At 39.6% G+C, this 72,089-nt stretch overlaps 3 protein-coding genes across 3 annotated transcripts; all 3 read right to left on the bottom strand.

Annotated features, from left to right (window-relative positions):
- Positions 1 to 44,393: 44,393 nt before the first annotated feature.
- LOC124722615 lies at positions 44,394 to 45,475 on the bottom strand. The gene is made up of 4 exons (XM_047247751.1): positions 45,375 to 45,475; positions 45,065 to 45,148; positions 44,861 to 44,932; positions 44,394 to 44,641 (listed from the first exon to the last, which is right to left on the bottom strand). The coding sequence occupies exons 1-4, from the start codon at positions 45,436 to 45,438 to the stop codon at positions 44,394 to 44,396; spliced, it is 468 nt and encodes a 155-aa protein (XP_047103707.1). The 5' UTR covers positions 45,439 to 45,475.
- Positions 45,472 to 46,716, bottom strand: LOC124722614. The gene is made up of 2 exons (XM_047247750.1): positions 45,591 to 46,716; positions 45,472 to 45,491 (listed from the first exon to the last, which is right to left on the bottom strand). The coding sequence occupies exons 1-2, from the start codon at positions 46,714 to 46,716 to the stop codon at positions 45,472 to 45,474; spliced, it is 1,146 nt and encodes a 381-aa protein (XP_047103706.1).
- Positions 46,717 to 46,816: 100 nt separating this feature from the next.
- Positions 46,817 to 47,803, bottom strand: LOC124722613. The gene has a single exon (XM_047247749.1). The coding sequence runs from the start codon at positions 47,801 to 47,803 to the stop codon at positions 46,817 to 46,819; it is 987 nt and encodes a 328-aa protein (XP_047103705.1).
- Positions 47,804 to 72,089: the final 24,286 nt, after the last annotated feature.

Here is a 72,089-nt window from a genome sequence, read left to right as displayed (position 1 = left end):
TCTGCATCTATTACATATTTCTCGTTTTCATTTTTAACAACAAAACCACCTCAGAATCTGGCAGAAAAACCAAAGAGATTCCTGTCATACATGAAGCACGCCCATTGTAAGATGCAGTTGATACCTTCAGTGCACAATAATAACAGTGAAGTCACTGATGACAGTGCCACTAAAGCAGAGTTATTAAACATACTTTTCTGAAACTATTTCACCGAAGAAGATGAAGTAAATATTCCTGAATTCCAATCAAGAACAACTGCGAACATGAGAAACATAGAAGTAGATATCCCCGGTGTAGCAAAGCAGCTTAAATCGCTTAATAAAGACAAAGCCTCAAGTCGGGATTGTATAGCAGTTAGGTTCCTTTCAGATTATGTTGAGGAGATAGCTCCATATTTAGCAATTATATACAACCACTCGCTCACAGAAAGTTCTGTACCTAAAGACTGGAAAATTGCTCAAGTCACTCCAATACTGAAAAAGGGATATAGGAGTAATCCACTGAATTATGGGCCTATATCACTAACATTGATTTGTAGTAGGGTTTTGGGACATATACTGTATTCGAACAATATGCATTACCTCAAAGAAACCAATTTATTAACATAAAATTAGCGCAACTTCAGGAAACATCATTCTTGTGAAACACAATTAAGCTCGTTATACTCATGAAGTAATGAGAGCTATCAACAGTGGATGTCAAATTGATTCAATATTTGCCAAACTTCATTATCAAGATTCTGTGAGCATACATTCCACATATGGCAGGTAAAACATTACTTCATCCGAAAGATTACTTCAGTATCATTTGCAATTCTATCTGCAATAAATGATGACAGTTGTAGAAGCAGAAGTTCTCTCTAGTACACTTCATAGGGCTGGCATGTGGAATGTAGACGTATGTTTTCAATGTTCTTTAACAGTACTAACCTTAAGAAAGGAGCTGAGACTGTCTCAGTGTCAACTATCTATTCCCTGTACACGTGTAACTGCCCAATTTACAAGAGAATTCTTTCCAGCAATAACTGCATAATGGAGTACAGATATCCACTACTGGTCATTAAAATTGCTACAACAAGAAGAAATGCAAATGATAAATGGGTATTCATTGGACAAATATATTATACTAGAGCTGACATGTAATTACATTTTCACGCAATTTGGGTGCATAGAGCCTGAGAAATCAGTGCCCAGAACAACCACCTCTGGCCGTAATAATGACCTTGATATGCCTGGGCATTGAGTCGAACAGAGCTTGGATGGCGTGTACAGGTATAGCTGCCCATGCAGCTTCAACGTGATACCACAGTTCATCAAGAATAGTGACTGGCATATTGTGATGAGCCAGTTGCTCGGCCACCATTGACCAGACTTTTTCAATTGGTGAGAAATCTGGGGAATCTGCTGGCCAGGGCAGCAGCTGTATCCAGAAAGGCCCGTACAGGACCTGCAACATGCGGTCGTGCATTATCCTGCTGAAATGTAGGGTTTCGCAGGGATCGAATGAGGGGTAGAACGGCGGGTCGTAACACATCTGAAATGTAATATCCACTGTTCAAAGTGCCGTCAATGCAAACAAGAGGTGACAGAGATGTGTAACTAATTGCACCCCATACCACCACGCCGGGTGATACGCCGGAATAGCAATGACAAATACACGCTTTCAATGTGCGTTCACCGTGATGTTACCAACCATGGATGTGACCACTTAACCTGGATTCATCTGAAAAGAATGACGTTTTGCCATTTGTGCACCCAGGTTTGTCGTTGAGTACACCATGCAGGCGCTCCTGTCTGTGCTGCAGTTCTAGGGTAACCGCAGCCATGGTCTCCGAGCTGATAGTCCGTGCTGCTGCAAACATCATTGAACTGTTCGTTCAGATGGTTTTTGTCTTGGAACATCCCCATCTGTTGATTCAGGGATCGAGACGTGGCTGCACGATCCATTACAGCATATACTATACTATAAGAGTATACTGTCCAACTATAGTTGTAATAATTATTGCAGTCTCCAATATGTGACTCAATGAAATTATCATGCCCTAAATATCTGAGGAAATAATAGTATTGACTGAAGTACCCTGCCTTTCACATTGTGAGGTTGTTTCCAATGTACTCCAGCAGCTCATTTATATATATCAACATTATTATCCACATAGAAGTTAAATTTGACAATCTCAGAGTTCATTATTAATTAAATGAAAATTAACATCTGGCAATAATCTGCAGACATCCACTTCAAGACTTAACAATCTAAAAATTACTTCATCCTACACACTGCTCTTAGAAGACATACAGACAAGAGCACCTGACAGATCAGATCCCACAAGGAGTACTGTTAACAATTGTCCTCCTTTGTACCGCTTGTGATATAATCCGGAATAAATGGATATGGATGTTGGACTCAGACTTCTCCCCACTGCACAGCATTAAGTGAAGTATAGACATATGTTTTTCAATTTCCTTAACAGAAGTAACTGTGACAATTAGATCACACACTCTCAAAGTCAAGTATTTGATTACATACATGACTGTCAAAATCATTAGAACATTTTCTCCAAGAATACTTGGCAAATTATTACATCCTCCAGTATATTAGCCTATTAAATGACCATGGTGTAAGAATCAGAGCACATAAAGAGTTTAATTGACAGTGTTCCTTCATGTACACCCTATGCAAATGCAAAAGGATGGGAGGAAAATTGTGGTTACAGAAGCACTCTCCATGACAGAAGCAACAAGTAAATATGGTGACTACTCATTATCCATTTACCAAAAACCATATCCTGTCAAAATTCAGAGAATATAAAATCCAAGATTGGTCAGAAAAACTATTTCGTCTTCATAGCATTTGCTCCTAAAAGTAATAAAGATTAAAGGACCTGAAAAATTAGAGCTCATAATGAGCATCATCAACAAGTTGGCACTATTTACCATTCATGATGGACTTGAAATGAAACAGACTGGGAAATGAATCAGAAATACTCTCTTGTCTCACAGCATTAAGCTGGTTTGTGGAGTGTACATATATGAGTTCAATGTCCTTTGATGTAAGAAACCGATACGACTCTCTGTGCAATGCTAAGAAAATATTTTCCAAGTTTTGGCTGGCTAATTATTATTCCATCCTGTAAATTCCTCTTAGAACTTACAGCAGGAAGAACACATGGCAACTTAGGGCCCATATGAATGACTGACCGGTACGTTTCCTGTGTATTATTTGTGATTTTATCTGGAATAAATGTAAATTACGGTAGAAGTAGAAGACCTCTCCACTATACAACATAAAACCGGTATATGGAATATAAACATATGTTCTGAAAGTTCCTTAACAGAATTACCTATAAACTAAGAACTCTGACATGCCCAAATCCAAGTACCTATTTACATTGTATAATTCACTGTCTGGATTATGAGAACACTTTCTCTTCATTAATGCACACATTAAAGTCATCCAATGGTGACTCAGGAACCAAGAACTTATTGCTGTGGTCCTTGCCCTAATTCAAGTCAATTTGGAAAATGGACACCAGGCCCATAAACATGCCAGTATTCCCCATGCACTTATTCATGTCTTTCCCTCAGACTAACATAAAAATGAATCAGCAGACCCCATGAAGAATGAGATGATGACCACAGAAGAGTGAGAAGGCATTACTATAGTGCATTATAGATTTTGAACTATGATTTCCTTACAGAAGCATGGCAGTACTGTTACTGTAAAGGGAAAAGGTGTTGTAATTATTCCCTTCTGTTATTAGCCACTCCTCTGAATCTTCTAAGTAATTCTTGACTGTGTAATACGCATTGGTTATGAAACACATTTTAGCTGTGTTTTTAATCAGATTTATTTCAGCAAACTTTTTAATCACCTTGGACAATCTACAACACAATTTAATTCCACGAAATGAAATGCTGTTTCGAGTTTTTTGTTTGTTTTTTCCTTGGTAAATGTAAGCCCAAACTGGCCTTGTTTCAAGCTCACGAATGTAACTATTTGTGAAAAACTTAGTAATACTCTGGGCAGCGAACATGGGGCAGTGCCTCTGGGTGATGCAGCAACAGGTAGACTATGCCAGAGGTCAGCAACAATCCAATATCTTTCAGTTACATACTCTTCATACATACACTCAATTCTCAGCCATGAAATTCTTTTCTGGGTAACAAATCTAACATAGTTTTCAAACTATAAAAAAGGGCCAAATGAATTGTAACCAAAAATAGTAGTTATTGTACTAATCTGTTCAAAATACTATGGATTTTGACTACACCATGTGAATACATTTACCAATGAAACAAGAGCTAAATTGAACTTAGATTTACCAAGAAAGAATAAACATAAAATTCGAAACAGCATTTTCTGGCAAGGAACAAAACTGTACAATAAACTGTTCTGATTCAGATTTTCTGTGGTTCCCCTAACATACTTCAGGCAAATTCTGTGATGATTCCTACTATAATGCCATCACTGACTGCCTGTCCCATTCTTCTCAAGCTAGACCTGTAATTATGTGAACAACTGTATGTATGAATTACATTGTCTTTGTGATTTCCTAAATTTTAATTCTAGGACATCTCCAATATCCTTGCAGAAGTGATCTACAGATGAACGAAGCTCCTACAACTACTACTAGTACTACAACAATGGCCTTTCATTTAATTTTTTTACTATTGAGAAGATTATCATAATTAATATTGGTAGTTGTACATTAAGAAAATAATTTGAAAACAAATAGTCTTTCTTATAATAAGAAAAAAATAAGAAAGACAACAAACTCATTTCTTTGCAATAAAGTCTACATATAAATGATAATTGCATTACTTTGGAAGGGTTAATTATCAAGGCAGAATCTTCATATGATTAGGGTGTCCACACATTCTGATATTATTCATGCATAACAGTTCATCCATACATAACAATTCATTCATACATAACATTTTAATGGCAAGGTATCATAATGTAACTAAAACAAAGATTCGCTCATAGCACAGCATGGATAATTGCCGTCTCAGTGGAAGGAGAACATAACACTACTGCTTTCTTTTGGGAACTCGTTCAAAAATTTTTATTGCAAAGACCACAGTCAAAGCTGTAAAAGTATTATTGTAGTGTAACTTTAGCCATACATACATGACTCAAGCAGCCCACCTTTCACAACTGAGGTAGTTATGCACAGCTAGAGCAGCTGATGGGAGACTCCTTCAGGCCTCTGCTGAATTTACTGGCAAATTCACTTCATCAGTTCAGCCGATAGGGAACACTAAAACAGGACACCATATACATGCTCACTGGTAGGTTCTGAGAAATTGAACACAGTCGCTTAACTTTCTTTGGATGCGGACTTGAGACAGAGCAAACCCTCTTGGTAACCAGTTGTCATGCAAAGTGGACAACCTAGCGACATCCATCTCTGTCTCTGCTCGTTGGGATTTGTCATCCTAATAAAATGCTAAGCTGTATTTCATTTATATTAGTAAAGTTCACATTTTAACAGTTTTCTCAACTAATTTATTGAACAGAAATGTAAACATTATTCAATTGTCTACAATAATTCCCTAAAATTTTCTAAAACAGTGTGGCAGTGCTCAGGCAGTTCACCTTTGCCACACATGTAGAAACCTGCACTTTCTGAGTTAAAGATGTCGTCAGACCAGGCTTGAAGTGCATTATCGTCCTGTTATGAATCTTCTTGAAGGTTTTTCGATAACGAGAAGAAAAGGTAAACATGTGACAGTATAAGGTCAAAATAATATGGGTATGACGGATGACTTACCGAACAACCTACTGGATAGATTTGGATTTGAAATCAGAAGAATTTCCTATTATATAGTAGCAACAAACAATGCAGTTTTGGGTGTCGTTTTTCTTACACTGCGACCAGAACGCATCTCAGTCGTTTGCAACAAATAGCAGCTGTAATACACGTCCTTGGGGTAGACTTCCTGGTGCAAAGCATCCTTTTTCAGCTAACACATACAAAAAAAATTCATAAAGACCTTTACTCGAGCATATGCCTATTCCTATTGCTCAGCCATTCATTTCCACTCAAGAAACTTCCATTGATGCCAGATTTATCGAAGATGATAGATCCAAGATGGCGCCCACAGATGTGGCATCATTTGCACTGACGTTATGGCAGTAAAATCAAATTTTGGTGGGAAATAGAGCAACTGGGGTACCTTCATTAACCTAACTCCACCAACCTGTCCACCCAATCCTATGACGTCATCCCCCACCACCACCACAAAAACACCTCATTTTCAAGTGACTGGAAACGGTCGGTGTGTGCTGAGCTAAAGGAGAGGAAGGTTATGTTAGTGAACTTCATTTATTTTTGGTGAGAAACTGAAGTAAATATCGCTCCTAATTACACAACTATGTACATAATGCTACACAGCAAGAGCCTAAAATCATAATACAGCTCAAAATTGACGATGTCACACAACTAGTGTTGTCCTGCTGGAAAAAATTCACTACACCACTACAAAATAGTAGGAGGTGGATTCAAAATAAGTAATCACTTCACATAGGACGCTCCCTTCACCAGTAAGTGGAAATAATTTCTCTGCTCCATTTGTGAATTACGGGAAAACACTCAGTCTAATTTTGGTTGAAAGCTGAAGTAAAGATCGTTCGTAATTACACATCTGTATGCCTAGTGCTACACATTGAGTGCCTAAAATTGTAATACATCTCGAAATTGTGGCTGTCAGACAACTAATGTTATCCTACTGAAAAAAACTCACAATACTACTCGAAAATAGTAGCAGTCGGACTAAAAAAAAGGTAGCTTGACATAGGACGCTCTCTTCACCCAGAAGTCGATGCTCCATATGTGAAATGGGCAGGAAAAAGACTCAGACTGAAAAGATAACTGAAATAACCACCTAAACTGGAATGTGCCTAGACATTGCTGGCTGTTGAAAAGAAAAACGAGAACTTCAGTAATGTTAAAAAATTGGGCTACACGTACCTACTACTGATAACAACATCATGCTAAAAACGATTATGAAAAGCGTGACACCTCTTCATCTCTAAATTATGGCAATATGCTATGGGATATAAAACAACATGAAAAAGCTTTGTAAATTACCAGATGACAGCGCAGCACATGTTAAAAGCTACTACACACGATGTTTGTAATCACATTTTTAATGCATAGCATGGCGTACCAAGAGATCCCAGGCAGCCAGAGGAATTGTAGCTGTGTCTCACTCGGCGCTCTGCCACTGCTGTGGATTGTAGTGGCACCAATGCATGCAATGCTGACCGTCATGATGCCAGACAGCCACCAGCTGAACTACAGAAAGGCACGCAGCACTGCAGTCCAAGCAGCAGCCGCGTGAGACAGTATGCTGAGTCATGTTATGATTTCACAAGGGTGACATGGTCTGTTCTGCAGGATCCAAACAAATATGCACTCAGTCCGCAGGTCTAGAACAGTACCATACTTATGCATAATCTCTCTCAGTGTGTGTGTGTGTGTGTGTGTGAGTGTGTGTGTGTGTGTGTGTGTGTGGTCAACAGCCAGCAGTCCTACACATTCATAAATAACAGACTCTATTGATCATTTTCAACGACAAAGTACATCTTGGGATACAGCTTTCTAATCTAAACTTTCAACAGCCGCCTCCAATAAACTGCTATTTCCAGAGCATTCTGCCATTAATACTCAAATCTTTCTCAGTAGAAAGAGAGAGAGAGAGAGAGAGAGAGAGAGAGAGAGAGAGAGGTAATGTGATTGTCGAAACCAAACAGTTCTTCATATATAAAATTCCCATCTTCAATATCTCATGAACCGTTAAACTTTCTCGCTTCAGATATATACCCAAACTCTGAGGCAAATGCATTCTGCAATGCAATACATACCAGCCTTTGTGAACAATAATAAAATACCCATCTGCTGGCCACCCCTTCCTAAACGAGTATCCCACTCTGTATTGATAGTGAATAAGTAAAGACACTGTACTCTCAAACACTGGCAGGGTAACAATCCTCGGGGCACACCCGATTTACTCCCCTGCCAATGTTAATTGGCTGGCTCCACCCGTAGTGTGAGCCATCAGTCCCAGTTACGGGTTTGTATAATGCACCAGCCAGGTGTCGTGAGTCTAGCACCAGTGCGCATCGCACTATAAGTCCATGTCTTTCAAACGACAATGGAACTCGTGGCACAGAGCTACAGACGAGGAAACTGCCTTGTAATTGACCAAGGGTCGAATACAAAGACCTGCTGGATGGTGTGTGTGTGTGTGTGTGTGTGTGTGTGTGTGTGTGTGTGTGTGTGTACCTTCGAACGAGGGATTTTATACACCAAAAACGATGATATTTGTTTCGTCAATCGCGAATGAATTTACTGTGACACTTTTTATTCTGAAATCATAGAGTAGCGTATGAAAATTCCGAAAATTTCATGTATTTTCACATGGTTTGTCGGGATATCATACCATTTACCCAACTGTTCTTGATACAACCACAAAGCATTATGCTACTAATCGCCTGCACAGAGTAGCTCAGATAATAATGAGTGGAAAATATACCTCTAGAGAGCCGAAATTTTAGTGTGGGATGTGCTGCAAACTATTGCGTAATTAGTAACTTACCTCATCTGCAAAGATTTTTACTTGAAAACACGAAAATAGAGGAAACTAACGGTTACACTCGTATTTTTAATGAATGCCGGTGTCAATGATTGAACAGGTTCCATATCATCCTTATGCTTCATAAAGTTACCTAATGTTGTAATACTCATAATCGTATGTGCCTCATATCTAGAGAACCAAAAAATGTTTTTTTAACCGGTGTTTCACCTATCTTGATGCAAACGTTGCATCACAACAACCAAATAAAGACGGGAAATGTGTTGAACACCAGTATACCTCAGAGTCGAAAAAGAGGCTTCTGGAACTCTCAGACCTGCCGGACCAACGACACAAAGAGAGTGGGAGAGACTTGTAATGGCTTTCTGAAACAAGTACAAAACTATGAAGTCAAAAACAAGACAACCCTTCTTCTATACATGTTTGAACAAGCTGTAACAATTCTTTCTCTCTCTCTCATGGTGTAGTCCGTCAGGCTGGTCAGAGAGTTCCAGAAGCCTCTTGTTCCACTGCAGCGTATACTGGCGTCCTATACATTTCCCGTCTTTATTTGGTTAAGAGAACATCGACTGTGACCTGTTGTTTGCATCAAAATGGTGAAACATGGAGGAAAAGACATTTTCTGCTTCTCCAGATATGAGAAACACATATGATTGTGAGTATTAAAACCTTACATGACTTTGTAGTGTATATGGATAATCTGGAAGCTGTTATATCATTTACATCGGTATTTGTTTAAAAATACGAGTGGAACTTGCAGACGTGCTGGACCGACGAAACAAAGAGAGAGAGACTTGTAACAGTATGTCTCAAACGTGTATGAAACTAGGTAGTTGAAAGCAAGGGAAGCCTCGTTCCATACCTATAAGACATTCAGCAGTGAGCAAAGTCTCGGAAATATCTCTTCGTAACGACTGTACCTCTGGAAATATCAAACATCAATATCTGGCTACCAGGTTTGGTGATTTACTACACCATCCTCAGGCACCCTGAGTGACGTGTTGGAAGTCGGAAGATGATGGATGAAGTGATTTTTGTATCAACTAGAAATCTATGGGTGCCAGTATTTGAATTCTGGCACCTATTTTGACGAGAACCAAGGTTATAATCTTTCTAAACGTCAGTCAGGGGGTCTCAAAATGGTGTAGGAAATTGTCAAACCTTGTAGCCAAATAAAATGACAGTTTGTAAATTAGACAGCTGAAAGGTCTTTGATTTGAAGATTAAAATGTTGCTGACTGTGGCTTGTCACTACAGTGTGTGCGTGTGTGTGTGTGTGTGTGTGTGTGTGTGTGTGTGTGTGTGTAACCAGGTAACACAAAACCCTGTTTTCTTGTTAACCTGTTTTCTTGTTTGTGTTACACTATAAGCTTCAACACAGCAGTTGAGTTATTTTTCATGATTAACCTTTGTATGACACTGGGGCACCACCTAACTGTGGCCTGCCCCTTCTATGTATTGGAGTAGCTACACTAATACTAATACAATTTAGTGAAAAGCAAATAGTGATTTGCCTTCGAGTGACTTCTTTCCAGCATGAGTACTCTAATCAGAAGGAGTAATTCCTGACACAAAGACACTGAGATAACTGTTGAGCAGAGCAATTTGTATGTCATTCACCAAGCTTGCAGCTTTTGAACACCAAAGAAATGTCCAAAAATTTGTCAACAGCATTACATGTATGATTAAATAAGCTGCTGATCACCTACACCAAAATCCTCTGTTCTGCTTGAGGGACAGCCAGAGACATGGTGGGCATCAGTTGCTATCTTATGAATGATTCTTTCCATGATTTTTACATTTGGGAGCGGTAAATTATAATTCATGTACTATGTAAGTTAATTCTTCCAGCACCAATAAGAAACAACTTTTACCAAATCAGAATAATCACTAAAGTAATTTAATTAGTTGCACAGTTCATTCCACAGACCATTAGTGATATCATCATGGATTTGGAAATGTTACAAAACAATACATATCTGAAAAAGAAGTGCTATGCTAATGATCCTAAGGGGATACTTTCTCAAGAACATGGAAAAAGTAAATATATGGCAATTTTTTTATTGACCAATTAGTCAAACAACTAGCCAAAACAAGTTATATGTGTATGTACTACTGTGTATGGTACTTCATATGCTATTGCAGCTAACAACTGTCACAATAAATGCAGTATACAAAATTTACTTGCATGGGTCATAATGCTCTACTGAGGCTGTGCAGAGGTCAAATATTACAAGGCATTTATTTTATATGAGGCAGTTAATTATAAATATGTCAAACTGACTGTACACTTACATACACCAATGTTATATAAAGACTTGGTCAGAAATAAACATTTAAGGCTCTTCTTAATCCATACTTTATTAGAAGCTTAACTGTTTTTGGTTACTATTACAGTATTCAAACTGTAAGGACCACAGTAAGTGACTTTACAACTTGATGAAGGCTGCTCTTGTTTCTAGTGGTCATTCCATTCATTAAGCTGTTGCTTTGAAAGAGAAGTATATTCATATTGACAAATTTCAGTAAGAGATAAATATGTTGTGAATATGTAAACTTTTACAGGCATTAATTGATGATATTCATCTTAGGTCTCTATGAGTATCAAGCAATTTTCTGAACACAATATTTCTGCAGTACACCAGGCTACTATCTATAGGGGAGAATGCTGTAGGCTAATCTCACCAGAACTGATTGATACCATGGACTACACCACTTTTATACGCTGTGGAAGACCAACAGTGCGTGCTCCGCAAATCGTCACTGCTGCCCTTTAGCGCAAATGAAGACAGATAGAAATAGTAAATCGCTATGGTGTACCACCATCAATAAATTCTACTGGTTAAGTATATGACCACTGTTTTTTAATGTCAGATAAAACCAGATTCAAAATGTTACTTAAAGGGTAAACCTTGTCTGTATTTATAATGTTTCTGCCAGTCTAATTTCAATAGTTTTCTTGAAAATACAGCACCAGGAGTGAGATTCAGAGGCCACAATTTATGTATTTACCATAAAATATTGTGGGTCTTTTGGTACGACAGTGCTCTGCAACACCAGATTTCTCAGGCTGTATCAAACATGTATGTCGAAAGTGCTCAGTACATTTGTCTTACATAATCCAAATTGTCTGACAAATATATGATTTCCGATAGCAGCAACGGGATTTTACAAACACCAGGCTACCTCTATCCTAGGTCATCTTTAACCTAGGCAAGGTGTGCTCTAATCTTGGCTGATGGACAAAATAAACTTTTCATATTATATCTTTTTAAAATTCTTCCTATTTTTCAAAACGAACACCCAGCATATGGTCAAAAGGTTACCAGTCTACACACATCGTCCTGCAGTTTTGACATGGGCCCAAAATTGAAGGAATGATGGATCTGTTTTGTTTGTGTTGCCGTAATGCTTTAACATAAGCTAAAAGTGGTGCAACTCATGTGTCAATGTCTCAGCAGCTGAGCTGGCATACACACTCTTTGCCAATGTCTGCAGGCCCCAGTGCATTGGTACAAAGGATGGCAACTTGTTGCATGCAGATACATTAGTGCCTACATGGCTACACTGCAATTCACACTTAAGTTCCTGGCAGAGGTTTCATCGAACCACTTTCACACTATGTCTCTACCATTTCACTTTCCAACAGTGCACAAGAAAGACAAACACCTAAATCTTTCCATCTCAGCTTTGATATCTCTTATTTTATTCCAGTGATCATTTCTCCCTGTGTAGGCAGATGTCAACAAAATACTTTTGCAATCTGAGGAGAATGTTGGAAATGGTAATTTCATGAAAATATCTCATCACAGTGAAAAACACCTTTGTTTTAATGACTACCACCTCAACTTACATATCACATTCATTACATTGTTTTCCCGATTCATGAGAATACAAAACGAGCTGCTCTTCTTTGAACATTTTCACTGTCCTCCATCAATCCTATCAGGTAAAGATCCCATACTGCACAGCAGTAACTCTAGAAGAAGATGACCAATCATTGTGTAGGCAGTCTCTTTAGTAGACCTGTCACATGTTTTCAGTGTTTTGGCAGTAAAATTTAGTCTTTGGTTTGCCTTCCCCACAATGTTATCTATGTGATCATTCCAATTAATTTCTTTCATAATTGTAATTACTTGGTATTTCATTCAATGGGCAGACTTTAGATTTGTGTGATTTATTGTGTAACAAAAAATTAATGGCTTGCTTTCAGTACTCATGTGGTTGACCTTATCCTTTTCATTATTTAGGGTCAATTGCCACATTTTTTTTACCAAACTGATGTCTTGTCTACATCATTTTGCTATTACTTTTGATCTTCTGATGACTTTACTAGATAGAAAAGGGCAGCCTCATCTGCTCAGATTGTCTCCTAAATAATTTACATAGATTAGAAACAGCAGAGGGCCTATAGTCCTTCCTTGGGAAAAGCCTGATATCACTTCTGACTTCCTCAGTGTCTTTCCATCAGTTATTATGAATTGTGACCTTTCTACAGGAAATCATTCATTCAGTCACATGACTGAGATGATATGCCAAAGGCACACAATCTTATTGTAAGTTGCTTGTGAGGAATGGTATCAAAAGCCTTTCAGAAATGTAGAAACATGGAATCAGTCTGAGATCCCCTGTTGATACGGCCCATTACTTCACGTGAATAAAGAACTACTTACATTTCACAAGAACGATATTTTCTGATCATCTCCTCTGAGGTAATTCAAAATGTTTGAACACATTGTATGACATTAGTCATGGGGTTCTTGCTCCTACTCCTTGCATTATGTATCACTTCCTATATAAACAATTGCAACACAGTAATAAGTTCTGCCAGAGTCTGGGCAATGTACCTCCATTAACTCTGAATATGACTCACTATCATCAATAGCTGGTGGCTGTACAACATCATTTTGTAGCCCAACAACTCAATATAATAAGTTTATACCAAATTTGATACTGGTAGTTAGACACGTCAGTGAATAATTTAATAAAAGATAAGCTGAATTTGCATCTGTTGTTTGAGATCCTGAAGGATAATAATATTGCTCAAAACAGATTGATTTCAACTTTGATATAAATCCCTTTTATTTTTCAGAAGTGCTGAATGTATGCAAATAGTAGTTGCATACCAGTAGCTCACATAATAATTTCAATACCTATCAGCAATGCAAAATTTTAGACTTTGTACAGACATAGCATTTACACCCAGAATCATTAGCTAAATAAGGTGCATCAGTGCAATAAACTATCAAAAACCTTATCTACTTCTTGATGAATTACAGTCACTCATGTGAGAGACATTAAAATTAGGGTCCCAATGTTTACAAATTATCACACATGCCCAAGATTATTCAAAGCATTGCTACACAAAATTAACATTAACAGCATACACAGCACCCATAACTTTACTGACTGCAGATGAAACCAAGATGAAATTCCTCACAAAAAACTCCCAATACAAGAAGGCAGACCAGAAGATCTTGACCTCTGCCACAACATTTACTTAAAGGTTCAGTGACATGACCACTCCTAAATTCAGAGCAGATACTTTCATCCTGATCTTCATTCGTGATCTTCACATTAATTCATGTAAATGTTAGTGATAAAACAAGCAGAATAAATGTGCAGTTAGTCTGTGACTTCATAATAAAATTACTTACGCATTATTTCAACAATTTTAAACAAATCCCAAACATATAAATCACCACATCTGGCACTTGAGTGAAAACAGGGACCTTTATTTACTTCGTAAATTAAAACTATAATTAAATATACATTGAAAGAAGGAAACCCATGCTGATAAGATCATATATGTCTCTGGTGAGGAGTCCCAGTTATGGCACTATTTACCTAAATGAACTCAGTTGTTTATAACATCTTTGTGCATTTGTTTAGTTAGAAAAATAATTTTGTTGGTGATACTTATGGCATTGCCCTCTTTCATCTTGTGTTTTATGTGTGACTTTTGTGATGGGTTCAGTTGTTACAGTTTACTATGAACAATAATGTTAATAACTTTTTAACTATTACAGCTTCATGCATGGAATTATGTTCAATGGGCTCACATTATTGCAGTGGTTCTGAAACTGTCATTGGTTTCTCTATAACATGCTTGTAAGATATTTTATGTATTTTCACTTAAACTATATTAATGATGATCTTCCAAGTGACAGGCCCCTCCGTCTTACTTCATCCCACAACCATTCTACTAGAACACACCTCTTTCCACCTAGCAAAACTCCAATGGGACTTGTGACTTGCTAGCTGCATTTGCCTGCACTCAGATCACTTGTCACAGCTCGTCTGTCAACTGGCTGCCCAACAGACATTTGCACCAGCTCAGAGCCAACTTGTCAGAGTCTGTCTGTCCTGTGGCAGTCGAACCAGTTGGCTGTAACATTAATAGTCCAATTTCATATATTACTTATCTGCTTGGTGCTATATCAATTATTTTCTCAATAAAAACCCTCTGTAATTCAGTCTCTTCCTAGAGATCTCCCTCAATTTCTTTTCTGCTCTCTTTATCCTGTACATAAACCCTTTTATATATATCCCCATACTAAATATAATGCATCTTCCTTAAACAAATCATTAACCTTTTCCCGTATATCCTGTTCACCACTTAATTATTTAATTGTCCTTGCCACTTTAAATTTTAAATTTTTCCATTGCTCAGGAACTAATAGTTTATGGTTCCTAGCATAAGATAACTAGTCATTAATATCATACTCAGCTTCCTTTTTGTCCGCCCAATCACTGCTAATATTCTTATCCAGACACATCTGACTACCTTCCATAAAAAGATGTGCCTCAACTTCAGGTCAGTACACAAAAAACATTTTCATTACTGCAGTTAACCTCAATGTCAACCAGTGATTCATGATTACATCACACAACATTATAAGGTGCACCGACTGGTACAGGCACAGCATTTACATGTACATCATTACCTACTGCTTCATCACCAAATACCGATACTGGCACATTATCAATATTATCAATAACAGAACATGCTCCACTGTGAGCAGGCTCACATACATCAATATTTGAAGAACTCCTATTGTTATTCATCTCCGTACCTACACCCGTAAACTGATTATCAATAATTTCAACATTATTTGCTTTGCCCCTCATATATATATCAACACCTATTTCTATTTCTGCCATAACCACTATCTTTGCTTCAAATACCTCAGTGATCTTCACTGAAGTGAAACCCAGAGAATTTTATTCATTGTCTTCCAGTTCAACAATTTCATCTCATCTCTTGCAAACAATTCTTCAATGGAATAAATACAATCACAATTGCTATATTTATTTAAAGAGCATGTATTATTAAAATTATTCCTACTGTTTGAGATACTATAATTTTCAAAACCTTTCCACATGTTTTTATTACCTATAACTGCATCCATGATGCATATTGCCACTGTTTCTCACTATAACTCTCCTGCCTGTTGTAACCCTGTGTGGCCCTATATTTTGCATATTTATTTGCTCCCCTGTACACCTTGAGTGAGGCTCCAATTAGTTTTTCCGACAGTCTGCCATGAGTGCTTGCACCTCATGCTCTCTCTTCTGTTGGCCCTTGCCTTACTTCCTCGCTGCTCTATTCAGATATCTTATTTCTTCAGTTATAATTGCCTTTCTCACCCTGCTGTGTCTCACTTCAATTCCTTCGTGATTTTTACGTGCAGTCCTATCATTTCTCCCCCCCATTCCTGTGATTTCCATTGAAATTATATTGTAATTCTGTCTTTCATGGTTTCCATTGCTATACCTCTGCTCAACAATCTTTGGTCTGTAATGCAGAGCCCTATCCACATTTTCCGTGGAATTCAGAAATTCCTCTACAGAATCATTAGGGCTATGGATGATGTCCCTCTCCAGTGATTCTGGAAGTCTCCTCTTTTAATACAGAGATTTCTGTAAGAACTAACGGCATATACAAATGTATTAATTTATTTAATTCTCTTGCACAAAATTCTCTCATGCTCTCTTTACCACTCTTATATCCTGACATATTAACAGATTCATTTTGAATTCTTATTTGTTGAGCTTGGCAACGGCCTTGCTGAAGTGGATGCACTGGTTTTCGTGAGATCACCGAAGTTAAGTGCTGTGGGGCGTGGTAAGCACTTGGATGCGTGACCATCCAGGCCGCCATGTGCTATTGCCATTTTTGGGGGTGCACTCAGCCTCGTGATGCCAACTGAGAAGCTACTCGACTGAATAGTAGCAGCTTCGGTCAAGAATACCATCTTACGACCGGGAGAGTGGAGTGCTGACCCCCCGCCTCTCTTATCCGCATCCTCCACCAAGGATGACACGGCAGTCTGATCGTCTCGGTAGGCCCCTCGTGGCTTGAAGACGGAGTGCTTTCATATTTGTTTAGCTTGCCTACAGTATTTATTTAAAAACATCATTTCAAAAGTCCTAAAGGCAACAGATGGCTTTGTAGGTCTGAGCTACCCCTTCAAATTGCGTCTTTACAAATTTAATGTTAGACATGTTACTCATTCCAGAAAAAAATTATTTTCATGTGAAGCCAAGAAGTCCACTGCATGCTACCTACCCTCATTGATTTAAATGCTACTTTTGTTTGTAATTAAGAATTTATACACTTCTGATCTTGTACCTCAAGATGACTTTCCATGGTTTCCACCCTGTCTAAATCCCTTTTCGACCTCATAAACTCTGTTATCAACTCCCATGGCAATTTCAACGTTATTTTCAAATTTATTTGTAAGCACTGTAAATTTAATATTTAGTTGATCAAACTTTCCGCTTGCTGCATTTACCATCAATTCCATTTCCCCTAATTATGAATCTTTGTTCCCAGCTATCTCACTTTTTACACTTCCTATTGTATTCTCCCTGTTTCAAGCAATGGCTCTAACTATCTGAGATCTTATATTTCCCATTTGTGAATCAATCTTTCTTAATTTCTTACTGAATGTTAAAAAATGCATTATATCCCTTCCTGACACTCACCCTATTTCTTCCCTTGTCTTTGACATGCTAATGTTACTATCACTCCCTGCACCACGTAACCCACAATTACTTTTTAAATTATTATATTCATTGGCCATGGCTGATGATCAAACTACAAATTTACGATGCGGCTGCTGACTGCAGGCTGACTTATGCCAACTCTGTTGCTCTACATTTGGTCTCATGCCAATACAATACCACCTGCAATGTGGACTTTCTATCTACCTCATATGATGCTGTGTGAAACCATGATTTCAGCTGTTTCATAGCAATGTGATGCCAGCTGTGTGTGATGTCGTGTTAAGATGCCACCTCTGCAGCTCACAAGGCGAAGGCCACATACATGGCCAACCGATTCGGCTCAGATTTGGCAGGTCGCTTGTGTACAACCTAAAACGAAGGACTCTAAGATATTTTGGGTCAACACCCCCGCAATTTTGAGAAAATCACCCCTAAAGTTTATGATGAGCAATCGACTCAAAATCTGAGGAACCGATAGATAATTTTAAATAGAAGATTTTTCATCATCAGGTCCGCAAACGCAAAGTTTTCCAGAAATCGAGGAAAGAAACTTTTACAGCTGCTGCTTCAGTACCCACGTGGTAAACGCTTTTCGCCGAAGGTGCCAATAGCCTAATGACCAAGGTAATTGGCTGGCAATCGGAAAACCCGTGATCCAATATCGAAAAAACATAGCGGTGGTTATTCTTTTCGTTTGTATTTTTTCACATCTCAATTGATAGGGATAGGAAGGGTTAATAAGGTAAGTAAATCAGTAAAGAATGATAATAATAAGATAGGCAAACTAATTGCCCAAACACCGTGAGTTAGTAAAGTATTAAACTTTTAGGCATTGTCACATGAAAACAACTCCGAGTGAGAGTGCTGCGAATTCCTCACGAGGGATCATAGATAACCAACCGCGCGACGCTTGTTTACAGTGAGGCACGGGACAGAATGCACGTGATGAGAGTTAAGATGTCCCGGTTGCCTCTTCGTCATATCATAGTTGTGAACCTGGAAGAGCGAAGGTGTCCAGCACGAATCCTATGGAAGTCGATGGGATGGAGTTGTTTTCCGTCATGAGGCTGCCGCGAACCTCGCAGATACATTTAGTGATCATTCCATCGTTAATGCGCTGAATGAAATACGTTTTGTGAATGAATACAGTGTTCTTCTGTAAATAACATATGGCGAATACTGTATGTAATTTGTAGTAATTAGGTCGTCTGTTTATGCCGTAGTAACTATTTACTGTCCGCAGCTCGTGGTCGTGCGGTAGCGTTCTCGCTTCCGACGCCCGGGTTCCCGGGTTCGATTCCCGGCGGGGTCAGGGATTTTCTCTGCTTCGTGATGACTGGGTGTTGTGTGATGTCCTTAAGTTAGTTAGGTTTAAGTAGTTCTAACTTCTAGGGGACTGATGACCATAGATGTTAAGTCCCATAGTGCTCAGAGCCATTTGAACTATTTTTTTGAACTATTTACTGTTTGTTGTGTCATATCATTCAGGTGCATAATCTGAATAATGGAGGATGTACACCCTTCAACTAGCGCTTTAATATATAGTTGAGAGTCTGCCACAGACGATGGCAAGCGGGAAGTTACCGACGCCGTGTTTTGGTTTGTAAAAGTGTTGTAAGAGAGATGCATTATCAATGCACTACCGGAAGTAGGCAGTTCTGTTTCTCGGCGTTCCAGATTGATAGAAGAGGCTATCGTCGAGGGATTTTTGGAGCTGACGAACGAAGTAACAACGAGAATACCTTCGGAGTGGGCTGCAGGTGCAGCGCTTCAATATATGGCCAACAAGGATGTTACGTTTGCTGCGTAATTATCTTGGGCAAGAAATTTCAAATCAGAGTATAAAATTCGTGAACGGCACGTCTCTAAATACGTCTCTCATAAGGAGGTACAAAATATAGAAGATATACAGAAAGTGGCGGCTCTTTTCAGCACGCAAATGGCGTCACTTACGACCGGTTTTAATTGTGATTACGTGATCAACACTGATCAAACAGGATGCGAGTATCGGGTGAATATTAGACGCACGTTATTGCATAAGGGAGAAAAACGAACCCTTGTCGCAGTTGGTAGTAAAAACAAACTAACACATTCGTACACGATGCAGTATGCCATCACAGCCTCTGGAAAAGTGTTGCCTAAGGTTTTCCTGTGTGTACAAGAAACGAATGTTACATTTGGTCCTCAGGTTATAGAAGAGGTCAATCGTCTAACCGACTCGTTGATAAATGTTTCCATTACCTGCTCCAAATTCGGGAAACAGACGAATGAGATTTACAGAACATTTCTTGAGAATATTTTAAACCATACGTTTCTGATAACAAGTTTTGTCTAATATTGGATTCCTGGAGTGGACAAATTAATACTACAGTATATGATACAATGTTTATGGATGGCGATGGTTCAAATGGCTCTGAGCACTATGGGACTCAACTTCTGAGGTCATCAGTCCTCTAGAACTTAGAACTACTTAAACCCAACTAACCTAAGGACATCACACAGATCCATGCCCGAGGCAGGATTCGAACCTGCGACCATAGCGATGCGACCATAGCGGTCTCGCGGGTCCAGACTGTAGCGCTAGAACCGCACGGCCACTCCGACCGGGATGGATGGTAAGGATCAGCCGACATGCACTAGAAGTAATATTGCATAACTGCACACCTGTGTGCCAGCTGCATGATGTTTATTTCTATCGCCAGGTTAAAAACTTTATTTCCAGGTTTCAGAATGGCAGTGTGCTTCTGGAAACCCAGCGGGAATTGCCACAACCGCAACTATTCACAGATTAATTCATAACCAACGTTCAGTACTGATGTTACAGGCAATGATATCGTATGCGTGGTACGCATAAAAAATAATTCCCGAAAAATACACATTTTTAAATGTAATCTAAATTTGTTTTCCGCCGGCTCTTCAGAAGGAACAGTGTAGCTGTCGAAAGATTGCATTCATTAGATGTTCTTGGTGCCATGAGTATATTTGTTTCTTCGGCCGGAGTGGCCGAGCGGTTCTAGGCGCTACAGTGTGGAACCGTACGACCGCTACGGTCGCAGGTTCGAATCGTACCTCGGGCATGGATGTGTGTGTTGTCCTTAGGTTAGTTAGGTTTAAGTAGTTCTAAGTTCTAGGGGACTGATGACCTCAGCAGTTAAGTCCCATAGTGCTCAGAGCCATTTGAACCAATTTAGTATATTTGTTTCGAATGTTTATATGACAATTACCATCCATCTAGTTGTTCAAAGAAAAGTGAGGACACGTAACAGTGACTGGCAGAGCCATTGTAAAGTGACCTGGAGTAACATTTTAGTTGTTTACTAGCCCAAGAGGTTTGAGAAATTTATTTGCCTACCTTCTTATTATCAATCCTGATTGATTTACTTACCTCACTAACCCCTCCTATTCCTGTAAGTTGAGATATGGAAAAATACAAACGAAAAGAATAACATCCGCTAGGTTTCTTCGAGATTCGAACCCGGGTTTTCCGATTCCCAACTAGTTGCCTTGGCAGTTGCGCTATTTATTTGGTACAATAATCTTTATTGAACAAACTAACAGTACACATATATATACACAGTTCAACAGTTCTTCAAGGTAACATTTAAACACATACAAATGATTGTTAGTTAAACAAAAATATTAGAATAACATGAATACAACAAAATATAACGTATTCTGTCTTCTTCCTTCCTTTTTTTCAGTAATCTTTATTGAAAAAACTAACAGTACATATATATATACACAATGCAACAGCTCTTCATGGTACCATTTAAACATATATAAATGATTGATAGTTAAACAAAAAGTATTAGAAAACATTAAATGCAACAAAATATAACATATTCTGACTTCTTCCTTTTTTTGCTCGATGCATGAGAATGTGGATAAGGGTGTTAAATCATGTGATGGGTGGACATGGCACACCTCAACTTTGAGGGGGGTCAAGGAAGACGCTGCAGAGATAACTGGCAAAACTTTGTTCGTAAGATGATTTTCGGGTGAGGGTGCTATGCATGGTCACAACTTTGTACCAGAAGTCAAGGACTGTATGCGAACCACTCTGATAGAGGTATTCTAAAGCCTGTCCTCGAAACCAGATGAGTGTATGGTGCTTAGCGAGAGGGTAGTGAAATGTCTGGGGCAACAACAAGTAATCTACGGTTACTGTTTATGGCGGGGCACGTAGGTAAAAGCCCACGATTCATTGGATGAGGAGCCATATGTTTCGTTTCAGGGGGCACATAATACAGTGCTCGTCGGTGTTTTCGAGCTGACAGTCAGGGCAGAGTGGGGAGGTGGCCAGTCCTATGTGATAAAGTCGAGTATTAGTCGGAAATTTGCCATAGACTAAAACATACCAGAGTGCAGACACAGATGACAGTAAGAAGGGTGCATGCACACACCCCCAAACCGTTCGCCAGTTAATGTCAGTGCGCTGTAGCACCATGGGGTCGCAAGGGTTGGACAGCATAAACAAACGATAATAATCTTTTGTATGGGGAGAACGGGTGACTGGAAGATCGGCCCGAATGTAGCTGAGGTCTATGAAACAATTGGCGCCGTGGTACAATAATGGAGAAATAGATGCCACATTGACAGGTGGATCGAGAGAAGCTGGTCAGAGCATATCTAAGAGACTGTGTGTTAAGGACGGGACCAGCCCCTGCCAGTGCCGCAACATAGTATGGACAAAGAGTGCAGAAGATCATGCCCACACTTTGGCAAGTCTGAGGCCACCTTTTGCAGGAGGTAGTGTTAGTGCTGTAGCGGACTTTGAAAGGTGCCCCTGCTGACACGAAATATCCAAAGGCTGAATGGGTGCGGCAGCCAAGGAGTAACGGCATTGAGAGGATCTGGGCGACATGTACCAGATAAGGGGCGACATGCATGTTGACATAGGACACACCTAGGAGTTGGTTTGAGTTGTGGTGCACTTGACAGACATGGTTCTGAATTGATCGCAAAAGCTGCCGGTAAGTGAGGGCCACTGTGCGGTATGGGGAGCTCACAAATTCGATTCCCAAATAACGAAGTCGGTACCAACTGGGAGTGGGGTCGCCACCATAGCCAGGAGGCTGCACCCAATGTGCATCATAGTCGATTTATGGAAATTAAGAAAGCTACCAGAAAGACGTCCATACTGGGGGATCCATTGAAAGGCATCATTGAGTTATATGGAGGAGCAGGTGAGAAAGAGGAGGTCATCTGCATAAGCCCTGCAGTGAAAGGTGTAGTCACATAAAATGAGACCCTGCAGTCTAGAGGGTAAGACCAGTGATGAGTGGTTCAAGTGCAATGGCATATACTAAAGTACACATAGGGCATCCTTGACACACAGATTTGGCGTATAGGAATTGGTCCTACAAGCCTCCCATTGACTTGTACCATCGAGACCGCAGGAAGTAGTAACCGGCGAATGGCATCGACAAAAAGTAATGGGAACGTCCCTTCAGCTTAGGCACAGGTAGAAGAATGCCAGTGACGAATTTAGGTGGAATTGGGAAGGACAGAGTAAAGAGTTCCTGAATCATTTCCGTCCAGCGAGGAAGCATTAATGTGGTGAACGCCCGGTAAAACTCCACGGGAAGACCATCTGGTCATGGCGATTAGCTCTTGGCCTCCTTGTTGAGCGCGTCTACCACCTCTTGTGCGCTGATTGCAGACATCATGGACGTTGACTCTGTTACGATGAGGGTCCGATCAGGCTAAGGACGGAGATCATCAGGAATTGGCGTTGCCATCGGTTCATTATCATAAAATTGGCGATAATGTTCAGCAAAGGCAGACACCACTGCCGCCTGTGTTGTGTAGTGAACACCATCGGAGGTCATGATGTTGTGGACGAAAAGTCTACGTCGACGACGATGGTCGGAGGCGGCATGGATTGTGGATGATGTTTCGTTGTGGAGAAGTTCCTGTCGTAGGGAACGCACCACCACACCATGCAGTCATGCACGTTGGAGAGAGAGGAGCCGAGATTTAGCCCATTGTCATTCCCTATGGGTTACAGGTGATGGAGGGAGCGCATCGAGCTCACGGAGGACGGCATAGTGAAAATCTATGTTGTCTCAATGCCATGCTGCTGCTTTCCTGCCACATTGTATGAAGACCTTTCTGATCGCAGGTTTGGCACATTTGACCCACCAATGGAACGTGGACGTAGTACTGCGGAAGGCGTCTTTCCCAAGACGCCCATGTAGTGGCAGTACATTGTCAGCAGTGTGGATCATTAAGGAGGGAGGTATTAAGCTTCCAGTAGCCTCTGCTGCGCCATACTGACTGAGGTGGGAAAGCCAGGGAGCAAATGACGGCGCAATGGTCCGAAAATGCAAGGGGCCATCGTTCAGCTTGGGCGACTTCGTTGCCAACGTGGGCAGAGACATAAAACCAGTCCAGTCTGCTCACAGAATGTGCTGTATAATGGGTAAAACCGGGGGTATTGCCATGAATTATCTTCCAAACGTCCAGGAGATGAAAATCTTCGATTAAAGTGAGCAGTGCTGGGCGTGGTGAATAACCAGGCATTTGGTCCTGCGGATGGAGAACGCGGTTGAAATCGCCTCCCATGATAAGGCGATCATAGAGGCAGAAAACAGGGGCCTCACGTCATGTTCGAAAAAAGTGGACCGCTGCCGACGGTTCGTGGAGCCAGACGGAGCGTAGATATTCAGATATTCATGACACGCTTGTCGAAGATGGTAATATCCATGCCCCTTCTAGAGGGAAGGATTGTCGTGTCCTTGAGTGGGAATCCTTCGCGTATGTAGAAAGCCACTCCACGCCCTGATTGATCACATGTAAAAGTATACGAGTCGTAGCCATAGACCGGTGGTAGTGTGGCAATGCGTACTTCCTGAAGAAGGGCGATGTCGACGTCAGAGGCACGAAGCATGTCACATAGGAGCTGTAGCTTGCGTGCAGTGCCGATCATGTTGATGTTCAGTGTGGCCTACCGGTACGTTTGTTTCCGTGGTGGTGGACGCGAATCTACCATCACCAAGGGAAGTACGAGGAGGGCACTGACAGGAAGTCCTGTCCCATCTGCTGCGGTGCCTTGCTTTTGATGTTAACAGGCAGCCTCGTCCAGTGGAAGCAACTCATCAAGAGGAGGGGGCGTACCTTCCTAAATGTCGTCGGCCCATGCTCCTGTGCCGTGGGTCTGTCCAGTGACCATGCGAACTGCGTCGTGGTGAGAGAGATCTGGAGCTGTCGGCGGGGATACGGGCGTCTCAACCTGCGCACCGATCATTACATTGCGCGTGGCGAACTTCATGGTGGTCCTGTCCTGCGAAACGTCTTGTTCACCATGAAAGCCGTCCGCCGACCTCTGCGTGGAAATGTCGGCTGGTTGGGTGTCGTCTCCGTCGTCGTGGGTGGCGACGCTTTGAGAACCCGTAGGTGAACGGCGGTGGCGTTTGCGTCTACGTGGCGTCGGTGGGTACAATGAAATGGTCAAACAGGTGTTGTGAAGAAGTAGTGGTCCATTCAGCGTCTGCTGCTGGAGCCTGTTCGGCGGCGAGGTTGTCAGGTGGGACGTCTGCACCGTCCGTAGGTGACTGGGAAGGTGGAACGTGCCGATCGGAAGGACTGGGCGACGGACTGGACGAAACTGTAGATGCGGCAAGAGCCGCTGCGTAAGTGACCGGTTGGGCGGTCATAATGGGTGTGGCGGACGCTTCTGACAACGGGAGCTGCGCGCCGCATCGTTGAATGCGTTCAGATCGTAGATGACCTTCTTTCCCGCAACCACAACAGGTCCGAGGTTGGCCGTCGTACATTACAATGGCACGGCAGCCTCCGATACGTAGATAGGAAGGCACGTGTTTCTGCAGCTCGATGCGGACCTGTCTAACTCCGTTTAAAATGGGATAGGTTTGCAACTGTATCCATCGTTCGGCAACATATTCCAGAACGTTGCCATAGGGATGGAGAACCTCTATGACGACATCCGCAAGTAGTTCGAAGGCAGTTCGAAGATCCTTATTGTTCGTGTGCCGAGACCTGCGTGATCGACTGTAACGTGTCCGACGTTGCCGTCGGAATGACAGAAGCGCACTCCACGTTTTGCCTCTTGAAGCACCTTGTCGTACGCAGCATCGTTGATCATTTTGACGTAGACGGTACTGCTAAGTATGGACAAGTGGATACCAATTAAATCGGTTGGTGGTATATTAACTTCATCGCGAATAAATCGTTCTACCTCCAGGGCCTTGGGTCGGGCTAAGTCGAAACAAAAGTTGAAACGTAATGTCTTCTTCCAATAGTTGTGCGCCATGGTGGTCTAGAAGGAAAACGGCACTTACAGCGGCCGAAGTAAACGCAAAACACACTGTGCGCACCTTGCCCACAGCGCACTGGCGCTTAACCTCCTCTCAGCACTCCGGCGGCAGACAGTGCTATCGGCGCTGTCGGCGAAAAACGTTTATCATGTGGGTACGGAAGCCGCAGTTTTAAAGTTTCTCACCTCGATTTCTGGAAAAGTATGCGTTTTCGGACCTCATACCTGATGATGAAAAATGCTCTATTTACAATTATCTATCGATCCCGCCAATTCGGAGTCGGTTGCTCATCATAACCTTTACGGGTGATTTCCTCAAAAACACGTGGGTGTTGACCCAAAATATGTTAGACTCCTTCGTTTTAGGTTGTACACTAGCGACCTGGCAAATTTGAGCCGAATCGGTTGGCCGTGTCTGAGGCCTTCCCCTTGTAAGACATGTATCGGTCACAGTGTAAGAAAAACGTCGTACAAAACTCCTTCACGAGTTGGTACTACACGATAACACACTCTGCTGGCTTTACTAACAAAACTATGCAAGAGTTTCACAAGTTATCATTCACGCACTTATTCTTCTGACCTTACGCCCTCAAATGTTTACCTTTCTAGGGCCATATCGATAAACAGTTCTCTCTGGTTTGACAACATCTTTAACTCAGATCCATTAGGTTTCTACAGGCAGGGAATCGATAAACTGCCTTAGCGTTTAAGACCGTTTTAAACAAAACGAGAGAAGATACTGTTGATGATTAATTTCCCTTTGATATTTACTACTGTGTTCAGTTAAGTAACGGAAAACGCTTTTAAAATATGCGCTGTGCTAATTCACATGAAATTCAGATTACCATGATATCTGTAGGATGAAAGTCTATTTCTATAAACATAAGGTATCTGTAATACGAGCGTGCCTAATCAGCACAAATTAGAAAGATATTACTCATTCTGGATTTCGAAACAGTCTATATTTACCTGCTGTCTTGTGTCACAGTGAAGTAGTATGGAAATGTGGCATTTCATAAATAAAAAAAACGAAATGTCCTTACTGATTACGGATCACACTGCTTGTAGCTCTGTCAGGAAACGGCTAAAAATGTGTTGTTCAACGAGACTGAAAGTGGGAACAAATGCAGCCCCTCTTTACAGAACAGGTTCCCTCAGGTACTGCAACGTTGAGCTCACCCTTTTTGTTCCAGTGCTGGCTAGGACAGATAAGCTAGCAACGAATTCTGTGAGATTAACTATAATTTCTACGTCGAATGATTTAATTAACTATCACAGCTATTGGAGTTATTATGTCGTAAGCTACTGAAACTACAAAGATCATCACCAGACTGCCGGCCGATGTAGCCGAGCAGTTCTAGGTGCTTCAGTCTGGAACCACGCGACCGCTACTGTCGCAGGTTCGATCCTGCCTCGGACATGGATGTGTGTGATACCTTTAGGTTACTTAGGTTTAATAGTTCTAAGTTCTAGGGGACGGATGACCTCAGAAGTTAAGTCCCATAGTGCTCAGAGCCATTTGAACCATTTTTTTTTTTTTCATCGCCAGACTTGTTTCACATTTTTAGAACGTCTCCAGTAATTACACTGTAAAATTTATGAGTAGGAAAGACACCTTTTTATAATAATTGACTTGGAAAACATTTTTTGAGATCGATTTCAATGACACTGTCCGTGGAAGATAGGTGCACAAATGAAGAGGCAAAAACAGAGCATCGATTGCAAAACGCAACATCCACGATGAGCCTATGTGTGCTACGAATAACGTGAAGTTCCAAATCAAGAAAGGCTTTTCGTATTTTTCTTTTTTGCATCTGTATCAGAAGAGATAAATTTTCTTGTAAATATACATTTTGATGACTCTGTGATATACTGGAATAATTTAAAGCTATGCCTGAAACAAACAGTTTTCTGTCATTTCATCAAAATTTTCGTCGTAAGATAGGTATCATATGTGTGAAATTCAATTGCATTTTCTGGTACATTTTAATGATGATGACAGAATATATGCTTAAGAGACTCTCAAACCATTTTCTGCACGAACATTTTCAGCATGAGTAACGTTGCTATCGCAGTGTCGAAACTGTGTGGCATTTGCGTTGGCAGTTATTAAGTTTCTCACACTTTGCCACACGCAACATCTCCAAATTAAGCAGCTCTCATAAAACCCAACAGAATACCCTACGTGTCACTTTCCATTAGCTTATATTCTTCATAGCTCCGTTCATACAATTCAAAGTCAGATGGACAGTCTGCATTTCCGTCGAATACGCCCTGCGCCACTTTCACTCGTTGCTTCATTTCTTTTTCATGGAAAAGGTGTGATATCACAAACCATATTATACCATTTCGTAAATGAAACGTAAACTATTGGTAGAATGACATAGTGGTTTAAGCGGTCAGTTCCTACTATGCAGGTAAGTGATTAGAAGCCTGTTATTCTCGTGATTTTTAATTCGTGGTAAGAGTTATTAGTTTAGCTGGACAACGAGAATTTTGAAGAATTCATAATTTTAAAGTATTATACATAATTTTAAAGTATTCATAAGTATATAACTGAGGATGTAGAGGACTAAAATGCTCGACTTTACGTCTACCCGCTGGTCTTGCATCACTCTTTCTCCGCCTGCATAGTAATTTGAGTTTGGCGTTAAAAGAAAATGATATCACCTTTGTGCTTTTGTTGCTTTGTTATTCTGCCTGCATGTAGATAAAGAGAACACAAATTAAAATGATGCTTTTTCTCGAAGAAAAAACCATTAAGTAATTTCTCTTTGGTTGCCTTCATCAACACTGACGTCATATGTCATGGGACAAAAAAAAATAGTTTCATGTTGCTCTCAGTCATTTTGATCAATCGTCGTAAAAAAATTTGAAATCAAGGGTCTATTGAAGAAAAAGAGAGATACAGAGGGAGAGAGAGAGAGAGAGAGAGAGTGAAAGGGGGGGGGGACAAAGAAAGGCAGAGAAAGAGAGAGAGGGTGAGCTAAGACAAACGAATTTCCCTCTTCTTCGAGGGAATACAAAACTTTCATTTTCCGTAAACAAAATTTTCTCCATAACAACACAATAATTCAGTACCGGGCGCAGTTTCCACCCTCCTCTACAACTGCATTTAGCTGCTGGAGAATGGAGGTAAAAGTTTCCGTATGAGTCTGTCATTCTGTGACAACACTTCCCTCGCGTCATGAACTGTTTCGGACAGCTGGTAGTCGGTGCTGGCCTTCCGCTCCCAATAATTTTCCCCATCTTCGTCCATACATGCTACATGCGACTTGGGTCTGCACCTTTGGACGCCAGTCCAACAGCTCAACGTCTACGTTCATTTGAAAGCAGTGTTTTACACAGCTCCCCGCGTGACCAGGAGAATGTTCATGTTGGAAGATTATTCTGCCTTCGAAAATTTCTGATGAACTGAAGAAAGCATTACGTTATCCAATATTGGCAGTAGTAATAACTAGAAAACGGACGGTGCAGTGGCCACAGAACGCCGCAACCATTAGCTGATATCCAACCCCAAACTGTGACAGCAGTTTGGTCATACGTTCGCCGATTATCGTCCACACCTCCTTTTCTCATTGAGACGACGACGAATGGTGACCTGCTCACACTTAACTGGAGAATGTTACTAATTTCTGTGCTAGTCGTGAAAGGGTCTTCATCACTGCAGTGGAGTACACTACTGTATTGATCCTCTGTGGTAGGCCGTGGACGTCCAGGGCGGCAAAGATGGTTGACGTGTCTTTCTTCCGCCTCCCTCTTCACCAGCGATGTATCGTCAAATTGGTGTATCCTACGGCACAGAAATGGTGCTGATACAGTATATATCTTGACAAAGCGCAAGAATGTGACGTTTATGAAATTCCTCGAACTATGACGTTAAGCAGGCAAGAACCCATGACAGGGCAGGAGAAAGCGAAGTGTAATAGAAGGCGGAGAGCCCTTTATTCGATTAAGAAGTCAAACTGATTCCCGATTACATGCTTTGAAAAAAGATTTAATTAATTAGTTTCTTGTGAGTATTGTGTAGAGGACGATGTAGATGTATGTGTCTCTACACATCATATGTAGATATAATAATGACACCATTTCCAGAGATTAAAGGTAAAATTTAGATTCACGTTGTGGTGCAGATCATGCTGCCTCGGCTGAAGTATTTTTAATTATTAATGGTTTTGTATTTTTAGCTGTGCAATATCTTAAGAGGTTAAGCTCAGATTCAACTTACGATTTCGACTGTTTCACGAACACAAAGTGTGATACCTCTTAGGCGAACTATAATGCAGTGTTTTCAGACGGAAAGCTCGACCTGGCCCAGAATGAGAAAGAGCACTTGCCCGCGAAAGGCAAAAGTCCCGAGTTCCACTCTTGGTCCGGTAAACAGTTTTCATCTGCCAGGAAGTTTCATGTGCAGATTTTGTTTTTCAAACCCTTTCCTAGCTGGACATTAATCTTTTTTTATCCGGTAAATTTGCGAGCGTTCCTGATTAAGTTGTTTTAAGATTAAACTAAATTCTTTCACCTACAACAAAGTTAAAATAAATCATCTTAACAGCACTAAATAGCAGTTTGTGAAGCGATTACTGGCCACATTTTACTGCATTTCGCTGGTTAGAAGGGGAAAAGCTTACTACCCGGGATACTCATCTCCCAAAAGGAAATGAAACCTCTAATGTTGCGGTCATGCGACTTTTATTTCAGTAATTACAAAATCACATGAAACTAATTACGAATTTTATACTAAGCAAACCTGTTGGTGTCAGTAAGACGTTGCAGTACCTGGTGTTTGAAAGGACGCAGAGCTAGTTTAGGTCAGGAATTTATGGAAATGGTAGCCACGGCGCAATGTAATACTGCAATTCGCAGGCATTGCTTGCACTCGAAATAACTGTTGCAGTATACCTACGGAGTCCAATAACTCCATTACGTATTTTCCGGTGAGAAAGACCATTGGTAAACAGTCTTCGCAACAGCACTATACTGAAACTGGTGTTCCACAGAGCTAGAATTTCAGGTTGGCAACTAAGTATAAGGCCTCTGAGTCAGATGTGAGTTCTGCCACGTTGAAATATTTTTCTGCAGTGTTGAAGTGATATTACGATTCGAGTAATTCCGCGAAAATGTGAACTTGGGCCATGTAGAATGAGTGTATTACAACGAAAAACTGTTGATCTTCTGCAATATTTTTTTTTTCTTTCCACTATTTGAAATATGTGACATCGACCATATGGCGAGAATGAACGGAAGATATGAATTAACAGAATATATGAAAATCCTCTGTCCTTGAAAGTGGCGGTTACTGCCGGCCTTAGCAATTTACAAGCGTCGCTGCTAAACGCAAGTTATTGAAGTAATGCAACGCAATTTGTCTTGTGAAGTACCATGTTCATCAGCTAGTTTAATTTTAATGTTATCTAAGAATAATTGAAGATGTCCGATATTAACTTGAAAAGTCTTCACTACAGATGGAAGGAACTAAATAACTACTTGTTACGGTACAGTTGTCACAGAACGCCGCATCCATTTGCTACGAACTAAATATTCGCCATTTTTCTGAGATTTGCTTCTAAAAATGACCAGGAAGCATTAAATTCTTTCTCAAGCAGATAGCAGCAGCAGAATTAAAAATTAAATAGCGACAACGGCAGTAATAATAGACGTATTTGCTAACTTCATGCTGTGGAATGGTGTATTTCGACCTAAGAAATTTCTTGAAACAGTAAAAATTTCAAAACGGCTTCGAACCGAGGCTATGATAGCAAAAAGCATCTTTACATCCAGCTGACATGAAACTAGTATAATTTGCATACTATAAACCGGCTGATAATTAATTAGGTAATAGACAAATGAATTTTTTCACCGTGTCTAATTTGTAAGCTAAGTGCCTCTTACGTTAGAGACAACTACGGATGTAGCAGAAGTGGGCTTCAGTAGTCTTGTGGATTGCTTTTCAGTTTCATAGTTGCGAGGTATCGATTCGATTTTCACTTCCAGCATGTATTTTAAACACAAAGGAACCGATCTCCTTCACCTGTAGTAATTATAAGTGAAGAACGTTAAGTTGCACCGTAGTTAAGAATTCGCGTCACAATCATCATATCCATTCTCTACCATCTGGGGCACAGCCGGTTTAGGTTTGGTCATAACAGAGGTGGAAGTCGCGGCAAACAGAAACTGTGTCGTCAGTGAGCTTCCTTGCACTAAAAACTTTATTTTATTTCATGAGCCAATTGTCATTTAAGGTCTCAGGCTTCTTATTTTATTTGAAACTGAGACTGAAAACTGGACTGCGATTCGAATTCAGATTTTTACTTTTTTTTTAATTTTTTTTTTATCGTGGTATGAGACCCACACGGAACGACATAGATCGATCATTTTGTCGTTTTCCGCATGATGGCAAACCCCTCTAGGTTTCCAAGAAAGGCACATATGTGGATTCGAAACCTGGTCCAGATCAAATATGTTCATGGTTTCATTACAAGGCTTATCAACTGCACGCAGAACTACTGGCGATAAACAATCTTCATTCTTATAGTCTCTTCATGTGTTGTCGACAATAACGATTGGTGTTGGTTAGACCGTCGTTGAGAGAGCACCGCGACTTCTGGCTGCCAATAAGGAGAGTATACCATTCGTTTCCCCCCCATGAACCATGGACCTTGCCGTTGGTGGGGAGGCTTGCGTGCCTCAGCGATACAGATAGCCGTACCGTAGGTGCAACCACAACAGAGGGATATCTGTTGAGAGGCCAGACAAACATGTGGTTCCTGAAGAGGGGCAGCAGCCTTTTCAGTAGTTGCAAGGGCAACAGTCTGGATGATTGACTGATCTGGCCTTGTAACAATAACCAAAACAGCCTTGCTGTGCTGGTACTGCGAACGGCTGAAAGCAAGGGGAAACTACAGCCGTAATTTTTCCCGAGGGCATGCAGCTTTACTGTATGATTACATGATGATGGCGTCCTCTTGGGTAAAATATTCCGGAGGTAAAATAGTCCCCCATTCGGATCTCCGGGCGGGGACTACTCAAGAGGATGTCGTTATCAGGAGAAAGAAAACTGGCGTTCTACGGATCGGAGCGTGGAATGTCAGATCCCTTAATCGGGCAGGTAGGTTAGAAAATTTAAAAAGGGAAATGGATAGGTTGAAGTTAGATATAGTGGGAATTAGTGAAGTTCGGTGGCAGGAGGAACAAGACTTCTGGTCAGGTGACTACAGGGTTATAAACACAAAATCAAATAGGGGTAATGCAGGAGTAGGTTTAATAATGAATAGGAAAATAGGAATGCGGGTAAGCTACTACAAACAGCATAGTGAACGCATTATTGTGGCCAAGATAGATACGAAGCCCACGCCTACTACAGTAGTACAAGTTTATATGCCAACTAGCTCTGCAGATGACGAAGAAATTGAAGAAATGTATGATGAAATAAAAGAAATTATTCAGATTGTGAAGGGAGACGAAAATTTAATAGTCATGGGTGACTGGAATTCGAGTGTAGGAAAAGGGAGAGAAGGAAACATAGTAGGTGAATATGGATTGGGGGACAGAAATGAAAGAGGAAGCCGCCTGGTCGAATTTTGCACAGAGCACAACATAATCATAACTAACACTTGGTTTAAGAATCATGAAAGAAGGTTGTATACATGGAAGAACCCTGGAGATACTAAAAGGTATCAGATAGATTATATAATGGTAAGACAGAGATTTAGGAACCAGGTTTTAAATTGTAAGACATTTCCAGGGGCAGATGTGGACTCTGACCACAATCTATTGGTTATGACCTGTAGATTAAAACTGAAGAAACTGCAAAAAGGTGGGAATTTAAGGAGATGGGACCTGGATAAACTAAAAGAACCAGAGGTTGTACAGAGATTCAGGGAGAGCATAAGGGAGCAATTGACAGGAATGGGGGAAATAAATACAGTAGAAGAAGAATGGGTAGCTTTGAGGGATGAAGTAGTGAAGGCAGCAGAGGATCAAGTAGGTAAAAAGACGAGGGCTAGTAGAAATCCTTGGGTAACAGAAGAAATATTGAATTTAATTGATGAAAGGAGAAAATATAAAAATGCAGTAAGTGAAACAGGCAAAAGGGAATACAAACGTCTCAAAAATGAGATCGACAGGAAGTGCAAAATGGCTAAGCAGGGATGGCTAGAGGACAAATGTAAGGATGTAGAGGCCTATCTCACTAGGGGTAAGATAGATACCGCCTACAGGAAAATTAAAGAGACCTTTGGAGATAAGAGAACGACTTGTATGAATATCAAGAGCTCAGATGGAAACCCAGTTCTAAGCAAAGAAGGGAAAGCAGAAAGGTGGAAGGAGTATATAGAGGGTCTATACAAGGGCGATGTACTTGAGGACAATATTATGGAAATGGAAGAGGATGTAGATGAAGATGAAATGGGAGATATGATACTGCGTGAAGAGTTTGACAGAGCACTGAAAGACCTGAGTCGAAACAAGGCCCCCGGAGTAGACAATATTCCATTGGAACTACTGACGGCCGTGGGAGAGCCAGTCCTGACAAAACTCTACCATCTGGTGAGCAAGATGTATGAAACAGGCGAAATACCCTCAGACTTCAAGAAGAATATAATAATTCCAATCCCAAAGAAAGCAGGTGTTGACAGATGTGAAAATTACCGAACTATCAGCTTAATAAGTCACAGCTGCAAAATACTAACACGAATTCTTTACAGACGAATGGAAAAACTAGTAGAAGCCAACCTCGGGGAAGATCAGTTTGGATTCCGTAGAAACACTGGAACACGTGAGGCAATACTGACCTTACGACTTATCTTAGAAGAAAGATTAAGGAAAGGCAAACCTACGTTTCTAGCATTTGTAGACTTAGAGAAAGCTTTTGACAATGTTGACTGGAATATTCTCTTTCAAATTCTAAAGGTGGCAGGGGTAAAATACAGGGAACGAAAGGCTATTTACAATTTGTACAGAAACCAGATGGCAGTCATAAGAGTCGAGGGACATGAAAGGGAAGCAGTGGTTGGGAAGGGAGTAAGACAGGGTTGTAGCCTCTCCCCGATGTTGTTCAATCTGTATATTGAGCAAGCAGTAAAGGAAACAAAAGAAAAATTCGGAGTAGGTATTAAAATTCATGGAGAAGAAGTAAAAACTTTGAGGTTCGCCGATGACATTGTAATTCTGTCAGAGACAGCAAAGGACTTGGAAGAGCAGTTGAATGGAATGGACAGTGTCTTGAAAGGAGGATATAAGATGAACATCAACAAAAGCAAAACAAGGATAATGGAATGTAGTCTAATTAAGTCAGGTGATGCTGAAGGAATTAGATTAGGAAATGAGGCACTTAAAGTAGTAAAGGAGTTTTGCTATTTGGGGAGCAAAATAACTGATGATGGTCGAAGTAGAGAGGATATAAAATGTAGGCTGGCAATGGCAAGGAAAGCGTTTCTGAAGAAGAGAAATTTGTTAACATCCAGTATTGATTTAAATGTCAGGAAGTCATTTCTGAAAGTATTTGTATGGAGTGTAGCCATGTATGGAAGTGAAACATGGACGATAAATAGTTTGGACAAGAAGAGAATAGAAGCTTTCGAAATGTGGTGCTACAGAAGAATGCTGAAGATTAGATGGGTAGATCACATAACTAATGAGGAAGTATTGAATAGGATTGGGTAGAAGAGAAGTTTGTGGCACAACTTGACCAGAAGAAGGGATCGGTTGGTAGGACATGTTCTGAGGCATCAAGGGATCACCAATTTAGTATTGGAGGGCAGCATGGAGGGTAAAAATCGTAGAGGGAGACCAAGAGATGAATACACTAAGCAGATTCAGAAGGATGTAGGTTGCAGTAGGTACTGGGAGATGAAAAAGCTTGCACAGGATAGAGTAGCATGGAGAGCTGCATCAAACCAGTCTCAGGACTGAAGACCACAACAACAACAACAGCCATTCGTTTGTTATATATTTTTTACGAGCTTCCGACAGAAGCGACTTATTTACGGATACCTGTGTAGTTACTAGTTTATTTTTGAAATTCCTTGCTTATTTGGGTGCTTACTAGTGAAAACCTTTTATTTTAATAACAGAGTAGCATACAGTACTGCTGTTGTTATCGACACTCGTATCATACAAGCTTCTGTTTGTTTTCGCTAGTGTAGCTAAGTGTTGGTTGCATCATCAGAGAGAGAGAGAGAGAGAGAGAGAGAGAGAGAGAGAGAGAGAGAGAGCACTTAGAATTCCTGCTGCTAGTAAGTTGAGTACAGCATTCATTTGTTACACATTTTTATGAGCTTCAAACAGGAGGGAGTTCAGTAATGGATAGGAACTGTCATTGCTGTGTACAGATGGGAGCTGAGTTTCTGACCCTCCACTCACAGCTGCAGGCTGTGTTGGCTTCCGTCACACAGCTTGAGGCTGCTGCCAAGGGGCAATCAGTATGGGGGGTCGAACGTGGGGATGCAAGGGACGTCAAGCATGTCCCACATGTCCCCCGATCGGTCTACTGCTGTGGCTGCCCCAGTTACTGCTACAAGCAGGTGAGCTGTCACCCGTCGTCGGGTAGGAGACCATTCCAAAGTCTGTCAGGCAGCAAAAGACTTTCTGAGGGGCTGATTGTAGGGCCTCCCTGATTCGTTTGACAAACAGGTTTCGGACGTTATTTGTGGCTGACAAAGTCTCAGGGCCTGATGCATTCGTTCATACTGTTCCAGAGGAAGCTTCTCATCCCACAAGGTCTGGGAATTCACAGAGGGTGGATTTGCTAGTAGCTAGGAGCTCTAACGTTAAGCGCATAATGGGGTCCCTTAGGAACATGGCTGCCAAGGAGGGGAAAGGAGCCAGCGTGCACTTTGTGTGCATACTGGGGGTCCAGGGGGGGGGGGGGTGTTTGATTCTAGATGTGGAATGGTTGCTTCCGGATGCCATGAAGAGTACACTGTGCAGCCTACTGCAGGTGGTGGCTCATGTTGGTACCAATGATGGGTGTCGCTTTGAATCGGAGGAGGTTCTCTGTGGTTTCGGGCATCTAGTTGAAAAGGTAAAGACTGCTAGTCTTGATTGCGAGATTAAGGAGGAGCTCACCATCTGCAGCATGGTCGATATAACCGACTGTGGTCCTTTGGTGAAGAGCAGGATGGAGGCTCTGAATCAGAGGCTCAGGCGGTTCTGTGATCATGTGGGCTGCAGATTCCTTGACTTGCACCTTGGGTGGTGGGTTTCCGGATTCTGCTTAATATGTCAGGAGTCCACTATACACATGAAGCGGATAAACAGGCAATGGGGGCTGCGTGGATAGAACTGGGCGGTTTTTTGAGTTACAGGGTCTCAGGTTATCCTTGACAATCGGATTAAACTGTTAATTGGATCGTTTTACCGACCTCCCGACTTAGAAGGTATAGTTGCTGAACAGTTCAAAGAAAATTTGAGTCTCATTTCAAATAGGTACTCCACTCACTCATTTATAGTAGGTGGTGACTTCAATCTACCCTCGATATGCTGGAATAATTGTACGTTTAAAACCTCTGCAGGCATAAAACGTCATCCGAAATTGTACCTAATGCTTTCTCAGAAAATTATTTTGAACAATTAGTTCATGAGCCCACTCGAAGCGTTAATGGTTGTGGAAGCATACTTGACCTCTTAGCAACAAATAATCCTGGACAAATAGGCAGTATCGTGACGAATGCAGGGATTAGCGATCAAAAGGCAGTTGCTGCTAGGCTAAATATCCTAACACCTACAACCATCAAAAAGAAACGCAAGGTATATCTATTTAAAAAAGCTGATAAAAATGCTCTTAACGCCTATTTAGAGACAGTCTACAGTCCTTCCGATCTGATCATGTAAGTGTAAAAAAGATGTGAAATGATTTCAAAGAGATAGTATCGACGGCAATTGTGAGATACATAACAAATTAATTAATAAGTGATGGTACTGATCCCCCATGGTAGACAAAACGGGTCAGATCGCTGTTGCAGAAGCGACGAAAAAGCATGACTAATTTAAAAGAATGCAAAATCCCCAATATTGGCAAAGTTTTGCAGAGTTTCGAAATACAGCGCGTACTTCAATGCGAGATGCTTTTAATAATGTCCACAGTGAAATTCTGCCCCTGTATCTGGGAGAAAATACAAAGAGATTCTAGCCATATATAAAGCACACCAGTGGGAACACGCAATCAATACCTTCACTGCACGATAACAACAGTGAAGTCATTGATGACAGTGCCACTAACGCAGAGTTATTAAACACGATTTTCCGAATCTCCTTCACCAAAGATGACCAAGTAAATATTCCTGAATTCCAATCAAGAGCAACTGCCAAGATGAGAAACATAGAAGAAGATATCCTCGGTGTAGCAAATCAGCTTAAATCACTTAATAAAGGCAAGGCTCCTGGCCCAGGTTGTATACCAGTCAGGTTCCTTTCGGGGTATGCTGGTACAGTAGCTCCATATTTAGCAATTATATAGAACCGCTCGCTCACAGAAAGATCCATCCCTGACGACTGGAGAACTGCTGAAGTCACACCAATACGCAAAGAGGGAAATAGGAGTAATCCGCCGAATTACAGGCCCATGACACTAACGTCGATTTGCAGTAGGGTTGTGGAACGTATACCGTGTTCGAACATTGCGAAGTATAACGTAGAAAACGATTTACTTACACACAGTCAGATCGGATCCTTCTTGTGAAGCACAACTAGCTCTCTATGCTCATGAAATGAGTGCTATTAACAGGGGGTGTCAAATTGATTCAATATTTTTAGATTTCGCGAAGGCTTTCGACACCGTTCCTTACAATCGTATTCTGACCAAACTCCATGGCTATGGAATATAGCCTCAGTTGTGAGACTGGATTCGTAATTTCTTGTCAGAGAGGTTACAGTTCGTAGTAATAGTCAGTTAGTAAAACAGAAGTAATGTCTGGCGTTCGCCAAGGAAGTTTTATATGCACTCTTTTGTTCCTGATAAATTTTAATGACGTAGGAGACAATCTGAGTAGCGCTCTTAGATTATTTGCAGATGATGCTGTCATTTACCGTCTTTTAAAGTCATCAGATGACCTAAACAAGTTACAAAATGATTTAGATAAGATATTTGTCTTTTGCGAAAAGTGACAACTGTCTCTGAATAAAGAAAAGCGTCAAGTTATTCACATGAGTACTAAAAGAAATCTGCTAAATTTCGATTACGCGAAAAGACACACACATCTGATGGCTGTAAAGTCAACTAAATACTTAGGGATTACAATTACGAATAACCTACATTCCGCCCTGTTCTGGAGTACAGCTAGTCAGCTACGTAATGTATGCTTCATGCAAATCAGACGGAACGCAATTCAGGTGTTTTGTATACATTTAGTGTGAAGTACTTTAGTGCTTCATGCATGTATTACTTATATTAACTAGATAATCATTTATGTGTATTTATATGACAAGCGTGTCGCTGCCCAGACTATATGCCCTCGCCACACCATGTGGACCACAGTAGTGTTATTTTAGACAATGGTCACGGAATGCAGAAAAACGAACAAAAATGTAACTAAGCAATCTTTTTTTTCCAGTTGACAGTTAAACGTTGATGTTCTCCGTGATGTGTATCCCTGCCGATTCCGCTCTGAACTACGAGAAACGAACGAGGTACGAGTAAGGGCGGTATCGCCGACGCTCAGTCCATGGTAACGCCACGCTTTGTCAAAAAAAAAAAAAGGTTCAAATGGCGCTAATCACTATAGGACTTAACATCGGAGGTCATCAGTCCCCTGGAAATTAGAACTGCTTAAATCTAACTAGCTTAAGGACATCACACACATCCATGTCCGAGGCAGGATTCGAACCTGCAACTGTAGCGGACGCGCGATTCCAGACTGAAGCGCCTAGAACCGCTCGGCCACAACGGCCGGCTCTTTGTCAACAACCCGTAGTGCTATATTAACCACTAGTTATGGAATGCAGAAAAATGAACAAAACATTAACAATGCAACATTTTTTTTTTCCAGTTGACAGTTAAACTTGATTCCCACTGCAAAACGATTGCGCCCTGTATTAGGATAAAAGAACGTGGAAGGAGGAAGCGGACATTGGCACCGCCCAGACCACGCCCTGGCCACGCCTTGATACAACCCCGTCGTTATTTTAGCCAATAGCCGTAGAATGCAGAAAAACGAACAAAACGTTAAGAACGTTTTTTTCGTTTTTTTGTTTTGCTTTTTTTTTCAGCTGGCAGTTAAACAAGCAAACGTTAAAACCTGCGAAGATCCCAGCGAGGATCCCCCCCACTCTACCTCCCTGCGACACTCACCCCGCACTCCAGCTCGCCCACGACGGGTCCTCACCCCATCCCCATACCTCGCTCACGAACGGGACCTCACCCCACCCCCTATAGTTCCCTCACAACGGAAGACCGGAAACAGTACCTGACTACCTGCATTTGCGGTTTGGAGCCCGGGTGGTGTTGCTGCTTTGTGCGTCGCTTTGTGAGTGCGGAGAGCGCGTGATATTTTCGTGTGTGTTAAAATCATTGTGAGTGCGGAGTGCGCGTGGTGTTCCTGCAGTAGCTGTTTTTGTTAGTGCGGAGTGCACGTGCTATTTTGGCTTTGTGCGTCGCTTTGTAAGTGCGGAGAGCGCGTGATATTTTCGTGTGTCTTAAAATTATTGTGAGTGCGGATACGCGTAGTATTTTTTTTGTGCGTCTTTTTCTTCCTCATTGTGATTAGAGAATAGCGTTTGTGTTACTAAAATGAGTGCTTTTAAATGCGAAGTGTGTGGGCAAGTGTGTAATTACAGAAAGAATCTCAGTCAGCACGTTTGCAAAAACCATCAACAAGAGCTGCCTGTTGCCATTACAACTACTGTAGCTTCTTATCAGTGCTATGTGTGTGACAAAATTTTTTCTCTTAAAAATAATTTGTATCGCCACCAAAGAAATATTCATGGTTTGCAGGAAGGGGGGTTGTTCTTCAAGTGTACATTGTGCCCATTTCAAAGTAGTTCAAAACAGGGTTGGATAGATCATTTACAAACTGCTCATCACATTCAACTTAATTCCGAAGATCTGCAGTTCTCAAATCAAGACGAATTTTTGCAGTGGAAAGAAGACAATGCAGAGTTCGACATGAATCATGATGTTCCTGCAGAGCATAGTCGTGCCGTGCCAGATGTACAGCACAGCAAAACAGGTAAAACTTGATGGGATCCATCATTCTAAATATGTGTGGTACTACTATAATGTCCTCACACCAAATAAACATGTCACATTAAGTAAAATTTAGAATTTTGCTGTTCAGTAGCAATGCAGTGTGTTTGGGATCTGATGTAATAGTTACTTGCAGTACAGTATATGTATATACTATCTTTCAGTACCTATCAATTTTGCCTCAATTGTGATATGAAATTTATTTGCAGGGCTTGACACCAAAAATCAATTGCATGTTGTAGAACAACCACACAGTATGTTATGGCAGTCAGGTATTCACCATGGTGCATCAGGTGTGTGTAAAGTAAATCTAATGGAGATAACATATCTGAGTATGATAATAATCTGAATTCATATTAATGTATATTCATATCTTTAAATTCTATTTTACTGTGTCTGCATCATAATATAAAATTAATTTACAGGGCTGGACATGAACCACATCGTTGCTGTGCAGGATGATGCCATACCAATTGTGCAGCACAGCACAACAGGAACACTTGATCGGACCCATTATTACGAATGTATCTCATACTGATCTAATGTCCTCATATCAGCTAAGGGTATCAGATTAAGTAATATTCACAATGTTGTTGTTCAGTAGCAATGTAGTGTGTTAGTATTCTGATTTAAAAGTTACTTGCAGTGGAATATATTCCACCTTTTAGACCTATCAATTTTGTCTGTATAATAACCCAAAAATTATTTGCGGGGCTTGACACCCACAATCAGGTCAATGTTGAACAACCACACACTATGCCATGGCAGCCTGGTGTTCATCATTGTGCATCAGGTGCGTGTGAAGCAAATCTAATGGAGATAACATTATTTGAGGATAATGAAGTTCTGATTTGATATCTGTATATTGATACTTTTGTATTCTGTTTTTCTGTCTGCAATATTATATAAAATTATTTTACAGTGCTGGACATGAACCACATTGTTGCTGTGCAGCATTGTTAGACCACATCAAATGTGCTGCACAGCACAGGTAACACCTGATTGAACACATCATATCAAATGTCTGTGATACTGCTCCAATGACCTTATATTCTTTAACAATGATAAATTATATATAAGCAGCACATCAGGTATGTAACATTGTTTTCTTAATTAAGTAATCCTATTTATTAAAGTAATAGTGTTTCATCTGACGACTGCCTGTCTAATATATGAAGATACCATAATGCAAACTTTCTACTTTACTCGCCTTAGGCCTATACAGTGTCTAAAGTGGTAGTTGTGGAGAAGACAGAGTAGTAGTTGTAATTATATTCTTTCTGAACAATAGAACTTCAATGCAGTGTTTACTTGCAGTCTGGATTATGCCATGTCAAGGAGCAGTGAGGGAGGTCCCAAACATTTGGATCTTGACACCGATGTCAAGTCAGGCACCTTAGGATGCCACAAGAGCTGATGACGAGGACTGGGATACACTCAGCCTTATCTGGCCACCAGAAGGAGAGTGGAAAGAACCTTGGAATTCCATCACTTCAGAGGGGGCAATCTGGATCCATTCAGCTTCATCAAGCTTAGTGAATGGCCAGACAGGTATGTAATGGTATTGCAGTTAATAGGGCACAATATAAGGATGTTTTGATGCTGATTTTTAGTCCAGTACATCATTATCCACCATGTAAATTGTTATCATTTGGGAGCAATGTGATATATCTGAATTCTGATTATATGCTTACTTGCAGTCCGGACTATGCCGTTATGCCATCTTGAGGACTAATGAAGGAAGTCCCAAACATTTCGAGCTTGGCACTGATGTTGAGTCAGCCCCTCAGCTTGCCTCAAGAGTGAAGGACCTTATATCCACAACATCTGGACTTCAGAAGGCCAGGGCTAGGATCCACTCCCCTTTGCCTGGCTGCCAGAAGGAAAGTGGAAAGGAACTTGAGCGGGCCACTGTGGCTCAGCGGATCTAGGCACTTCAGTCCGGAACCGCATGATTGCTATGGTCGCAGGTTCGAATCCTGCCTCGGGCATGGATATGTGTGATGTCCTTTGGTTGGTTAGTTCCAGGGGACTGGTGACCTCTGATGTTAAGTCCCATAGTGCTCAGAGCCATTTCAACCATTTTGAAAGGACCTTGGTATTCCATCACTTCAGAGGTGGCGATCCGGTTCCTTTCAGCATCATCAGGCTTAGTGAATGGCAAATCAGGTATGTAATGGTATTGCAGTTAATAGGGCACAATATAAGAATGATTTGATACTGGTTTTCAGTCAAGTATATCATTAACCATTATGTAAATTGTTATTACTTGGGAGCAATGTGACATATCTGAATTCTGATTAAATGCTTACTTGCAGTCCAGACTATGCCATCTTGAGGACTAGAGGGAAGTCCCAAGCATTTGGAGCTTGGCACTGATGTCGAGTCAGGCCCCATAGACTGTATCAAGAGTGGAGGACCTTATATCCCCAACATCTGGACTTCAGGAGGTCAGGACTGGGATGCACTCTGCCTTACCTGGCTGCCAGAAGGAGAGTGGAAATGTCCATGAAATATCAGCACTTCAGACGTCAGGACTGTGATTCACTCAGCCTCATCAGGCCTAGTGAGAGGCAAGTCAGGTGTGTAATGGTATTTCAGTTAATCCGGCACAATATAAGTATTTTTTGATACTGGTTTTCAACCCAGTGTAATATTAATTATTATTCACACTTTTGTTATTTGATAGCAATATGGCATGGCTAAATTCTAATTAAATATGTATTTACAGTCCAGAGTGTGATGCATTGAAAGCAGATGGGAAGGACCTGAGATGTCTCCACCATTTGGAGTTCAGGATAGCATTCCACCCTGTCCTCTACAGCTGCGTCAGGATCAGATTTGAGAGGAACTGCAATATCTGATCCTAGAACTAAAGACCACTCAGCATCTTCAGGAAGACTCGACTGTGTGGAGGTCATGCATCTATAATAAGTAGAATTAGGGACTGAAATGCTGTTGGCATGGCCGGGTCACTACAGTAGTACATGAAGTAAGTAACAATAATTCATGTAGTAATACACCAGATAACACCGCTTTTATCAAATTCCTATAATTTCCTGTATAAAACACAAAAAGTCATGACAAGTAAGCATTTGTTAATCTGATACATTCCACATAATTATAAAGTGTCATAATCATGATCTGTGAAACAAATATTAATTTAATATCTAATGCGATCTGATGAGAATTTTATTTGCAGGTCCAGTCATCAAGAACTGGAGTTCTACAGCATCAACAACAGCCAGAGAAATACTACGTGCTCTTTTCTTCTTGGTAGAAAACAGACTCCTCTGAGGCATAGACTTTCTTTTATGACCCTTATCTGTTTGTCTGAAATAACCATTTTGGGGTCAAACAGCTTCTACATTTGCCTTTAAGGATAACGTAGTTTTTTTGGCTAACTACAGTTCCATTATACATATATAAATTCAGAATTTCATTATAATCAAATAATGTTATCTCCATTGGATTTACTTTACACGCACATGACGCACCATGATGAACACCAGGCTGCCATGGCATAGTGTGTGGTTGTTCAACATGGACCTGATTGCGGGTGTCAAGCCCTGCAAATAATTTTTGGGTTATTATACAGACAAAATTGATAGGTCTAAAAGGTGGAATATATTCCACTGCAAGTAACTTTTAAATCAGAATACTAACACACTACATTGCTACTGAACAACAACATTGTGAATATTACTTAATCTGACACCCTTAGCTGATATGAGGACATTAGAGCAGTATGAGATACATTCGGAATAATAGGTCCGATTGAGTGTTACCTGTTGTGCTGTGCTGCACAATTGGTATGGCATAACCATGCTGCACAGCAACAAACTGGTCCATGTCCAGCCCTGTAAATTAATTTTATATTATAATGCAGACACAGTAAAATAGAATTTAAAGATATGAATATACATTAATATGAATTCAGATTATTATCATACTCAGATATGTTATCTCCATTAGATTTACTTTACACACACCTGATGCACCATGATGAATACCTGACTGCCATAACATACTGTGTGGTTGTTCTACAACATGCAAGTGATTTTTGGTGTCAAGCCCTGCAAATAAATTTCATATCACAATTGACGCAAAATTGATAGGTACTGAAAGATAGTTACGTGCAGTACATTATATGTATATACTATTACATCAGATTCCAAACACACTGCATTGCTACTGAACAGCAAAATTCTAAATTTTACTTAATGTGACATGTTTATTTGGTGTGAGGACATTATAGTAGTACCACTCATATTTAGAATGATGGATCCCATCAAGTTTTACCTGTTTTGCTGTGCTGTACATCTGGCACGGCACGACTATGCTCTGCAGGAACATCATGATTCATGTCGAACTCTGCATATAAATTTCAAATTATAATTCACACAAAGTTGACAGGTACTGAACACAAATTCGTATATTAACCATGAATTACATTTTACTCTGCCAAGGTTCAACACATAAATGTATCTACTCAATAACTTGAAAATTGATACATACCCTCATTCAGAAGTGATTTTACTACTTCACATCTTTCTTCAGCATTTGGAACAGCCAGAGAAATATTACGTGCTGTTTTCTTCTTGGTAGAAAACAGCCTCCTCTGTGGTATTAGCTTTCTTTTATGGCCCTTATCTGTTTGTTTGAAATTACTGTTTCGAGCTCGAACAGCTCCTACATTTGCCTTTAAGGATAACACAGTTTTTTTGGCCAACTGAAGTTCAGTCTCAGTCATTCCACTGACAAAATTGGAAATCTCTGAAATAAGCTTCTGTCTCCCTTCTAACAAAGATTTTGGTGTTTTTGAAACATATTTTGTGCTTACTTCAGCTAATATTGCTGCTCTCTCGCTGGTGGCATCAACATCAGTACCCAGTACCTCTGGACTTTGCAGGGGATTTTCACCGACACTGTCATCTCGGCAAACAGTGTGAATGTGCTTACACATATTGAATCTAATACTGTAATCCATACATGTACAGTAAAACCTATGTATGCACACATTGCAATCACTACATTTTAATTTGCACTCACAGTTGACTCTGTTATCTTTAACAATGTAGACCTCTGAAGATGATGTGGATGGCACTTCCCAACCACCATCTACCTCAGTGATGAGGTCCTTGTCCATTAACAAACTAGTTTTGTGTTTATTACGAATGTCTTGAACTTTGCTTGTAACCTTCCCTTTTACATTTGCTATAAGCCAGTCAAACATCTTGGCTGTAACTAGGGACATTAGTGTAGATATGCCTTTGTCCAGTCGTTTTATCTGTCTTGCATTACCATGTATTTCCTTTAACGTCCTATGCATACTCTCCACATGCATGTTGGTATTGAGCCTGGCATACATTCTGTGACAGTAGGCCCAACACTCCACATTTCCCTCATAGTGTGTCTTGAAGTATGAAACAAATTCTGATGTGTCAGGGTCACTACTGAGCTTCTGCAGTGCTTTTTGCAGTGATTCCTGAAACATACTTACATTTCTCAGCATTGACACTGATTTAATGAGCCGATACACCTCATTTCTTTTATCCAGATCTGAAATTTTCCGCTTGATATTAGTTTTCCATGCTCTGTCCACATGCCAGGTACAATAGAGTCTCATCTTAGGAGCACACATTGTCCTGTCCATGCAATACCGTATGACTCTGCCAAATCAGACATGAATACATTCGGGCAAATTGGTCCAACCTGTGATTTTATGTACTGCAAAAATATACTTAAAACTCGGCGTCCTTCCTGTTCGAAATTAGAAATGCACATGGGAATCCTTGCCTGAGCTCATCCAGTACTAAGAGAGTGGTCACTTCGAAATCATACCCGTTAAGCCCATGGGTTCCATCAATACAGATACAGTCTTCTCCATACTTTGATAACATTTCGCGTTGTGCTCTGTTCATTATCACTAATACAAAATCCTCACTCCTCAGTTCTTGATGTTCACTAGTCGAGTCTTGTGGTTTATAGAATAACACAGACGGATTCTCACTTTCGTTCATTTCTTTTACCCAAGCTTCGACACTGATTGCATCATTTTTATGTCTGACCGACTTGGAGGAGAGGTTATAGCTTGCTGCAATGTTATATAAGTCTTGCTTGGTAGTCAAATGGATTCTCTGCAAGTCCGAATCCTGCAAACTTGTCCGTACGTTATCTAGAACTTTGTCATACGGAAGTCCCATTGCAATATCTGTTGCTATGGTTTCCCGGTCTTTTTGACTCGGGGGCAGGTGCGTTAAATCTTGTTTGTGACCAATGTGGGTCGACACAAAATGTACTTGGTATGTTCCACCTTCGTGTACAGTTACTTTCATCTCTGCAGGGTACTTTCCATTCATTTTGTTGCTGCCTGTCAATTTAAGATGTCTTGTGCCTTTACCTTTTGAGATAAAGTTACCTGACCGATGGCAGCCATAATAATGTGTGGAACTAGTAGACCCATGCGTTTTAATAAACTTTGAATGTGTCGTGCGTTCAGTGTCTTCTTTCCACTGCAAAAACTCGTCTTCATCTGAGAACTGCAGATCTTCGGAATTAAGTTGAATGTGATGAGCAGTTTGTAAATGATCTATCCAACCCTGTTTTGAACTACTTTGAAATGGGCACAATGTACACTTGAAGAACAACCCCCCTTCCTTGCAAACCATGAATATTTCTTTGGTGGCGATACAAATTATTTTTAAGAGAAAAAATTTTGTCACACACATAGCACTGATAAGAAGCTACAGTAGTGGTAGTGGCAACAGGCAGCTCTTGTTGACGGTTTTTGCAAACATGCTGACTGAGATTCTTTCTGTATTTATAGACTTGCCCACACACTTCGCATTTAAAAGCACTCATTTGACTTACTACCTTTAATTGCTGGTTTAATTCAAGTACATGGAGCAAATATTGAAGACATGGGGGCTGGCCAGATTGGCCAAGCGGTTGTAGGTGCTTCAGTCTGGAACTGCGCGACAGCTATGGTAGCAGGTTCGAATCCTGCCTCGGGCATGGATGTGTGTGATGTCCTTAGGTTAGTTAGGTTTAAGTAGTTCTAGGGGACTGATGACCTCAGATGTTAAGTCCCATAATGCTCAGAGCCATTTGAACCATTTTTGAAGACATGGTTGTAAGTGCTACTCTGAGATGAACAGACGGGAATTTGTGTCTGTCTTTCTGACAATTTTAATAGAAGTGATGGATACATCATAATTGCGCAAGATTTCTTGTAGCATAATTCACACAATGTATGCGTCCTCTGAAACATTATGATGTAATATAACACAGCTGGAAATGTTATTAATTTTAGCTTTTTGAAATAGTTAGGTATTTCCCATATTACTGCAGAAGTTGTGTTCTAATGCATGACGATTGGCATAAACGTAAGAAAGTCCCAATTGGACACTGCTGATAGATACTCGTGATGTTTTCCATGTCTCCACTACTGCATTTGTGACCTACACAAGCATGTTTTTATAGGTTTGAAAACATCAAAATTGCTGGAGGTAAAGACAAATAGGTACTTTCAACTCTTAAGATTTATGTCTGTCATTTATAGTGCTGTAAGATTGATTGTTCACTGTCATCATGGTACAAGCAGTATTTCTCCTTGAGTGCCCAATGTAATTATGTTTTTTGTATGTATACTTGTAATCTGTTTCTGTAATACTTTATTATTCATGACACTTCTTTTTGTACCAATGTATCTGCAATTAAATGATTGGCTGTATATTGTCAGAGTACTCAGTAAACTTTTATTTTGTACAACGTACAATATATGTATCATGTTGTAATTTCATTGTACTGTTGGTACTGTATGTATGGAATTATTTCATAATGTTCTAAATTGTACAACTTTTGAATGTTAATGTGGTGTACTATCCTAAGAAACAATTGAAATTGTGGCATGTAGTGTAACACAGATTGTGTTTTCAAATATAGTTATCTGAATAATCAAATATAGTTTGCTACACCATTTGTATGACCAGTGAGAGAATTTAACCATCTATGATTGAGACTGTAGTTTGCAAAGTGCTGTAGTTTGCAAAGTGAAAGGAATTCATTTGTGACCTTTGAGATTTTTTTAATGATTAACTGTTGATAGTACTAGACTTCCAAAGATAGTGGTTTCCCTTTTGGAACATCAGATATTGAGTCCCAGGCTAAATGCACCTTGTTCCCCACATTTGGTTTACTCTGTTGTGTTAGTAATTTATAGAAAGTTAATGATTCAATAAAATTATATCACTGAAGAATTTTCATTTTCATTATTGCACTGCCTGTCCTGCATAATTAAATACCATTCTCTGTGCTGCAGTGTCAAGAAAGTAGTCATCCTAAATATGTTATGTAACATGAATGTACTGAAGGCATAAACAAATTGAGCCTCTGAAGCAAATCTCATAGGTGGTTCACGATTTTATCCCCAGCACCTCCCTGCATATCTTTCTACATTTAACAGAAAATCAGCCCCTAGGCTGAGAGTAAGAATTCTTCTCTATCATTTCAGTCAATAAAGGTCTGCCTGGAAGGTCTTGGAGAGAGCCACTGGTTTGTTTGGAAAGATATGGATAGAGGTAGTAGATTATCAAAGTTTGATGACTGGCTCAATTGGCAAGAGAGCTACTCTACAAAAACCAGTGTGGTATCTGGATTCAGATTCAGGCTGGTTCACAAATTTCATGTTTCATTAATGTTTCAAAAACAGTACACTCCACTGCACTGTAAAAGATTTCATTTTTGCGGTGTATACATCACAAATGGTTCTAATTGTTACATCACTTCCCATGAAGCTAGGTTATTGTTCATGTCTAATAGTGGAAAAACTGGGATGTGACAAACAAATTAAGTCACCATTAATCTCATTATCTTGCAGTTCCTTGGAAAATATTTCTGACCAGTTTCCTGTTTTTTTTTTTTTTTTTATGAAATGCAAGTGCTGCCACCATGCGCCACAGTACTGACGCTTGGTTGAGTTGAGAACTGGTAACACCTAATATCATGACAATACACATGATGTATTGAACAATTAGTCAGGATATTTTAATAACACGGGACATTGAGCCAGAATGGAGTCTGGTCCCTTTTTTCTCACCAGGGTATATCACCCGTGCAAGAATCTTTTCCATGTTCTGTGTGTTTACACATAATCCCTGGGGTTCTTGTTATGCATCCAATAGCCAAGATGGTGACTGCATAAAGATGCAATTAATGAAACATGTACTTCTGTGCAGAACACTTTTAAAATAAAAATATTAGGTCTCACACTATAGATAATTGATAATATTTGAAGTCTTGTGGTGATATACAAAACTTTTCAGAGGATAATAGAATAGCTACATTTTCAGTTGTGATCAGTAACTTAATATCAAGAATGATCTCAAGAAAGAGATGTAAGCTAACTACTGAGAAATTAACTGTCAAGAGTCATGAAATATACTGGATCTAGTGTTATAATGAGACTGATGAATTCTTTTCATGGGAGGAAATTTGCATTACTGTGATAAATGTCAATTTCACAGCAAATTCAATTATATAATCACTTTAATTACCTCCAGAATTTCTATGTCTACCTAATCTTATTATGATCTGAGGTATGTTGGTAGTTGTCTTTGTAGGATTTTGTTGTGAAATGATGTTTGGTGAAATGTAGGATGCATAACACTTAAACAAGTATACTGCAGCTAAATATATTATGAACTGATATAAATAACACTCTGATTTACAGTGTTATGCATTGTTATGTTTTCAGTGTGTGTTGTATCTGATGTACAACTATATTATGAGTAGTAATATAATTCAGAAATGGAATCAGACATTTTAACTTTAGAGCGAGGGTTTTCAAAATAATACTCAATAAAAAATAATTATGTATAAAGGAAACTTACGTTAAAGTGACATGTTCCACATCATTACGAAATATCGTATTCATAATCTATGGAACAAGTATTTATGTATGTATATATAATAGAGATGGTACAATAATACTATTATACAAAATAAAACAGTAATATGTAATACTTATGTATGGTTAGTTTTCACCCACCCCAATATGTGGTTGGGGGATTTGGATTTTAAAAAAAAGTTCAGAGAAACAAAATTTAAACAACAACATTGAGTCATTAGATAAACTCTTGTGAAGAAGGGGAAAATAATTAAAAATATAACAGAATAATTTTGCTGCTTAGTAAATGTGGAACATATTTGGCCAACCACAGCCACCCTCTGGACACACTAAAATCTCCCATGAAAAAAAACGACAGAGGGTCTTTAAGACAAACTTAATGAGATAATCAGACACAAACAAGAGTAGTGTCACTGATTAATCACCAGACTGATGTGAATTATCCATCATCTTTAGAAAAACAATTCTGTTAATCATTTTCAAGTAACAATCAAAATTTAGTAACAAATATTTGCAAAAGTTGACTTGTTGAAGGAACTCAAAAATTCTACTTAATCTCTAATTATTTTCCTTCAAGTCAGCAGATGTTTCTTTGCTAATCAAAGTTCATGAGGATGAATGTGTGAGTAGCTTGGTGGAACATGGAAGTAATGAAATGCTTTCATAATGCTTAAAGACAGCCAACTGGCTGGCTACTGCCCAGTTAGCCATTTTGGGCACTCCCTCTGTCAGGTCTACTTTATCTGGTGCGTGGGTTCAGATGGGGAAGAAGTAACATATACAAAGGTTGACAGCCACGTCCCAATGTGCAGTTTCTGTCAAGATGAACAAGCGGGGTGACAATAGATCTAAGGTAGTAGGTGACCATGTAGGAGTGCTGAAGCAGGTAGCATGCATTGCATAGCATAGAATGATATCTTCAGTCTGTGTGAGACCCTCAGTTTCTCAAACCCTCAACCAGGTGCCACTCCCCTCATATTACACTGTATGCAGGAGAATTATCAGTGAAAACTGAGCAATAACCTCTTAGAGGGTCTCACTGTCAAGGATCATGTGGTGGAAGACACTGACATTAAATAGGCATGTACCATCACAGCAACTGCCTGTGCTGATGTGATTAAGGGTGCTGTAAAGGCTGATATATGTCATTGACAAAAACAGCCAGCCCGCGTTTTGCTCTGTCATTGGTACTGTCTTCTCTTCAGTGGAGGCTATTGTCTACCAACACAGGAGTGTCAATAGGTTCAAAAATGTTCGTTGCAAACAAAGACACAATTGTCTTTACAGCACTATGAGCATCATTTCCTGTATGTGAATTCTGTAACCCATTACATGGGTGCAATTTTATCTACTTTGCTTCTTCTACCCTTCTATTGTGACAGTGGGGCCGCACAGGATTAGCCAAGTGGTCTAAGGCACTGTAGTCATGGACTGCGTGGCTGATCCCAGTGGAGGTTCGAGTTCTCCCTCGGGCATGAGTGTGTGTGTTTGTCCTTAGGATAATTTAGGTTAAGTGGTGTGTAAGCTTAGGGACTGATGACCTTAGCAGTTGAGTCCCATAAGATTTCACACACATTTGAACCTTTTTTTTTTTTTTTTACAGTGGGCAACTGATCTGTGGGCTAGGAAAAGCAGGATTTACAGACGTGAATGTGGAAGCATCGGTGTTGTGTGGGTTGGGGAGCATTTGGCTTTTGGGTAGCAAGCCTACCACTAGAGTTTGACACTGAAACATTTTCTTCCATAATCTTCCAGTTGCCATGACCACTACTCTTATTTCCTTATGACAAGATCACCTGAAGGTGGAGGATTTTGATTGTTTTTGGAGAGTTGGCTCGTGCATATGTTTCTGTTGATGTTGCAGGCAGTGAGGAGCTGGTAATTATGATGATAAATAATCACTCAGCACTTGCTACAAATACTTTTATTCTTGCAGCATATACACAATGGATGTAGCATAGAATAAAAGTATTTGTAGCAAGTGCTGAGTGATTATTTATCATCATAATGCTGCCTGCTTCATGTGTGCCTCAACATATTTACTGTAAGATGTCTTACCCTTGCAAGCCATTACCATAAGACCCAACTAGTGAAATTTAAAACATCACATGGTGCTGATGATGAATGCCCTAACCACTGTACACATTACTACCTGTGTTTACATACTGTGGTAAGTAGGAATGCCAAATCATAATAAATGTAACAGTTTTTCCAGGTCTTTATTGTTCCTACTAGTGACTTGTACTGCATCCATGATCCATTGATAAGCTGCTTCATATTTTAAAATCATGTCCATGAGGTCTCTACATATTACCCTATCTACTATTTGGAGCATAGAAGCAAGCCTAACTGTTCCCTTTTCTATAAGTAGTATGCCATTAAACAGGCCCGTTATTAAAGTATATTGTCAAAATTCAAACAACAGAAACTCCAGGGAAGGATATCAACAGTGTAGGAAAAGACACATTGCTGCTTACCATAAAGTTTATATGTTAAGTTAGAGACAGACACAATTAAAACACACTTAAACACAAGCTTTCAGCCACAGCCTTCATCAGATAAAGAGAAACACATCATTCATTCACACAAGCAAGCACATCTCACACACACATGACCGCCACCTACAGCAGCTCAGCCAAAATGGGGGAGTTGGGGAAACCTTCTCAGAAGATCCCTCCCTTCTCCCATCATCAAAACCATATCCCTAGATACTGGAGCCCTGACAGTTTTATCATAGCTTTCAAATAATTATTTAAGAACTCTGAATCATTATAACTGTTTTTCATGGAACTGAAGTATTTAATGGCTCACGAGGACTTTTTAATATCTGCCGTTATCCACTTGTTTTGTGAGACATTGATATGATGTAGGTACCTCTGGAAATGTCTTTTCAAAATTCAATTTAAAAATGCTGAGAATTTAGAGATTTTCACATTTACATCAGTTTCTCCATATAATTCATCTCAACTTTGGTTTACTTGTTATTTTGAAATATCTTCTATTTTTATTTCTGATAGATGTCTTTCATAAACTTGCAGTTTTGAGGATTTTCTGATGCCAGATTTTACTGTTGTTATTTGCCAGAAATGGTCTGACAGCCAAAGATATTTTTCAGCTACATCACACTTTTCCCTGTCCATGTTTTTATTACACCATTGACCAACAGGGACATGCAAAAACTCTGAAGAATATTGAAGAGGGTTTTGTTTTCATATTTGTGTTTATGTCTCCACAGAGAGGTTTGTTTACTTTAGTGTCTGAGGCTTTTAGAACTTCTGTTAATTTATTGGAAAAAGTTCCCACACTACTACTAGGAATTTGATACACACACAATATGATTAATTTTCTGGTTGTATCAAGCCCTGTTAATTCAGTAGCTGATATTTCAAAGTGTTTGTCTTCACTTATTATAGTAAGGACACACCTTGATTTGAGCCACATTTCTTTTCTTGTATAAATTCACAATCCTCAACCCTTTCGAAGTAGCCCTGCGGTAAGGGTCTGTCCTTACATACAATGCTAATAATACATGTTTGATTTCTGTGTCTTTACACCAGTGCTCAGTGACAGAAACTACTGTGCAGTACAAGGACTGGATTTCACCTTCAGACTGTTGTATTTTATGTTTTATTGATTGTATGATTTGATGAAAAGTTGTTAAGTCTCTGGAATGTCCCATGATACTTCTTCCGATGGGTTCTTGTTTCTTTACGACATGTAAAAATATCCATATTGTAATCTATTGTATCAGATTTTTTTATCTGCTGCAGATACTCTTTAGTTGGGGAAATCTGTTATCTGGATTTATTATAAAGGGATCTGATTCTCCTGTGTATAACAGCAAATATTTCATCATGCTTGGCCCGAGGTACACCCCATATACTATGGTGAATCTACTGTACCAATCTTCTCTTCCTCTTCCTGCTTAGGACTAGGCCATGTCTAGTGAGACACCATGATGGTATTGACTGGCATGACAGCAACATGTGTGAACCTGGCTGCCATCACTGCCTTCTGTAACCCCACATTAATCTGCCTCAAAGTTCCATAAAGGTGTGGCTGATCATGACACTGGGACAACTCATCAAAGTGTACATTTGTGCCATGTGTCAGGGAAACTGTCTTCTCCAGGTCACCACCTATGTCGTATGCCCCATTCCTGTCCAAACTGTTTCCGACCCCTACCCACAATCACCACATGGTCATCTTTTGTGAAATCAGTAACTAAAGACCTTAAGTCCTCCATCATTTGACAAAGCCCTGAATTTACTTTGAATATACTCGTGACCTTGTATGCTACCCTAATTTTTCTGTAACTGAGGCCTACATCTTGCCCATGACTACTACCTAGCAGCACCACATTTTTTCTTCCCAACTCGTTGTATACTCCTAGGTTTCCTGACATTGTTTGAAATGCATTGTACATTTCATGTTGCTAGTCCTACCCAAGGCTCTGCTCCACTGAACTCTGGCAGAAGTAAATACCTGTTTTTTTGCGTTTTTTCTTCCTGCCCACTGCCAGTTCTTAACCACTGTCCTCCCCTTTATCTCTCTTGATCCTGATCAATTCCTACTTGCTTCCTTTTCTGTTCTTCAAACAAAATGTTCCTACTGCATACTCTGCATTTCCAGGAGTTTTCCCAGTGTTCTCCCCACAGCATCTCCTCCCCCCCCCCCCCCCCGTCCCCTCCCACCTTAGTGAGAATATTTTCTACAAGACTGGCAACAAATCACCCTACTCGCTATTCTATAACAGCTTCTGCATCTCTCACTCATGATTGAATTCCATAGAAGAATTAGTTCAAATTTGTCAAGGACGTGAGATTGGCTGTAAGTACGTACACACACACACACACACACACACACACACACACACACACACACACACGATGATAAATTGTTTTGTGTTGTTGCCGCTGTTTACGTTCTGTTTTAGAGGTACAGCGGCAGAAGACTTAATTACTAATTGCTTTGGTTTTGGAGAATCACGTTATAAAGAATGTTTAGATACGTTTTTAAACGTTAGCAACTCAGAAATTGTATGCCTACATCACGTCTGTCTAACCAGTAACAAATACGAACTGTGTTGATAAAAATGAATTAAAACGTTTAATTACTCTTTTCTGGTAAGAACAGACAGAATAGACACTACTGGAACTAACTGCTGCCTTGTTTTAACGAAATTTAAATTATTAAGAAAACTTAAGCAGATATTTTATTGTTTATGTAACACAATATTTCGGCCTACGTCGCGAGTATTGGGATTTCTATTAAACGAATTGCTTTTAAGAAAAAGTATTACTGAAAACGCTAAATATTTATTTCGTAACAAGAACGGATACTACAGCAAGTATACAAAATAAGAGCTCCTACTTCTTAAGGCACTCCTGCACCCACACAACATTTAAGTCACTACAGATAAACTGAAAGTAGATCAATAAATAGTACGTAATTTTTAAGTGAATTAGTCGTTCCATTGAAGTATTTGGTAATTATAACAATAATTCGTAGGTTGCAATATACCTACTTCTAACTTTACATACAGACGCAAATACTATATTAATGAAATACCTCATGTGTCATGTATGAAAAATACGACTGTCTTCATAACGTTTTTGTTATCAGTATGATTTTTATATTCTTCACTTCTTTAGGTCTAATGAGTCAAGCTACATTTTATAAACATAAAAATATTGAGTCAAGTGAGGACATTGTAAACAAGTAGGCCTGTCTATTCTTATTGGATTATTGCTTCTATTCCGTAGCAGAATATTTTGGATGTTTGAGATACAGGGACTAGAAACAAGATAGTGAAGCTAATGAAAATAGTGCAAGCTGTTTGGTGGATAAAGCTTACATTTATGTCTCTACTGACATAATACAGTATTTTTACTGTGCTGTTTTGGTTTGTTCTGTGTCTTATAATCTGGAAATATTTTTTTGGATGAATAAAAGAAATAAACTCTGTTGCCATCTGCGACATCGTAAGCTTTTATTACCGACATACGTAACATTTCCAATCACATTATTTGCGAAGTGTAGTTTTCCCGAAAGATCACGTTATATTAAGCGATTAATTTGATGCTAATTGGCTCACATTATAATTAACAGACAGCACGTTTGTATTTCGCTTTCATTTATTATTTTAAATCATTTGTGATTATTTGTTCCGCTTGTTGTAAATACCATTAGGTACCGGAAATCCATTTTAAGTTATAGACACTTCTACTTCGTCAATAACATACAGTTATAATCGTAGTCGTGTCTGTAAACGTTTACATTAATACCTGAAACTTAAAGTCTTTGCATTATACGTTGGAAATTGTTCATTTTCTAGTTCTCGTTCTAGGAGTAACATATCTGCGACGATGTGTATCGTTTTGCTCCGGTTGGGCGGAGCATCTTGCTGATCAGGGGTGGAGCTTAAGTGGGGTGGGCGGGGACTGTGTCGGGATCTTCGCAGGTTTTAAGCTCATGTCAATAGAACGTGGAAAGACGAAGTGGACGTTGGCACCACCCAGAGGACGGACTCGCCACGCCTTTTGGACAGCCCCTCGTGTTGTTTCAGCCAGTAGTTATAGAATGCACAAAAATGAACAAAAAAATCACGTAAGTACATTTTTTTTTCTAGTCAACGGTTAAACTTGATGTCCACTGCGGTGTGTACCCAAAATGATTCCGCTCTGTATTAGGTGCACAGAACGTAGAAGGAGGAAGCGGACGTTTGCCCCTCCCAGACCACGCCCTGGCCACGCCTTATGTACAGCCCCTTGTTACATTAGCCAATAGCCGTAGAATGCTGAAAAACAAACAAAATATTAACCAGACAACCATTTTTTTCAGTTGACAATTGAACTTGATGCCCAACCCTATGTGTACCCGTAATGATTCTGTTCTGTACTAGGAGAACAGAACAGGGAAGGAGGAAGTAAAGTTGGCGCCGCCCAACCACACCCTAGCCACCTAATATAGGCAAACCCTTCATCTAATCCTAGCCAATAGTAATTCATTCCGTGTATGTGTCAAATGATCTCTTCTTATCCATATTTCGATAATAGATTGATATATTTTACCATCATTCAGTAATTCAATAATTTACATGCTCCTGTATTTGTTATTAAGGATAACATTTTTCTCGCGCTAGTAGTCTAAAGTTCTACACGTTTATGGAAGGCATAATATGTAATTCTGGGAATATGTGGTACATAACGTTAGAAAAGAGTGATATAAGTAACAGGACCAAGTGTGTTCTGATGTACGAACTAACTAAAATATGGTAGTATGAGTCGGCACGTTCACAGACTGGGAACATTAATAGAACGAGGTTGTGCTGTTTTAAACAGACTTGGATTCTGTTCTTAAAAATTGGTTTTTCCGTAGTGTAAGTACTTATGCATTCGAATTATGTTGTTTTGATTCTTATACCATAATACTATAAAACGTGCACCACCTCCGCAAATGAGGGACACAGGTAAAGAAAATTATTACTGCTGTAGCCTTCCGAATTTATAGCCACCGCAGACTAAGAAACGGATTACATTAAGTCTCTGCTTGTTGCTAGGTTGGTAGTCATTTCAAAGACTGTTTACGCGAGTAGCGTGTAACAGAGCTCTACGTCTGTCAATAGTTGAACACAGTTGGTTTATACCTCCTTTCATTCGTGCTTGAACGTAAAGACAACGATGTTTCCCACTCTGTTCAGGTCCACGTTTGCCTAGTCGCGCAATCCATTCCATTCATTATTGTGCTAGTCTGAGCACGATTCAAAGCACACATGCCTTCGACAAGCCATTAATAACCATCGACGACAACCGTGCAGGTGTCTGACAGTTGTTTTTTTTTTTTTTTTTTTTTCTACGATTGAAGTAGTGGCGACACACAAACGCCAACGGCGTCTGCTCATGGCGAAATGAACGAAAGGTTACATAACGATCGTCAGTTCCCCTCTATACTTTACGAGTTCGTTCAAGGACTTGGCCGGGATTTTGCAGAAGGGGAGGTCCGATCTGTTGAAGAGAACGTTAAAAAAGCTCATGTCTTTCATTTATTATGCAAAAACAACTATTTATTTTTAGATTTTGTGTTTATACAGGCCTATATATAATTTGCAGTTTGGTTTCATATATACAGAAATAGGGAACGGCAAAGCAAGTATATATATGATAACTTCAGCGTACTGCCAAACGAATTAAAATTCCCATACAATTCACTGCCTGTTTGCTAACACAACACATATCAGTCTTCTAATATAATGATCACTCTCTTAATGCAGAAAAATTTTAGCATTACGCCTAATTACTTATAAAAGTTAAACGGATTCAAATATCTTTTTGTAACAACCATCTTGCTCCTACTACAATCTACGTGTTCCGAAAGAATGGCTGTGGTGCACGCGATATAAAAGCAGCGTTCTCCAAAAGAAGGAAACTTGAAAATGCTGCAACCTCACAGGATGAAACACCGATTGCGGTTCTTCCTTTTTGTGGTGCGATTTCCAGCAAAATAGGAAGAGACCTGCGTAGACGTGGTATAAGACCGATTTTTCGTCTCCTAAGAAAATTAAGGAGATGATGCGCCCTGTTAAGGACAATCACGGCCTCAGGGCCCCTCGAGTTTATAATATACCCTGTGAGTGTGGAAGCTATTATATAGGTCAGACGATTCGTACATTTTCCGACCGCTGTGTAGAACACCAACGCCATATTAAAAATAGAGAACTGGAGAAATCGGCAATTGCGGAGCACAGCCTCACGAACAAACATAAAATATTGTTCGATGAAACTAAAATTCTGTCCCATGCCTCCATGTACTGGGATTCTGTTATTAAGGAGGCTGTTGAAACAAGAATGAGCCAAAAGAACTTTAACTGCGATAGCGGATACCATCTGAGCTGTGTGTGGAAACGAGTGCTTGATGCAGAGAAGCAGCAGAGACGTTCCTTCCAAGGTTTACGTTCAAATGGAAGCGGTGGCGCCACCGCCGTACACAGTGACACCGTGTGAGACAGCAGTACGTAATCGCCGACCAATCAGAAGCCGTCTTCGGGCTATATAGAGGCTACCATAGTAGCAGTGGAGACAGTCAGCTCCTGACTATGACGATGGAAGTAATCGTCGAAAGCTCGAGATTTGATCTGGAACTGACGCGGCAAGAATACCGAGTATGTTTTATACATAAGATTTAGGAACCAGGTTTTAAATTGGAAGACATTTCCAGGGGCAGATGTGGACTCTGACCACAATCTATTGGTTATGAACTGTAGATCACAACTGAAGAAACTGCAAAAAGGAGGTAATTTAAGGAGATGGGACTTGGATAAACTGACTAAACCAGAAGTTGTACAGAGTTTCAGGGAGAACATGAGGGAACAACTGACACGAATGGGGGAAACAAATACAGTAGAAGAAGAATGGGTAGCTTTGAGGGATGAAATAGTGAAGGCAGCAGAGGATCAAATAGGTAAAATGACGAGGGCTAGTAGAAATCCTTGGGTAACAAAAGAGGTACTGAATTTAATTGATGAAAGGAGAAAATACAAAAATGGAGTAAATGAAGCAGGCAAAAGGAATACAAACGTCTCAAAAATGAGATCGACAGGAAGTGCAAAATGGCTAAGCAGGTATGGCTAGAGGACAAATTTAAGGATGTAGAGGCTTATCTCACGAGGGGTAAGATAGATACTGCCTACAGGAAAATTAAAGAGGCCTTTGGAAAAAAGAGAGCCACTTGTATGAATATCAACAGCTCAGATGGAAACCCAGTTCTAAGCAAAGAAGGGAAAGCAGAAAGGTGGAAGGAGTATATAGAGGGTCTATACAAGGGCTATATACTTGAAGAGAATAATATGGAAATGGAAGAGGATGTAGATGAAGATGAAAGGGGAGATACGATACTGCATGAAGAGTTTGACAGAGCACTGAAAGACCTAAATCGAAACAAGGCCCCGGGAGTAGACAACATTCCGTTCAAACTACTGACATCCTTGGGAGAGCCAGTCCTGACAAAACTCTACCATCTGGTGAGCAAGATGTACGAGACAGGCGAAATACCCTCATACTTCAAGACGAATATAATAATCGCAATCGCAAAGAAAGCAGGTGTTGATAGATGCGAAAATTACCGAACTATCAGTTTAATTAGTCACAGCCGCAAAATACTAACGCGAATTCTTTACAGATGAATGGAAAAACTGGTAGAAGCCGACCTTGGGGAAGACCAGTTTGGATTTTGTAGAAATATTGGAACACGTGAGCCAATACTGACTGTAGGCCTACAACTTATCTTAGATGAGAGATTAAGGAAAGGCAAACCTACGTTTCTAGCATTTGTAGACTTAGAGAAAGCTTTTGATAATGTAGACTGGAATACTCCCCTTCAAATTCTGAAGGTGGCAGGGGTAAAATAGAGAGTGTGAAAGGCTATTTACAATTTGTAGAGAAACCAGATGGCAGTTATAAGAGTCGAGTGACACGAAAGGGAAGCGGTGGTTGGGAAGGGAGTGAGACAGGGTTGTAGACTCTCCCCAATGTTATTCAATCTGTATATTGAGCGAGCAGTGAGGGAAACAAAAGAAAAATTTGTAGTAGGTATTAAAATCCATGGAGAAGAAAAAAACTTTAAGGTTCACCAATGACATTGTAATTCTTTCAGAGACAGCAAAGGACTTGGAAGAGCAGTTCAATGGAATGGGCAGTGTATTGAAAGGAGGGTATAAGATGAACATCAACAAAAGCAAAATGAGGATAATGGAATGTAGTCGAATTAAGTCGGGATATGGTGAGTGAATTAGATTAGGAAATGAGACACTTAAAATAGCAAAGGAGTTTTGCTATTTGGGGAGCAAAATAACTGATGATGGTCGAAGTAGAGAGGACATAAAATGTAGACTGGCAATGGCAAGGAAAGCGTTTATGAAGAAGAGAAATTTGTTAACATTGAGTATAGATTTAAGTGTCAGGAAGTCGTTTCCGAATGTATTTGTATGGAGTGTAGCCGTGTATGGAAATGAAACATGGGCAATAAATAGTTTGGACAAGAAGAGAATAGAAGCTTTTGAAATGTGGTGCTACAGAAGAATGCTTAAAATTAGATGGGTAGATCACATAACTAATGAGGAGGCATTGAATATAATTGGGGATAAGAGGAGTTTGTGGCACAACTTGACAAGAAGAAGGGATCAGTTGGTAGGACATGTTCTGAGGCATCAAGGGATCACCACTTTAGTATTGGAGGGGAGCGTGGAGGATAAAAATCGTAGAGGGAGACCAAGAGCTGAATACACTAAGCAGATTCAGAAAGATGTATGTTGCAGTAGTTACTGGAAGATGAAGAAGCTTACACAGTACAGAGTAGCATGGTGAGCTGCATCAAACCAGTCTCAGGACTGAAGTCAACAACAACAACAATTATTATTCTTATTTATGCACATGTGACTGTGCTAACTGTTTGTCATGCCCCTCTCCAGGCTTTAGCACCGATTCATTTTTACATCTTATAAGCATGATGGGTACTGAACCTCAGCTCAATTGTTAATAAGTTGGCATTTAAAAGATGTCGCATCAGTATAAATGCCTGAAACTGTGTCAAATCTATTCAGAGACACTGGTTAAACTGATCTTTTTGTTTTGATTTAGCAGAGGCATTGCTTTCATTTCTAGTTAGGAGTATCCTGAGTACTCCTTATCTTCATCTTGGTAATAAATGATTTTAGTATGCACCATTAAACATTTGCTTTTCACACTGTTCTTTTCCATGAATATCATCATTTTGGCTATGGTTGTCCATCACTTTGTTTCACTTACCTTTCGCTAATACCAGTACCATTATTTATGTAAACAAATTGTTTGCTGGTACATTTATTCTGGTTATGATATTAGAATTGGCAGGAACAATTAGCGAAAGTAACGACTGGTTGTGGAGCAAGCAGTGCTTTGTCAATCAAGGGCTGTATTCTGCAAATCTTATGAAGGCTGTCATAAGTTGTTCCCTATAAACATCGCTACTGCTTGAGGGCACTTATTTATAAATATTTTATTTGCAAGGGTTGGTGCTTTTCTGAAAGCAGGATGGTTTTATTCAGGATTCCACTGCACCATATGATTCCCCATTCTTTTGGCTACAAGTCCGTATTTCACAATCTAATCTTCATTCATTTTGAAGCCTTATGCCATCGTACTCGGAGAGCCTGTATGCTTGCAAGGAACCACTTTACTGGTCAATGTTGGAGTCATTGTCTTCCTGCATCAATAACCACTCTATCATCCAGATGTTCTTTCTGTCGACTGCATCCTTCATTGGGCCACACACATAGAAGTGAGAAGGTCAAAATTTGAGGAGTAAGGTGGATGAGGGAGAACAGTTCAATGAATTTTCATTCAGTTGAGCAGTGAGGTGTTTGATTGCGATTCATTGATTACATTGAATGACAGTGTCCACATGTGACAACACTGCAGTAGCCACAGCTGCGTGTGGTCCGCCGGCACATGTGAGATCGGACATGTTCATTGTGAGACCTAGTTGCGATGATAACAGACACCTTGCCCAATGACTTGCCAAACTTTTTTTCACTGCCTTGTCTCTGTGGACATTCTGCAAATGTTCATCAAAAGAAACTCAATGACCACTCTCTGCTTGGAATGCTGCCACCTATGAGAACTTCATGAAACTATAGGGCTGAAGTGGGACTACCTCATGATGCCCATAAGAAATTCAGAATTTTTCAACTGATATTGGCAAAGAAAAGTATTATGTAGTGTTACTTATTGAATGACCATCGTAGTTCCTTGGGATATGACTCAGTCTTTATTTCATTTTGGTTGTAATAAAATGTGTTACAGCATAGTGCAAATAAATAGATATGAAGAAACACTTTTACAGGAATGGTAAACTTCATGTGTACAGTACAAATGTGAAACAGCTTTGCATGTAACTTCTTTCATGTGAGAGGAGATTTCTGGATGCAAGTGCTTTCTGTATGGAACTTCAGCCACATTAATTAAGACACAAGCAGATGAGTCAGCTAGAGCTATTTAATAAATCACAATGATTTATTGATTTTTATGTAGACTTTTTTAACAGTTTACTTCACTACAGTTTCTGTGAACCAGACCTGAAACAAAAAGTGGAGAGAATAGCCCTCCAATCCAATCAGTCATATGAAGGTTTGTGTGTCCGCTGCAGCTGATGTGGTAGTGAATTCCTTGATTGAGTGGAGTGTGTTTTCACCAACTCAGCATTAATTAAATCCTGAGCTTTCTGGTCATCACGACTCATGACATGAGGCCACAGGTACCTAGTTCTGCCAGTAGATACAAAACTCAGTGTTTTGTCTTTAGAGAGAAATGTCCAATACGTGTATGGTAGCCATGTTTCTGTCTAACAGTGGCAGCAAGTACTCGTGGTTAAAAACCAAGTACAAACTCCACTGTTATAGCTCTGTTACTGAGGCAAAAACATAAGTTGAAATTGTGGAAAATATGCTAGTAAATGAGTTTTGAACTATTATATTATTAATGGAGCAATAATACATCTCTCTAGTGCTGTTTATGCTAATGTATGTCAACAATAAACTCTCCACGATCATGCTACATTTACCTGCTTTGAAGTTTGTTCAGGAGACAAATTGATAAACTAACAAGAACATAGATTACAAATTGAGAGGTCTTAAGATTTGTTTTCCATGTGAGGTGCAAGAAGCTAAAGTCCAAACACATGTTATGCCAGATAAGGTAAACCTCAGAGTAGAGATTAATGTCATATGCCTGTGTGCTATGTCATGAGACTGCAACCTTTAAGCTAAAGTACTGTCAATAGGATTTGTTCAGCAAAATATCTTCAATCAGATAGTTGTTTACCACCAAGTCTTACAGTAACCAACTACACAAGAGAAAAAGAAAATGGCTCATAATTTATCCACACCACCAAAACCAATACAAAGCCTAGTGTCCTGGATCATGATAAAACTAAGACTGAAACTTCATGTTACCAGAAAGAATTGGGGGAAATAAAGTTAGTCCATACAAAATTCATTTGTTTCCATACTTGATGGAATGAATGTTGTTTGCATAAACAAACTCATATGGTGACTCTTAACTCTGAGAGTCATTGCGAGTAAAGTTTGGTTTTTACAAACAATTATTGTGACAGGCATGCTTCACTGTAGTCATCTATTAGACTCTACTACATAAAAATTCAAAAGGCTGGGTAGAATCTACAGAAAGATCTGCTGGTCAACTGCAAAGGCACTTTTTCCCGGGTTTTCTATACCTCCTCTGTTTACTGCTAATGCCCACTGATTTCTTCTTCCTTCATTCTGTGGATAAATGGGCATATGAAATGCATTGGTACTATTGATGAAACTTCCTGGCACATTAATCTTTTTTTAATTTGTGAGGAAGTTTTATTTTAGCACTCTTCCACAGAGCAAAAATTCAATCTGGAGCATTACTGATGTATATCAGTCATTTTACATATCTGTTTTAAGTTTTAATTTATTTCATGTTAGCCAATTTCAAAATAAGATGATGTTAATTTCAGCTGAAAATTATGATTCAGTGTTTGTTTATTTTAATTTACACTTGACAAAAAAGTATAGAACTAAGGAACAGTAAAAAAAGTGCCATAATGGGGATTCAAACCAAAGACCGTTCTACTATCAGCCTGCAACATTATATGTCCAGCTAAAGGCATCTCATTAATATGTGTGAATTGTATTCCACCACTTAAGTGACTTTAAAATATTCTCAATTTTTTTGGCAACTTTTTTATTTTAATTTTTGAAATTATTTTGCAGTGCTTTAGGAGACTGAAATCTGGACACAGACTTTCAAATCCGATAGCTATATGTAAAGAAATAAACTCATTTACATGATCATTAGTGTAAAATCTATACAATGTGCTGTCTTATGAGAGTTCAATCAGATACAGAGTGCATAAGAAATCTGACCATAACTCAAATACACTGCAGTCATTTTCACAAGTATAGAAGAGGACGACTCACTGAGTGTACGTACATCTACTAGCATGTACTTAGTGGCCTGACGTCATGAACTGTAACCCCAGGAAGCTCAGGGTTTACCATTGAGTTTCCCATGTTATTATCCTGGTAGACATGGTTGCTAGATGGGTGCACATCTGTGATCAGTATGTTGGACTGTCTTCTCATAGTGTGCTCCCATGGAAGGTTACTTTTTATGTTTGACTTGTGCCACGTACTTTACTACAAACAAAGTATTGACATTGGGGTTAAATTGGGAGAAAGGTTATTTGGCAGGACCAGGCTACTATCATATTGTTGTTCTTTCTTTTAAGTTAGATTAGTGTGTAAATTTATAAGAGTCAGTCTAATGGTAGCTAGATTGAGCAGTCAAAGAATCATGACAGTTAAGTACTCAGTCAAAAGTTGATGGACTGATTTTATTTCCAGACCATATTTCATGGAGATGAGTAAGTAACTTGAGTAATGGGGTTCATAATATAACTCTTGTTTGCATGTGGATAAGAAGTTCCTCAGTATCTCCCATATACTTACTTTGGAGGTCTTATTTTCCTGCATACTTTTGAATATTGCATTCCTTTGATTCTGTTTAAATAATATAAAGTGGCCATTCTTGATGGGAGCAATAAATGTTTACACATAACATCATGGAAAGAGATGTATGAGATTTTGTTTACAAATTCAAGGATTATATTCAAAGCTTTTTAATTTCCATTGCTCATTACCCAACATAGTGGAGTAGCTTTCTGCATTCATAAGTATTTCAAGCAGATTGACATTTACTTGAATGTCAGCTAATCAAGTCAGACAATAAGGAAGTACATAAGAGAGTGCTGAGAATCTGAACTAGGAGGGAGGGGTCAAATACTCAGCCAGTCTGCATTTATCCAGTTTTGTATCATTTGGTTTATCCATACCATAAAACAGGAATATATACATTCTTCAAAAGAAGTTATATGTTAATGTAGTAAGCTAATGCTAAGCATTCATTTATTTCCCAACACCAGTTGCTGCACACACAACATAAACAGTATTTCACAAAGTGAAAAGCCAGTACATTCATTTCCAGAAGAGAAATCAGTGCTCAACTGTAAGTGTCTGACATACAATTTGGCTTATGAAATAACTATTTTTCACAGAATTTTAGTTCCTGGGAACTGAAAAGCAGACTGTGAATGAATGAGTTGTAACTTTGGTGCTACCATCTTTAGGCAGACCTCATTGACTGCCACTATAAGGGCAACACAGAATTGTATTACTAAAATATAGCAGTCTCAGTCAATGCACTTAGGAAATTCTTGATGGCAACAGTTGTGTGGTGAGGGCTTCAAGCTCATGTAGTTGGTGCATCTTCCAGTCTTTATGTGTACCCTTGACTGATTTCAGTATTTGTAGGCTACTAAGCTGCAGTAATGGTTCACCTTTTGTCCTGTTATCTCAAAGTAGACACCCTGTGACCTGGTGTCCATTCCAGTATGTGTCTGTGTAAAAAGTTTGTAAGGCAACAGCATGTCCTGTACTAAGGAGATAAGCATAGTGCCTATGTCCAACTTATCCAGTGAATAGGATGAATTGAAGATTTCTCTTGCTTGTCACCTAGTCTTAATCCGTGATGGTGTGGAACTCAACCTCCTAATACCTTAAGACCAAAACAGGATCCAGAAGCACTCTGGTAACTGTGTTTGATCCTTCTCACTGGATTTTTAAATCCTGATGTTTATGCACCAATTGTGAACATCACGTAACTTGATGCATGCAGTAATTCAATTTAAGTATTATTTACTATGTGATGATGTATACCCTCTGATATATACTGTACAGGTACTCACAAACACTCTTGAATTTCAGAAACATCTATTAGTCCATAAAATCTATTTAGTTAACAACAAATTTAGTTTTCTTGTTTAAAGTTTTGTGCATATGCATGTAATGTAACAATCCTCCAGCTGTGAATTATAACAGTTCACAACTGCCTGTGTGAAAAATCGCTAGCTCTACATGTGAATAGTGGCTTAATTCACATGTTTTCTAACTTCCATGGTCTTGGTTTCTGTTTTCTAGGTTTCTCTCTACATCTGAATGCCAATTAATCACTTTTGATACCAGGTACAGCATGCTCAGAATGTGTCATTAAATTTAGACAGGGCCAAGGTTTCAAATATGTGTCACTGGCATGACTAATTTCTGTAATACCATTGGTTTTGATCTCATAGAAGTTCCCCTTCATCCTTGGCGAGGATTCTGTCTGCAGTAGTATTTTGAATACCAACATACTCCACTAGTATTTCTTTCACAACTAACTGCAAGACTCTAGTTTTGCTGCAGTTGTCTCCTATTCTCTCAGAGTAAACTACACTTCCAACATGGCAATACTATCCATTCTTATTATTAGTAGTGTTCTTAATGATGAAATTTCAGCAGCTCTGTTGTATGTGTCCCTTATATTATGTACAGTTCCCACGTTCTTCAGCATAATATTCTAATACCATTAGAAACACAAACTAGTTGCCTAATACTATTTTAGCTTCACATGAGATATTTTAATTGACATTTACAATGAGCATGATTGTGATTATGGGCACAGTTGGAAGTTGAAATTGATATTTTGCTTTGACATAGACTATTATCTTTTCTGGATAGTGAACTCTGTTTCATGAATCTTGTATAGCTATGCAGTATCACTGTGTAGTGTGTGGTAGATTGCATTTCTAGTACCATTATAGTATTATCCCATCCATAGTCCATCTATGAATGGTGCCCTGGAAGGTCTACTATTGATAATTCTGCATACAAGTTCTAATTACACTAACTGTGTCATGGTGGTCATCTTGGGTGCACTATATGTGAGTAAATAGTGTGTTGGTCTGCTATCTCTGAACTTTACACTCCAGGAATTTCCAAATTAAGACTCATACAACAAATTCAAACCTAACATTGACTTTGACATTCTTCTTGTTTGACAGTAAATCTGTTAATCATAACAGAAAATCTGAATCTTTATACCAAAACCCATACTACATGGTGTGGGTGGAGAGCACTACAAGTTGCATTGTAATTTCCTGCCTTTCCTGGTCCATTTGCAAGTGGTGCATGAGAGAATCACTATCTATTAAACTCCTTAAGAGCCCTGTTTTCCTTGTCATGGTCATTTTGTGGACACTTAACCAATTGTTCTGCATGTACCTCTACATCTTCATTTATACTCTGCAAGCCGCCGTATGATGCATGGGGGAGGGCACCTTGTGTCACTACTAGTCATTTCCTTGGAATATATGCTTTCAGAATCTGGGAGTTAGTTGTATATGTTAAATAAATACTTTACTCTGACACTAACAGATCTGCTTGTTTGAAGCTTAATTCTGTGGCTCAACACTGAATACATATATCTATACATGTACATTTAGGAGTGCATGGTATGTAGACACTTTGAGGCTGTTAGTTCACCTTTTCTGATGGTTTATTTTGTTAATCAGTTTGTATTCTCCACATATCTCATTAATGCTATACAATACACAGTACGTGTGGTACTGCAACCACTTCCTTTGATTACAGAGACATTCCAGGTACATGATAAGACAACTGACAAATCTTCCTAATAAGCACTATTTTGCGAGATGTCTTTATCATTTCTAGAAACAATATCTATTTGGATGTAACAGCATGAACAACATTTGAATGTATAGTCTTGGAATTCTGAGGATTAATCATGATCAGTAAACTAATAACAGATGTTTAGATTGTCACATTACTTGTCCTGTTATTAATAATGTTCATGAATATTAAAGATATGCAAGAGTATTATGTAAGCCAGCTTACAATGTACATCTGGTGCCAGGATTATTTGCTGCCATCCCTCTTGCACTTGTTTATGGTGCATGTGGTAACCCAGCATCAATTGAAGTACTTATGATCTTAGATCATCCTCTTTTAGTGATCCCATGTATTGGATGATGTAATAATTTGCCCATCTATTATTTAAACATATTCTCTTGCAAATTGGACATTTAATTGTTTATGGTAAATCGATACTTGACTGTGAGATGGTTAGGTCTCAGTCTGATTGTGACTTCTGTTGTACATTGGATTCCTGTATCTATACTCCAGATGCCACCTTAATGCTCTATGATGGAGAGTAATTCTGTATTTCACTAATCATGCTGTTTTGTTCTCAGTTTAATCACAGATGGTAAATATGATGGTAAGTGTCAATGATCCTCCTTCTGAGCTTTTAGTTGTCAGATGTTTTGGTCCTTATCACTTTTACGAGCAAAGTCTGAAATGAAGGAATAGTTAGCTTGACAAAACTTGGTACATATGATCTTGAAATTGTGACAAAAGTTTGTTTTCAGTAAATTGATGAAGGATTTTGTGGATGTTATATTTACTTGTTTCATGGTAATAGTATTTATGATAATTAAACATCTGTGTGTGTACTTGGCATCCAACTCACAGTGTAAGGTAGAGTATACTTCTACTAGAATTATCATTTCCTCATTCCCCTGTTCCATTTCCTAACGATGCATGGGAAGAAGTGCTGTCAATAAAACTTCTTCTGAGCTCTGTTTTTGTTCAACATTGTAATTATGTGGGCCCATGTATGGGAAGATGTAATAATATCTGAAACTGTTCACAGAGCGTATCCTTTTGTGATTTGGACAGTTAGTCATTTGACTTTGGAGACTGTCTCATCTCCTTGTTTATGGCTATTTCTCTTAAAGGACATTGAATAAATATATCTCTACACCACATGCCAGCTTAATGGTATATGGGAAGATAATTATGATCAGTGCTTGCTGTGGGCTCTTATTTGTTAAACTTGTCTGTACCACTTATAAGAACAGTGTTTAGGTGGAACTAATATTTAGCCTGACCAATCTTGGAATGGTTATCCTCAGAATTTTGTCAATTAATCATTGTCATTAAAATGATGATGGACTTTGGGGTTGTTGGATCTACTTCATATGTGGTTAATATTGCTGATGAACATTAAAAGAGCTACATGAATACCAGGAATCCACTTGAGTGTCCTTCTGGTACCATTGTTGTTCCCCCCCCCCCCCCCCATCCCTGTTGCATTTGTGAATGACATGTGGGATGATCCATTGTTAACTGGGGTACCTGTAGTACTACTGTCATTTTCTCTCATCCTTGCTGCATTTGTGAATGGTACATGCAAAGAAATACCGCTCATAAGCTCTAATTTTTCAGCCTTTGTTATATAGTGGTACCAAGTACTGGAGGATGTAGTAACTTGCCTATATATTCTTGGATTTTATGGTCTTAGAATTTTGAATAACAATTGTGTGTCATAAAGACACTGGTGTGCTAAACCTAGGTACAAAATTTAGTTTCACATGATGTGTCACTGCCATGTAATGCAGCTTGTTAGTGAATAGTGTTTTATTTCTCTCATAACATACAATTTCTAATCATATGATTAGTGTACAGTAGACACGTCAAAAATGTGAAACACAACTTAGGCCTAATTGGTAAAAAGAATTTTAACATTAATATAAACTTTTATTTTTCTTTCCTCCCTTTTGTGAAGGGCAGTTACATTTACACGCAAGACCATATGTAAATTTATCTTGCTCAAATGTTCAGCTCATCCTTCATTCTGCCCAAAAGTGAAGTAGCAGCGTTTGGCAAGTATATCATATTGCTTTGTTTTCAGTGGCTCTAGGTTCATACTATGAACATTCTTTCCTTTTAGCTTGTTATGAATTTTCAATGCCATATACTGAGGAGACTGCACATATAGGTTTATGCGATGAGTGGGAAGCATAAAATTGTCTCTGTTTCTCATGTTATACATGTGATTGAAACAGTTTTTCTTGAATAACTCTAAACTGCTGTGTAGAAAGATGATAATATCATAGATGTATAAGGAGGGAACTGTTAATAACTGTTGTTTTTGCAGTTAGTGGGCAACATGATATCCTTGGATGGGCAGTACACATGTTCCTTATCCTTCTTTTCTGTAACTTTAGTATGCGCAATATATTGCTTGAATTTACCCGAAAAGTAGTACCATACCATACAACTTATTGAAAGTAGCTGTGGTATGGAATCTTCCTTGTATTCACATCTGTTGCATCAGCTAATATTTGCA

The sequence above is a fragment of the Schistocerca piceifrons genome, chromosome X, assembly GCF_021461385.2.
Source record: "Schistocerca piceifrons isolate TAMUIC-IGC-003096 chromosome X, iqSchPice1.1, whole genome shotgun sequence".
Classification (NCBI taxonomy): domain Eukaryota; kingdom Metazoa; phylum Arthropoda; class Insecta; order Orthoptera; family Acrididae; genus Schistocerca; species Schistocerca piceifrons.
Note: the sequence above shows the minus strand (reverse complement) of the source record. Positions and strands in the feature narration are given on the sequence as shown.

Excerpts from the sequence above, each read along its gene's own strand:
- LOC124722615 (XM_047247751.1), bottom strand. The coding sequence starts at position 45,438 with ATGAATCATGATGTTCCTGCAGAGCATAGTCGTGCCGTGCCAGATGTA. Across the intron at positions 44,933-45,064 it reads TATTCATCATGGTGCATCAG|GGCTGGACATGGACCAGTTT; the intron begins GTGTGTGTAAAG and ends ATTAATTTACAG. Across the intron at positions 44,642-44,860 it reads TGTGCAGCACAGCACAACAG|GGCTTGACACCCGCAATCAG; the intron begins GTAACACTCAAT and ends AATTATTTGCAG.
- LOC124722614 (XM_047247750.1), bottom strand. The coding sequence starts at position 46,716 with ATGTGTGCTCCTAAGATGAGACTCTATTGTACCTGGCATGTGGACAGA. Across the intron at positions 45,492-45,590 it reads AAAATCACTTCTGAATGAGG|TACCTGTCAACTTTGTGTGA; the intron begins GTATGTATCAAT and ends ATTTGTGTTCAG.
- LOC124722613 (XM_047247749.1), bottom strand. The coding sequence starts at position 47,803 with ATGTGTGTGACAAAATTTTTTCTCTTAAAAATAATTTGTATCGCCACC.